Source organism: Anomaloglossus baeobatrachus, chromosome 5 (genome assembly GCF_048569485.1).
Source record: "Anomaloglossus baeobatrachus isolate aAnoBae1 chromosome 5, aAnoBae1.hap1, whole genome shotgun sequence".
NCBI lineage: Eukaryota > Metazoa > Chordata > Amphibia > Anura > Aromobatidae > Anomaloglossus > Anomaloglossus baeobatrachus.
Genome location: NC_134357.1, coordinates 243639907 through 243711995, shown reverse-complemented (window position 1 = coordinate 243711995; position 72089 = coordinate 243639907). Strand labels below are relative to the sequence as shown.

The 72089-nt window shown below is 46.0% G+C and overlaps 1 protein-coding gene across 1 annotated transcript; it reads right to left on the bottom strand.

Annotated features, from left to right (window-relative positions):
• Window positions 1–23383: 23383 nt before the first annotated feature.
• Window positions 23384–66946, bottom strand: LOC142311144 (uncharacterized). The gene is made up of 9 exons (XM_075349301.1): window positions 66914–66946; window positions 53018–53146; window positions 52756–52941; window positions 52540–52669; window positions 52325–52449; window positions 49309–49420; window positions 36564–36655; window positions 35237–35357; window positions 23384–24999 (listed from the first exon to the last, which is right to left on the bottom strand). The coding sequence occupies exons 2-9, from the start codon at window positions 53093–53095 to the stop codon at window positions 23870–23872; spliced, it is 1974 nt and encodes a 657-aa protein (XP_075205416.1). The 5' UTR covers window positions 53096–53146; window positions 66914–66946; the 3' UTR covers window positions 23384–23869.
• Between the last annotated feature and the right edge of the window lie 5143 nt (window positions 66947–72089).

Sequence of the window (72089 nt, the reverse complement as noted above, 5' to 3'; positions counted from 1 at the left end):
CTCTCTTTCGGGACTTCAGGGGGGAACTCGAAATTTCTGGGACTTCTAGTGTTAAGGGTCTCTAGCCATTGGTGTTGCCAAGAACAGCTAATCAAAATCCTAGGAACACTCTGCCCCACACCTACCAGACACACCAGTGGACGGCCTGAGTGGAATAGGGTCGCCCACTTGGTGGGTTAGTAAGGCGGGTCAGGAGTGTCAGGAGACAGTCAGACGGTTAGTGACTCTCAAGAGTAGAGGTCATGGAGCGGTGAAGTGGAAGAGAGAGGAGGAGAGGAAATGGGTTCTTTGAGACTACTAGGTGGCAGACGTTGGTCTGGACCTCGTAGGAGCAGGAACCCCGGTCACAGGGATTGTAAGAAGGGGAACGGACTGTTGAGGAGGTCAGCCGGCGGCCTTGTGCCATCACCGGGCAGGGGCCAGGGCACGACAGTGTACATGGACCCTAGGTCAGGGAGTAGCTTCAGGCGTCCTGACAATTTACCCGACGAGGATGTAGCCATCAAGATCCGTTCTCCACCCGCTCCAAAATCGGGGTACTAGCGCAACTAGGGGGGATAGGACTTTCCACACATATGGTCCAGAAAATCCCAAGTGTGAACCCTGAGAGCAAGCTCACCCAGTTAGCCACACTGGTGAGCGGGACCCGACCAGATTTTAACCACGGTGCGCGTCCAACAGCATTAGATCGTAGATCGGGCCGCCAAACGTACGGAATCTGCAGAGTTGTCAGCAAGGTAGGCTGTTGCCTCCTTCAGGAGTGGGATGGACGAGAGTAACTTTTCTCTAGAAGAACCAGATTTAATTTGTTTTTCAAACAGGTCTACCCATATCGCCAATGACCTAGATGTGCAAGTTGCTGAAATGGCAGGCTTTAGTGCTCCGGCCGAGGCCTCCCAGGTTCTTTTCAGGTAAGTGTCAGATTTCCTGTCAAAGGGATCCTTCAGGAAACCCATATCATCAAATGGAAGTGCCGATTTTTTGGAGGATTTTGCAACTGCCACATCCACTTTAGGCACTTTACACCATTGAAAGAGGTCATCACCATCAAAAGGATATCTTCTTTTAGAAGCGGATGGAAAAAAAAACCCTATTATCCTGCTTCTGCCACTCTTTCCTGTTTAGGGCTTTAATCGTGTCGTTCACTGGGAAAGATTTACGTTTCTTTTGGGATAACCCTGAGAACATAGTATCCTCAGTGGACTTCGTAGGTTTGGTCTCCTGAATCCCCATAGTGGAGCGCACAGCCCTGACAAGGCCATCCATCTCCTCCAGAGGAAAGCACAATTTCCCTGCTTCATCTGATGAGGAAGAACTATCAGAGGAGGAAACATCCAACCTGGTTACCGAATTAAGGGCTGAGGATGAATCGGGGCTAGTAATTTGTTTCTTACGTTTTTTTTGACCCCTTTAATGATTTTAAAAATGAGTGAACTTCAGTGCGGATAAGTTCCCTAAGGTCTGCTGCTGGGATATAGGATGTAGGGGCTTCTTCCCGTACAGTCTGCTTGATACATGGCTCACAAAGTCTTTTTTGATAGGAGCCAGGCAATTTTCGGGCACACAAGGGACATTCTTTATTTTTCAGCTTGGCGGAACACTTCCTATGTACCTAAACACAGTTATAGACAAGAAGGGGGACATTAGCTATTGGAGTACTTTCATGTAGATCACTCACCAATAGCAAGAAAGACGGATACCGGAGCTGGAGGCAGAAACGAGGTGATTGTCTGGCGGACTCTAGAGGACTGAGAACTGAGATTTTCATGATCCCCTTTCGTCTTGTGACCTGCAGTAGTACCTCTGGAGTGACTATCTTCACTGCTACTCTTTCTCTTGGATTGAGACGGTTCCCGAGTAGTATCCCGGGATGGGGGTGATTGCGGGCTGTCCATAGCTGGAGAGTGCCGGAGCAAGCACCACTCTGTCAGGGTTCAACTCCATTTTTAAAGATGGAGGACCCCACAGCCCCCTCCAGCATAGTCTCCTCCTGATCCGATATCCAGGAAGTGCTCCCATGCACTTCCAGGTTACAGCTGTGGTGACCATTCAGCATGCAGGCACACAGCCAGGCACATCCGTGTCACCCTCCCTACGCGTGCATGGCCGCCGGGCGCAACTCGGAAGTGTAAGCACAGACACACGTGCGACGCCGCAGGGAGAGCACCCTGCCCAACCGCCCACCACGCTGACCCGGGAATCGCATGTATTCACCGGGCGGCCATGGGGGAAGCAGCACTTACCCTGCCGCAGACGTGGGTCCCCTGGCGGCCTCACCAGACCAGAGACGACCAAACGCAAGAACACGAGGAGGGCGATGTCCATCACAGGAGCTCCATCGACCGTGCCTCCAGACGCAGAGCTCCGCCGTTCCCTCAGACACCGCACGGACGCTACTGGAGGTACCTATAGGTTCTGATCCATCAGGACAGGAACCAACTGATGAGGGAGAGGGACCGCCTTTTTTTATCTGTAAATTTCCTGTCCTGAGGGGGCGGATCTCTCTCTCAAGTGGGTGCTGTCGTGGCGATAGGAAAATAAGCAATATATGTGGGAGTCGGAGTTGTGGAGTCGGAATTGGTGCAAGGGAAATTGAGGAGTCAGAGTCGCAGGTTTGGCTTACAGATTCCACAGCCGATTAAAACACAACTATTTTTCTTTCAACAATAGGGTCTTTCTCCAGACTCGGGGCGTTAGAATGGGAGCGCGTTTCTCCCCCTCCCTAGCCAATATTGTGATGGCCACCTGGGAAGGAAACTTCATTTTTTCTGATGATAATCCCTACAAAAATGGCATCTCATGGCTAGGGAGATACATAGATGATTTAGTGTTTATTTGGAATAATGACTACTCAGAGGATGGGAAAATACTGAATTTTGAGGATTTTTATAACTATTTAAACAACAGTGATTATAACCTTCACTTTACTAGCCACCATTCAGGTTTCCCCATACAGAAAGACTACAGCTTGCAACAGTATTCTGTCTGCTACTTCTAATCACCGCTTACACGTAATTAAAAATGTTCCTGTGGGTGAACTCATTCGCCTCAAAAAGAACAGTTCTACGGATCACTCATATCAAAAAGCAGCTTTGGATGCTTGTAATAGATTAAAGAAAAGGGGATACTCTAAAAGTTATTTGGAGAGAGCGACCAACAGTTAATAATATGGACAGACATAATCTATTAGGCCTCTTTCACATGTCCATGCCTCCGGTAAGTGTTTGGCAGTTTTCTCATGTACTGGAGACACGTACACACGTAGACCTAGGTATTTCTATGGTTTTGGACACACGTAAGTATTTTCGCACGGAACGTGTGACTGTTCCATGATTACGTGTGTCCGTGTGTTTCTCACAGCAACATGTCCGTTTTCTCTCCGGCATCACGGGTGTCACACGGAACGCAAAGTGTCATACGTAATGCAAACGGACCACACGGATGTGTTCCGTGTGACAAGCACCGGAGAAAAGACATGTGTCTGTGAGAAAAAAAAAACCAAACCTTCACTCACCTTCTCCAGCCCTACAGTCTCTGCCGCTGCTGTCACTTGCTGCTGACCGCCGCTCATTATGGTCATTGAATTTTCACTTCACTGCGGCCAGAAGCAGCAGCAGCAGCGGGCAGTCGGCAGGACCGGAGACCGAAGATCAGCACCACGCACAGCGACGCCAGGGACAGGTGAGCATAAAGTTCCCGTTCTCCGTGTGTTATCACGGATAACACACGGAGAACACACGTAGCCCATAAACACGGCTCATGGAGGGCAAAACGCACCTCTGACACGTCCGTGAAAAACGTTAATGGTTTTTCACGAATGTGTGAAAGAGGCCTTAGATAGTAAACGTACCACTAAAACACAGAAACATTGCATAGTTTTCAGTACTAAATTACAGCCCTCAATTCAACCAAATAGTAAAAATCATCAAAAAATTTGTGCCTATTTTATCCCAGGATAGTGCTTTGAAAACCGTCATAGAAAAAAATGCCATTACATTTGTTGCCAAGCGAGCTCCCACATTAACCTCACTGCTTTCTTCCAGTGTGTTTACAGATCCCACGCAAAATTTTTCACACTCTAAAGGCTGTTTTACACGCTGTGACATCGCTAGCGATGTCGCGAGCGATTGCACCCGCCCTCGTCGTTTGTGCGACATGTGGTGATCGCTGCCGTAGCAAACAATATCGCTACAGCAGCGTCACACGCATATACCTGGTCAGCGATATAGCTGTGACCGCCTAACAATCCCTCCTTCAAGGGAGAGGTGCGTTCAGCATCACAGTGATGTCACAGCGGCGTCACTAAACGGCCGGCCAATAGAAGAGCAGGGGAGGAGATGAGCGGCTGGAACATGCCGCCGACCTCCTTTTTTCCTCCTTTCCGGTGGACGCAGGTAGGATGTTGTTCCTCGTTCCTGCGGTGTCACACATAGCGATGTATGCTGCCGCAGGAACGACGAACAACCTGCGGAATGAAACACCGACATTATGATTAGGAGCGACGTGTCAACGATCAACGATTTTTACGATCGTTGATCGTAGCTCCTTGGTGTCACACGCTGCGATGTCGCTAACGGCACCGGATGTGCGTCACAAACACCGTGACCCCAACGATATATCGTTAGCGATGTCGCAGCGTGTAAAGCACCCTTAACTGGTTAAAAACTACCGGCTTTTTTGGTTGTGGGGCTAATATCTGCAAGTGCTGCAATTATGCCAGAAAAACTAAGACTTTCACCTCCATGTTCAATAAAAAGCAATTCACTATCAAAACATTTATTAACTGTAACACTGTTAATGTTATATATTTGATCAGTTGTGATTTGTGCTCCAAACAATATGTGGGTTGCACAACGAATTCATTAAAAACCAGAATCCGCAAACATTTATCGGATGCTACCAACTTACCTGTGGCTGGAGTGTCAGTGGTATCACGCCACTTTAACAGTACATGGAGGTGATCTGAAAGGCTTTTCTTTCATAGGCATAGAGAAGGTATTAAAACCTGAGAGATTGGGAGATATGCAGAAAAAGGTTTTTGCCAGAGACAACAAGTGGATGTTCACATTAGACACTAGAACACCACATGGCTTCAATAGCAGGATGGATCTTGCGATATACTATTGAACAAGCACGTTTTTTGGTTAGTTTCCAATTTGGATTTTTTTTTTTTTTTTTTATATCCTTACTTTTTGCTGGTCACAATGTGAATATGTATCATAGTTTCCTGACTAAAATCTTCCATATTATGTCATACAAAATTACTCATATATGTTTATTCCAGAAATTCTTATATTGCATTACTTGTTAAATGCACTATATTGTTGATGGGTTTATTACCATAGGAGACTTTTTCTATACATTATGTTTTTTTTCTTGCATTCCATGTTATGTATTTTCCTACAGGCTATGTATGTAGTGTTGTTTTTGTGTTTATTTTCTGTATTATCATGTGATGCGTTATTCTAATGTAGGCTTCACATGGTACGATCTATCGTGCGATTACATGAGTGATCGCACCCGCCCGTCGTTTGTGCGTCACAGGCAATTAGTTGCCCGTGGCACACAAAGTCGTTAAACCCCCGTCACACGTACTTACCTACTGAGCGACCTCGCTGTGGGCGGCGAACATCCTCTTCCTGAAGGGGAGGGATGTTCGGCGTCACAGCGACGTCACACGGCAGCCGGCCAATAGAAGCGGAGGGGCGGAGATGAGCGGGACGTAAACATCTCGCCCACTTCCTTCCTTCCGCATTACTGGCGGGAGCCACGGGACGCAGGTAAGCTGCAGTTCATCGTTCCCGGGGTGTCACACGGAGTGATGTGTGCTGCCCCGGGTACGATGAACAACCGGCGCTAAGTAGAATAAACGATTTTTTAAAAATGAGCGACCTGTACACCATTCGTAATTCATAACTGATTTGCAATCGTTTACAGACGCTCATAGGTGTCACACGGGATGACGTCGCAAGCAATGCCGGATGTGCGTCACGAAAACCGTGACTCCGACGATATATCGCACGATAGATCGTCCCGTGTGACGCCCGCATAAGGGCTACCGCTAGGTGTTCTCCACTCGATTGCAACACCTGTGTGAGGACTTCGGATCATAGCTTGACTGCAATCAATTGTTCTTATAGGAGCCCCAGCACACCTTAAGATCAGTTTTGGCTTGGACCGTGAAGAAGGCGGTTTATACCGCTGAAACGCGTTGTCCGTAACGCACTATTTCCTGCAACTTATTATTTACAGCTTTGTTACATTTTTTAATTTTTCTACCATTAAATCCATAGTTTTATGCCAACCAGACCTCTTGTTATTTGCTGGATCCCTCTTCCTTTTCCATATTGTTCAAGACCTACTCATGGTCTGGATCCGTGCAATATTCAGGATTACAGGAGGAATTACTCATTCAGATTTGTCACGGGTGAGCTGGTCTAGATTGCCATATATATATATATATATATATATATATATATATTTGCCTTATTCTGTCTGTCTGTCTGTCTTGCTCCAAAATTGTGTCCTTACGGTGACACAAAGCTGATTGGCCGCTGGGCTCGCCATGGCCCCGCCCCCCGCACAGATTGGCCACTCGCCCAGGCTCTGCCCCCACACGGATTGGCCGGCCGCTCGCCCAGGCTCCGCCCCCCACACGGATTGGCCTCTCGCCCCGGCACCCTGCAGGCATTGGCAACTCACCCACGCCCCCACACGCAATGCACGCTCGCTCTGGCCCCGCCCCCCGCACGCATTCCCCGAACCGACACGAGCCACGACTCCCAGGTGAGTACTGTACCCCCGGGAGCCCACATCAGCGTACGCCGCCAACCCAGCCGACGCATACCCTCGCATTGCTGGGGTTGCCGCCGTATGCTAGTGTGGGCTCCCGTGCGAGCGGGGGACGGGATACCCTGGTAACCATGGTAGCATAGTTACCAGCGCATCAAGGTCCTGCAGCGGCGGAACATACACACACGCGCACACGCACACACATCAGATCACACTCACTCTCACACACACACATCACATCGCATCCAGACACTCACAACATCCTGGGATATCGCTTGCTTCTCGGCGGCGATACTGTGCAGTGAGCTTCCAGGACCTGCCGGAGGATCACATGGCCAGAAGCATGTGGTATCTCCGGATGTTGTGAGTGTGAGCGCGTATGTGTAATATCGTCAATGTGTGTGTGCGTGAGTGTATGCGATCGGGTGTGTGTGAGTGTATGCGATCGGGTGTGTGTGAGTGTATGCGATCGGGTGTGTGTGAGTGTATGCGATCGGGTGTGCGTGAGTGTATGCGATCGGGTGTGCGTGAGTGTATGCGATCGGGTGTGTGTGAGTGTATGCGATCGGGTGTGTGTGAGTGTATGCGATCGGGTGTGTGTGTGTGTATGCGATCGGATCTGTGAGTGTCGGCAGAGGAGCACGGTGTGCTGGAGGAGGCTGGGAGGAGAGAGGCTGATCCTGGGGAAGGCTGGGAGGGGGAGGCTGATGCTGGGAGGAGAGAGGCTGATGCTGGGAGGAGAGAGGCTGATGCTGGGAGGAGAGAGGCTGATGCTGTGAGGAGAGAGGCTGATCCTGGGGAAGGCTGGGAGGGGGGAGGCTGATGTTGGGGGAGGCTGAGGCTGGGGTAGGCTGGGAGGAGAGAGGCTGATGCTGGGGACAGAAAAGGCTGATGCTTGGGACAGAAAAGGCTGATGCTGGGAGGAGAGAGGCTGATGCTGGGAGGAGAGAGGCTGATACTGGGAGGAGAGAGGCTGATGCTGGGAGGAGAGAGGCTGATGCTGGGAGGAGAGAGGCTGATGCTGGGAGGAGAGAGGCTGATGCTGCGGTCAGAGAGGCTGATGCTGGTGCAGCATGGGGGATGGAGCACGATGGGGGGTGCGCAGCATGGGGGATGGACCACGTTTGGGAGTGCGCAGCATGGCGGATGGACCACGTTTGGGAGTGCGCAGCATGGCGGATGGACCACGTTTGGGAGTACGCAGCATGGCGGATGGACCACGTTTGGGAGTGCGCAGCATGGCGGATGGAGCACGTTTGGGAGTGCGCAGCATAGCGGATGGACCACGTTTGGGAGTGCGCAGCATGGCGGATGGAGCACGTTTGGGAGTGCGCAGCATGGCGGATGGAGCACGTTTGGGAGTGCGCAGCATGGCGGATGGAGCACGTTTGGGAGTGTGCAGCATGGCGGATGGTGCACGATGGGGAGTGCGCAGTATGGCGGATGGAGCACGTTGGGGAGTGCGCAGCATGGCGGATGCAGCACAATGGGGAGTGCGCAGTATGGCGGATGGAGCACATTTGGGAGTGCGCAGCATGGCAGATGGACCACGTTTGGGAGTGCGCAGCATGGCGGATGGAGCACGTTTGGGAGTGCGCAGCATGGCGGATGGAGCACGTTTGGGAGTGCGCAGCATGGCGGATGGAGCACGATGGGGAGTGCGCAGCATGGGGGATGCGCAGCATGGGGGATGGAGCATGATGGGAGGTGCACACCTCCCCCCAACACACACACACGCACTGCACAACACACCACACACACACACTGGGAACCACAAACACCGCCCTACACAGACACTCACACACACAGATAACGCTGCACACACACACACAACACCCAACACACAAACACCGCGGCATACATAAATATATGCACATACCGCACAACACACACATTGCACAAAACATACCTCCCCCAAAACGCACCACACACACACAAACCGCGCAACACACACACACACAACGCTACAGACACACAGCGCTCCACAAACAACGCAACACACATACAACACCGCTCTCACCCCCCGCCACACCCAGACAACACCCAGAACATGTACAGCGCCCTACACAAACACTTGGTAAGTACACACAACAACATATATATATATATATTTATATATATATATATACTAGAAGGTGGCCCGATTCTACGCATCGGGTATTCTAGAATTTACGTATTGTGTAGTTCATGTATGATTTTTGTTATAGATATAGATATATATATATATATATATATATATATAGATGTTGTTGTGTGTAGTTACCAAGTGTTTGTGTAGGGCGCTGTACATGTTCTGGGTGTTGTCTGGGTGTGGCGGGGGGTGAGAGCGGTGTTGTATGTGTGTTGCGTTGTTTGTGGAGCGCTGTGTGTCTGTCGCGTTGTGTGTGTGTGTATTGCGCGGTTTGTGTGGCTGTGGTGTGTTTTGGGGGGAGGTATGTTTTGTGCAATGTGTGTGTTGTGCGGTATGTGCGTATATTTATGTATGCCGCGGTGTTTGTGTGTTGGGTGTTGTGTGTGTGCAGCGTTGTCTGTGTGTGTGGATGTCTGTGTATGGCGGTGTTTGTGGTTCCCTGTGTGTGTGTGTGTGTTGGAGGGAGGTGTGCACCTCCCATCGTGCTCCATCCCCCATGCTGCACACCCCCCATCATGCCCCATCCCCTATGCTGCGCATTCCCCATCGTGCTCCATCCCCCATGCTGCACACCCCCCATCGTGCTCCATCCCCCATGCTGAGCACTCCCCATCGTGCTCCATCCTCCATGCTGCGCACTCCCCATCGTGCTCCATCCTCCATGCTGCGCACTCCCCATCATGCTCCATCCCTCATGCTGCGCACCCCCCATCGTGCTACATCCCCCATGCTGCGCACCCCCCATTGTGCTACATCCCCCATGCTGCGCACTCCCCATCGTGCTACATCCCCCATGCTGTGCACCCCCCATCGCGCTACATCCCTCATCGTGCTACATCCCCTATCGTGCTACATCCCCCATGCTGCGCACTCCCCATCGTGCTACATCCCCCATGCTGCGCACCCGCCATCTTGCTCCATCCGCCATGCTGCGCACTCCCCATCGTGCTACAGCCGCCATGCTGCGCACTCCCCATCGTGCTACATCCCCCATGCTGCGCACTCCCCATCGTGCTACATCCCCCATGCTGCGCACTCCCCATCGTGCTACATCCCCCATGATGCGCACTCCCCATCGTGCTACATCCCCCATGCTGCGCACCCCCCATCGTGCTACATCCCCCATCTTGTTACATCCCCCATGCTGCGCACTCCCCATCGTGCTACATCCCCCATGCTGCGCACCCGCCATCGTGCTCCATCCGCCATGCTGCGCACTCCCCATCGTGTTACATCCCCCATGCTGCGCACTCCCCATCGTGCTACATCCCCCATGCTGCGCACCTCCCCATCGTGCTACATCCTCCATGCTGTGCACTCCCCATCGTGCTACATCCCCCATGCTGCGCACTCCCCATCGTGCTACATCCCCCATGCTGTACACTCCCCATCGTGCTACATCCCCCATGCTGCGCACTCCCCATCGTGCTACATCCCCCATGCTGCGCACTCCCCATCATGCTACATCCCCCATGCTGCGCACTCCCCATCGTGCTACATCCCCCATGCTGCGCACCCCCCATCGTGCTACATCCCCCATGCTGCGCACCTCCCTATCGTGCTCCATCCCCCATGCTGCGCACTCCCCATCGTGCTCCATCCCCCATGCTGCGCACTCCCCATCGTGCTACATCCCCCATGCTGCACACTCCCCATCGTGCTACATCCCCCATGCTGCGCACTCCCCATCGTGCTACATCCCCCATGCTGCACACTCCCCATCGTGCTACATCCCCCATGCTGCGCACTCCCCATCGTGCTACATCCCCCATGCTGCGCACCCCCCATCGTGCTCCATCCCCCATGCTGCGCACCCCCCATCGTGCTACATCCCCCATGCTGCTCACTCCCCATCGTGCTACATCCCCCATGCTGCGCACTCCCCATCGTGCTACATCCCCCATGCTGCGCACCCCATCGTGCTACATCCCCCATGCTGCGCACCCCCCATCGTGCTACATCCCCCATGCTATAATAGTTCTCCTATTATACTCAGAGAGGAGTATAATAGGAGGACTGTAATAGGAGTAGTCCTGGGGGGAGAGGAGTATAATGCCGGCTCCCTGCACATGTGTACCGGGAGCCGGTGTACACTGGTAACTATGATACACATCGGGTAACTAAGGGACCTTAGTTACCCGATGTGTATAATGGTTACCAGCGTTCACGGCCTCCGTCAAGATCCCAGCATCGCAAGGTTATGTCTGGCGCTGCTGGGATCCTGACGGAGCCGGTGTACACTGGTAACTATGATACACATCGGGTAACCAAGGGACCTTAGTTACCCGATGTGTATAATGGTTACCAGCGTTCACGGCCTCCGTCAAGATCCCAGCATCGCAAGGTTATGTCTGGCGCTGCTGGGATCCTGACGGAGCCGGTGTACACTGGTAACTATGATACACATCGGGTAACCAAGGGACCTTAGTTACCCGATGTGTATAATGGTTACCAGCGTTCACGGCCTCCGTCAAGATCCCAGCATCGCAAGGTTATGTCTGGCGCTGCTGGGATCCTGACGGAGCCGGTGTACACTGGTAACTATGATACACATCGGGTAACCAAGGGACCTCAGTTACCCGATGTGTATAATGGTTACCAGCGTTCACGGGCTCCGTCAAGATCCCAGCATCGCAAGGTTATGTCTGGCGCTGCTGGGATCGTGACGGAGCCGGTGTAGAAGCAAGCGATATCCCAGGATGTTGTGAGTGTGTGGATGTGATGTGTGAGGTGTGTGTGAGAGTGAGTGTGATCTGATGTGTGTGTGTGTGTGTGTGTACTCACCTGGGAGTCGGAGCTCCGTGTCAGTTGGGCCAGAGCGAGCGTGCATTGCGTGAGGGGGGCGGGGCCTGCAGAGAGCCGGGGCGAGAGGCCAATCCGTGTGGGGGGGCGGGGCCATGGCGAGCCCAGCGGCCAATCAGCTTTGTGTCACCGTAAGGACACAATTTTGGAGCATGACAGACAGACAGACAGACAGACAGACAGAATAAGGCAATTATATATTATATAGATAAAACAAAAATCATACATGAACTACACAATACGTAAATTCTAGAATACCCGATGCGTAGAATCGGGCCACCTTCTAGTATATATATATATATATATATATATTTATATATATATACACACATATACTGTTGTGCTCAAAAGTTTACATACCCCTGCAGATTTTTTGCTTTCTTGGCCTTTTTTCAGAGAATATGAATGATAACACCATTTTTTTTCCACTCATGGTTAGTGGTTGGGTGAAGCCATTTATTGTCAAACTACTGGATTTTTTCTTTTTAAATCATAATGACAACCAAAAACATCCAACTGACCCTGATGAAAAATTCACTTACCCCAGTTCTTAATACCGTGTATTCCCCCTCTAACATCAATCACAGTTTGAAGTCTTTTGTGGTAGTTGTGGATGAGGCTCTTTATTTTGCCAAAGGTAAAGCTGCCCATTCTTTTTGGCAAAAAGCCTCCAGTTCCTGTAAATTCCTGGGCAAATTACAGTATTTAACCAACAAATTTATTTGGGCAAAAAAGAAGCCAAGAGTTTCCTCTGAAGTAATGCATTATTTGTTTAAATTGGGCGGATTGGGTACTCGAAATATCAAGGCCTATTATAAGGCTTCTTTATTGGAAGGGGTAAAGGCCTGGTGGGGGGGATACTTTACTTAGGTTGTTGGAAATTGAAACGCACCTAGCTAAGCTTAATTCAACAAAGCACATGCTTGAAGCGGAATATTTGGCCAAGTCGCCCGCCTCACCTCATTTATCCACCATGGAAGCCACTATTCAGGCTTGGAACCAATTTATGTTTAAAGCGATCCGAATCCCGCTTCAGGAAATTTCACTTAGCTCCATGGAGGGCCACATACACTATTTAAATATTTATTGCTGGGATAGTGTGGGAATCCAATCCTTCGCAGACTTACTAGAAGGAAAATCCCTCGCCTCGCCTCTTTTACTAGTATTTGCTCTACATTCCCCTCCCTGCATAAATTTGTCAATATCTACAGCTATGACATGTTCTAACTAATAATCCCATATCTGTAGAGTCTTTGTTGGCCCTTCCCACTCAAAACTCTTCATTTGTGAGCTTTATTAAATCTAAAGGTCTTTCCAATGTGTATAACTTGTTAAACATTCCCCTCAGGATCAAAAACTTCCTTACATGATGAAGTGGGAGAAAGATCTCTCCATCTCTACCTCTCCCTCGGATTGGCATGTGGCTCCATCTTGGATTCAAAGATCCTCTAAATGTATTAATCATATTGAACAGTTAAAAAAAACATCTTAGAGAGTATTTAGCCCATCCCAACCTTGCTGATTATGTATCTGAATATTCGCTGACGTGCTGGAAGGGATGCCAGCAGATTGGTTCCCTGGCACACGTCTGCTGAACCTGTCCTAAAGTTGCATTGTTCTGGGCGCTGGTTATTGACCTGATTCTTGAACTGACGGGTCTCGTCCTGATACATTCCCCAAGTCTAGCAGTGTTAAATCTTGGAGTAGACTCTCTCTCACTAAAATTTAGGGGACTTATAGTTCATATCCTATTAGCTGCTAGACTGCGTTTAAGCACGTTGTGGAAGTCAGATCGGATCCCGTCACACTCCAAACTCTATAACCAAATTAACTCTAGCTTCCAGCATGAATACTGTTTAGCGTTGTTAGCATTGGTCACCCCCCAGTCTCAGTCTCCGTCTCATTAATTTTTCAGGCGGCACACCAGCCAGTTGTTACCCTATCATACCTTTTGAGTGGAAAAGCTTTCAAAGTTTCCATGAAGGCAAGCAATGAGGGTGTACACTCTTGCTCGTTTGAGGTTATTTACATGTTATCTAAATACTATTTGTGTGCTCTCTTCAGGGGACCTGGTCTGTTTTAAAACCAAGCAAAACATTTATCTTCACTTGGCCCACCTGCAATTAGGATCCACATGTTGTAAGGCAAGAATTTCTTTTCAAAGCCAACTATTTATTTAGAAATTATTTAGTAATCATTTTTTGCCATATAGTTATTTATTGACATCTTCCATTTTCTTCGTCCTGTAGCAACCCCGATTAACCCCTCACTGTCACCTAGCATAACGGTAGGATTCTCATGGTTTTTGAATTTACTTCTTACCACAAGCGGCAGGTGACTATTTTAGGTATATCAAGTTGCATGCAATTACTTAAGGTATATTGTATTTTTAAGCATATGTTTCTTTGGGAAGAGCAGTAGTTATACAGTATCTATTTTTCTCATCATACAAAGTTTGGTTTTGCTTCCTTTTTTCATGAGCTGAACTCAATAATATAAGGCCTTTCCTCTCAAACATTATTTACAAATTTGTGTAAATCTGTGTTATTGAGCTCTTCTCCTTTGCTGAGATAATCCATCCACCTCACAGGTGTGACATATCAAGATGCTGATTAGACAACATGATTATTGCACAGGTGTGCCTTATTAGACTGGCCACAATAAAAGACCACTCTAAAATGTGCAGTTTTTCAGTATGGGGGGGGCAGAAAACCAGTCAGTATCTGGTGTGACCATCATTTGCCATTCTGCCTTCTGCCCTGTACAGTGAAAACCAGAATTAATCTGTGAAGAGAACACATCTCCAACATGCCAGGCACCATAGAATGTGAGCATTTTCCCATTCAAGTTGGTTACGACAACGAACTACAGTAAGGTGGAGGCCCCGATGAGGACGATCATGCAGATGAGCTTCCCTTAGACGGTTTCTGACAATTTGTGCAGAAATTCTTTGGTTATTCAAACAGATTGCTGCAGCAGCTGTCCGGGAGGCTGCTCTCAGACGATCTTGGAGGTGGAGATGCTGGATGTGACGGTCCTGGGCTGTTGTGGTTACATGTGGTCTGCGGTTGTTAGGCTGATGGGTTGTAATACCAAATTCTCTGGAACGCCTTTGGAGATGGCTTATGGAAGAGAAATGTGCATTCAATTGACAGGCAACAGCTGTGGTAAAATTTCCGCAGTCAGGATGTCAACTGCACGCTCCTTCAAAACTTGCGACATCTGTGGCCTTGTGTGGTGTGATAAAACTGCACATTTTAGAGTGGTCTTTATTGTGGCCAGCCAAAGGCACACCTGTGCAATAATCATGCCTTCTAATATTGCCAGTAAGTTTGGGAGTTGATTTTGAGTCCATCTTCAACCCGAAAAGGTGTAAGTAGCTCATTTTTAATAATACAAGTCGATAACAGTCCCTACCTCCACCTTGCTGGCATCTGATATGAAGTGGAGATCTGTGCCCCTTACAGATCCAGACATGGGTCCAACCATCTGTTCCACCAAGAGTCACTCTGATCTCATAAGTCCATAAAACCTTTGGAGAATTTGTCTTCACATATGTCAATGTTGTTCAATGGTTGTGGGTTTTCAAGCTTCGTTACTCTGGCCATGTCTCTGATCACTGAACACCTTGTACATCTGGGATCTCCAGGGGGGTTACATTTCTGGTATATGTCAGCACTGGAGGATGGGTTCCTGGTAGCTTCACATACAGTCATGTGAAAAAGTTTGGGCACCCCTATTAATGTTAACCTTTTTTCTTTATAACAATTTGGGTTTTTGCAACAGCTATTTCAGTTTCATATATCTAATAGCTGATGGACTGAGTAATATTTCTGGATTGAAATGAGGTTTATTGTACTAACAGAAAATATGCAATCTGCATTTAAACAAAATTTGACCAGTGCAAAAGTATGGGCACCTCAACATAAAAGTGACATTAATATTTTGTAGATCCTCCTTTTGCAAAAATCACAGCCTCTAGTCACTTCCTGTAGCTTTTAATGAGTTCCTGGATGAAGGTACATTTGACTATTCAGGTTTACAAAACAATTCCAGTTCAGTTAAGTTTGATGGTCGCCAAGCAGGGACAGCACGCTTCAAATCATCCCACAGATTTTCAATGATATTCAGGTCTGGGGACTGGGATGGCCAATTCCAGAACATTGTAATTGTTCCTCTGCATGAACGCCTGAGTAGATTTGGAGCTGTGTTTTGGATCATTGTCTTGCTGAAATATCCATCCCCTGCGTAACTTCAACTTCGTCACTGATTCTTGCACATTATTGTCAAGAATCTGCTGATACTGAGTTGAATCCATGCGACCCTCAACTTTAACAGGATTCCTGGTGCTGGCATTGGCCACACAGCCCCAAAGCATAATGGAACCTCCACCAAATTGTACTGTGGGTAGCAAGTGCTTTTCTTGGAATGCTGTGTTTCTTTGCCTCCATGCATAACTCCTTTGTGTATGACCAAACAACTCAATCTTTGTTTCATCAGTCCACAGGACCTTCTTCCATAATGTAACTGGCTTGTCCAAATGTGCTTTTGCATACCTCAGGCGACTATGTTTGTGGCGTGCTTGCAGAAACGGCTTCTTTCGCATCACTCTCCCATACAGCTTCTCCTTGTGCAACGTGCGCTGTATTGTTGATCGATGCACATTGACACCATCTGCAGCAAGATGATGCTGCAGGTCTTTGGAGGTGGTCTGTGGATTGTCCTTGACTGTTCTCACCATTCTTCTTCTCTGCCTTTTTGATATTTTTCTTGGCCTGCCACTTCTGGGCTTAACAAGAACTGTAGCTGTGTTCTTCCATTTCCTTACTATGTTCCTCACAGTGGAAATTGACAGTTTAAATCTCTGAGACAACTTTTTGTATCCTTCCCCTGAACAACTAAGTTGAATAATTTTTGTTTTCAGATCATTTGAGAGTTGTTTTGAGGGGCCCATGATGCCACTCTTCATATGAGATTCAAATAGGAGAACAACTTGCAAGTGGCCACCTTAAATACCTTTTCTCATGATTGGATACACCTGCCTATGAAGTTCAAAGCTCAATGAGGTTACAAAACCAATTTAGTGCTTTAGTGAGTCAGTAAAAAGTAGTTAGGCGTGTTCAAATCAAGAAATTGATAAGGGTGCCCATTCTTTTGCAGCGGTCAAATTTAGTTTAAATGCGGATTGCACATTTTCTGTTAGTACAATAAACCTCATTTCAATTCAGAAATATTACTCGGTCCATCAGTTATTAGATATATGAAACTGAAATAGCTGTTGCAAAAACCCAAATTGTTATATAGAAAAAAGGTTAACATTAATATGGGTGCCCAAACTTTTTCATATGACTGTGTGACTCTTCTCAAACCTTTGGCAGTTAGGCGGGCTTTGCACGTTGCGACATCGCAAGCCGATGCTGCATTGTCGCACGCGATAGTCCCCGCCCCCGTCGCAGGTACAATATCTTGTGAAAGCTGGCATAGCGAAAATTATCGCTACGCCAGCTTCACATGCACTCACCTGCCCTGCGACCGTCGCTCTGGCCGGCGACCCACATCCTTCCTAAGGGGGCGGGTCGTGCAGCGTCATAGCGACGTCACACGGCAGGCGGCCAATAGCGGCGGAGGGGCGGAGATGAGCAGGATGTAAACATCCCGCCCACCTCCTTCCTTCCGCATATCCTACGGAAGCCGCGGTGACGCCGGTAGGAGATGTTCCTCGCTCCTGCGACTTCACACACAGCGATGTGTGTTGCCGCAGAAGCGAAGAACATCGGACCGTCGCGTCAGCGTAATTATGGATTACGCCGTCGCTACACCGATGATACGATTACGACGCTTTTGCGCTCGTTAATCGTATCATCGAGCCCTTACACACTACGATGTCGCATGCAATGCCGGATGTGCGTCACTTTCAATTTGACCCCACCGACATCGCACCTGTGATGTCGTAGTGTGCAAAGCCCGCCTTAGAGTCTGTGCGCACTGGGAAAATATGTTTCTTAAGTAAAATCCGCACCCTCTGGCAGAATTCCACACCCGTGGCAAAAAAAACGCACGAAAAATACACCCAAAATCTGCATGCGGTTTTACCGCAGTTTGGTGCGGTTTTGAAATGTTTTTTCCGCATGTTAATCTCTGCGGATTTTAACCATTATCTATGGCAAAATCGCAGGTACCTGCAGAAAAGAAGTGACATGCTACTTCTTTTCGCTGCAGAAATTCTGCAGCAAAACCTGTAGGAAAAAAAAAAAACGCAGTGTGCGCACAGCATTTTGGATTTCTCAAAGATTTTGCTGGGGAAGGACTGCAGAAAGGTTATGAACAAAAACCGCACCTTTTCTGCAGCAAAACGATGGCAAATTCGCGGCAAAAATGGAAGTGTGCGCACAGGGCCTTAATGTGATTTTTTTTTTAATGCCCTTTTTGCGACCCTGTTCACTATTTGCAACAAAACATTCGGTGGTTTTGTGATCACGCCCAAATACCTTATCAATTTCAGGGTGCTGCATTCCTCTATAAGACTTATAACAACTTTGAAACAAACAACCTACATAGGAAGTAAATCTAAATATGTACCAAAAAATATATGTGTATGTGTGTGTCCGCTAAAGGAATCCGCACCGTCACATTTACAATCACAAAATTTTGCACAGACGCCTCATGTGACTCAGGGAACGTCACAGACTATGTTTTGAGGGGAAAATTTAACCCTGCGCTTTACAGTTATTTACCAAAAAACCTGCTTACATTAAAGTCAATGGAGCTGGGAACAGATCTGTTCTTATAGACTCCTATTATGAACAGAGAAAGAGACGCACACAGAAAACAACGTGCATACAAAAAGAGAAAGAGACCCACACACACACACACAGAAAGACACAAAAGAAGAGACACACGCATGGAAAGAAGACACGCAGAGAAAGAGAGACACGCAGAGAAAGGGAGACACACGCAGAGAAGGGAGACACACGCAGAGAAGGGAGACACACGCAGAGAAGGGAGACACACGCAGAGAAGGCAGACACACGCAGAGAAAGGAGACACACGCAGAGAAAGGAGACACACGCACAGAAAGGAGACACGCGCACAGAAAAGAGACACACGCACAGAAAGGAGACACGCACAGGAAAGAGACACACGCACAGAAAAGAGACACATGCACAGAAAAGAGACACACGCACAGAAAAGAGACACACGCACAGAAAAGAGACACACGCACAGAAAGGAGACACGCACAGAAAGGAGACACGCACAGAAAGAAGACACGCACAGAAAGGAGACACACACACAGAAAGGAGACACGCACAGAAAGGAGACACACGCACAGAAAGGAGACACACGCACAGAAAGGAGACACACGCACAGAAAGGAGACACACGCACAGAAAGGAGACACACGCACAGAAAGGAGACACACGCACAGAAAGGAGACACACGCACAGAAAGGAGACGCGCACAGAAAGGAGACGCGCACAGAAAGGAGACCCGCGCAAAGAAAGGAGACACATCCTCACTCATTACTCAAAAACACATAACCTAATATGCTTCATCCAATTTGCTTCATTCCAACCCCTTAATTAAAACAGCACAAACACCCCAGGTATTACTACTAAAGGTTTTGAGGGACACTTGTGTAGGAGAAATGTCAGCCATAAGGAGGCCAATTCATTCTTGGTCTTCATTTGGCTAAACAACCCAAAGCATACTTGGAAATACAAAAAAATAAATTGTGCCACACAATTTCAATGAAAAAAAAACGTTTTATTTATCCAACTTAAATAACTCATTCATTGGGAAAAATGGTCTTCTAGCTTGTTGAAAAGATCATTGTTCTTGGCAGCACAACATCTAGTATAAGCAGGACCTCTGCTGCCAAGAACAATGAAAGCCTATATACCATGAACACTATTACTGATTGTTCTGTGAAGATATTATAACAGTCTAATACACGACCACTGATCGGCAAATATGTGATGGGTGGTTGTTTATCGCTGGATGTAAACAAACCATAAGTCTAAAAGCCTAGTGTTGTAAATCTTGGATCTGTTGTATTCACAGTTCTGACTGGAGATAGGGATATTTTAATGGGATGTATTGAAAAGTGGATTAGCACAATATTAACTGGACAAGAGCGCAATAGGGTCTTATCTGGGCAAAAAGGAAGGAGCAAAAAGGATAACCTCTTACCTGGTAAGGGTTGTGAACCCATAAGCAGAGAAAAGCACATTAGCAAGGCTGCTACAGACCCACAGTAACGGAAATGAAAGCTGGCAATTAAGGGATTGATCTTGTATTGCCGTTATATATGAGGAATGTGAGGCTGAAGATCCGATGAACCAAGTGTAGTTTATTGTCAACGTGTTTCGAAATAATGTGAACTTCTTCTGGACAAACTACAGATCATATATACAGTAGTTTCTCCTGAAGAAGTTCACATTACTTTGAAACACGTTGACAATAAACTACACTTTGTTCATCGGATCTTTTGCCTCACATTCCTCATATATAACGGCAACACAGATTAATACCTTGATTTCCAGCTTTCATGAGGGTAGTAGGGCATATAGTCGTCACTGAGGAGAGCCCACCCTCTTGTCCCCCTTTTGAGCCTGTAGCATAATGGACAGCGCTCTTTATTAAGGTGTATTCACATGTAGGAGATCTGTTGTAGGAAGTTCTCTTAATGTCCCATTAATCTGAATATGGTCCACAGAAATCCATGTGCTTACTGCTGTAACAACGCCATTCAGAAGTGCAGAAATCAGTCACAAAAATGTCTACAACATATCTGTCATGTCTAAATATACCTTTACATGTCAAATTAAACCAAATAATCCACACTAACTCCCTGAAAGGAGAGAGTCGCAAATACTAGCAATACTTTGTATTTAATAGCAACTGCACTTCAACATTGGGATATGTTCACACATACAGTAGTATTTCATAGTATGACATGCTTGTACAGGAGCTAGTCGGCTCCTACACCTCCATAATACCAATGTAATTTGGGTGAGTGATCAGCTATAATGCACAAATCTAAACTTAAAGGGAATGTGTACTCAGAAAATGACATTTTTTTTGTGTTTTAAGGAAATTTTTTTTGGGCAAAGGTATTTAATTTCATATCACAAATGTGCAACATTTCCAAGCTTTTTTGTCAGAAATCTGCATTGATGAATAGCCCAAAGACTAAAAAAGTGCCAATAGCCAGTGTATTTCTTAGTAAAGATTGTGAAAAAAATTGCCAAAAAAGTGTTTAAAAAACACAAAAATCTGATTTAATGGGAACCTGTCACCAGATTTTTCCCTATTAAACTAAAAGAATCCCCTTCTGCAGCTCCTGGGCTGCATTATATGAAGGTGCACCTTGGCCCTGACTCCCCTTCCAGACCCCAAAAATAACTTTATAAAACATGACCATTAGGTATGCTAATTACCTGTGGGGCTCAGATGGGCGGGCTCATTTTCTGCTCCGGTCCGCCCTCCTCCCGCTGATCGCCGTCCTCCTTTCTTGATTGACGTGATGATGCCTCCATCATCTTCCTTGTTGCATTTTCAAATCTCACTCCTGTGCAGTTATGTCGGCTCGCGCAGGCACAGTTCCATCCTCACAGTACATCCTCGTACCTGACCATAATCTTGTGCCTGCGCATTTAGCTCACCGGCGCGCGTGAGGGCAGCTATGTTTTCTGCTCTGCCCACGATTAATCTTTTAGTTTAATAGTGAAAAAACTGGTGACAGGTTCCCTTTAAAGAATGGGTTATTTTCTGACAACACATTCCTTTTAAATATAATGCTTTATGTATTGAAGCAGATATGGTGTATAACATCAATGGAAAATTGTAATGTCAGCCCTCTAGTTCCATTGTTTTTTATTTCTAATAGAGTTTTTCCATTCAGTCTATCAATCAAGAAGTTACAGCGTGAAGGGTTATGCTTGGTCCTGGGAGACTGATTTTTAGAGTCCATGGTCCTGCAGAAATGGTGGCCCATACTATCCTCTGAATAACCACACTATTAGATCAGATAATAATGTATCACTCAGTAAAACTCAGTAGATGTTAGGGAAATCTAAGAGATCAGCAGGCATGCCATACTATGACACACTCTGTATGTATCAATGTATTCTCATGTTGGAATTTAGTTTCCATGACATCTTTTAAACTAAGATACCATTAAAGGGAACCTTTCGCCATAAAACTTCAGTCTACCCTACAGGTATCATGTTGTAGAGCAGGAGGAGCTGAGCAGATTGATATATAGTTTTGTGAGAAAATATTCAGTATAACCTGTGTTTCCATCATTTAATCCCTTTCTGGATTTATAGTGCAGTGGGCGGTCCTATTAACCACTGATAGGACCGCCCACTGGACTGAAAGACAAGAGGTTTACATTATGAAAACACAGGTTATACTGAATCTTTTCTCACAAAGCCATATATCAACCTACTTGTGGCCACCTGTGCCTAGTCGCCACAAATCACAATTCCATGTATATTTCCATCTGTATGACATGTATTGTTAGCCTTAATGAGAATTGGTTTTCTCTGCTGTTCACAACAAAACATACATTTGCATGCACTCCCTTACTGGGGTTATTCACTTTAGAGAAAACCAACTCTTAAGTGATGAGCCCTAGAAGGAGAAAGGGGCGAGTTTAGTTGTGAGGTAAATTTGAGTTAGTGTCAGTTAGTCTGAGCCGGTGTGAGGTGAAGTGAGGAGCATACTGAGAAGAGGTCCTGTCCGGAGGTGATTTCTAGAAACCCCTGGAGGGTCCAGCTACACCTCTCAGGGTATCAGTCCCTAGGTCATCAGTGCCTTCAAGGCCATGAAGAAAACTGAGAAACAACAGTCTTTTTACAGGGGAAAGTGAAATTTGCCTGGGAGCACAGTGGCACGTGAGTCAGGAAACTTCTAGAAGAAACAGAGGTTTTCCTACAGAATTCCAGTCACCTGCTCGCCAGAAGGGATCAAAAGTCCAGATTTTTCTTGTCTTGGGAATCCCAGGATACTACTGTAAGATACCCATTCCTAGGTAGGGAAATAGTAGCAGGAGAAGTACATTACCACCACACAGCGGAGAAACCAAACTCTCATCAGGGCAGGAAGAAAACCACCCTCATTGTAAGGCTGAAAAGAACATTCCAAACTGTTATACAGAGCTTCAGTAAAAGGCAAAAGCTTTGTCCTGCCATCACTACCTCAACACATCCCCCAGGACAAAGCCCTAGTTGGGGGGGGCAAGAGGACAACTCTTTGGCACCCCCTAACTCCTGGGGCACACCAGCAGTGCCCGGCCATACCAAATCCGAACATCCCAACTGGTGTCACAAACTCTTTATTTTATTTTTTTTCTCCCCTTTTTAAATATTATTTTTATTTCCCATTACAAAAAGACGGTCGCTCACGCCCGGTACACCCACATCACCGCTCCGAGCCCCGCCGTGACATCAGAGGCCACCGGGGCAGCACATACTTAACTTCCCCTGCTCTACAACATGATACCTCCAGGTTAGACTGAATTTTCATAGTGAAAGATACCCTTTAAAATGAACAATCATTCATATGAATGTCTCTTTGGCTGTGGCTTTTAGCTAAATTTAACTGTTCTATGGGAGCGTTCTATGTGATCCAAAACAAATGGGGAAAATCTCAATTCGACATCCACTTTAATTTATTTTCAGACATCTGTATCAGGAAAAAAGCGAGAAGCTATCTGCAATGAGAAGAGAAAGAACACTCCTAGTTCTTTGTAAACAAACTTACTTTCTCTCAAAGAAATGGCTTTGGATAACTGAAGTTGTGAAATAAAAAAAAGAATGAATCCTTAATTTATTTTTTTTGGGGTGGGGGGGGGGGGGACTACATCCATACACTGCAGACGTATTTTTTCCTCCAGTATTTTTCTGTAAGTCAAAAAAACATTTAACTGTAAGGGGCATTTCATAATGGAAGGAAAAAAAATTCTTCCAATTAACAGTTTACTTTGGGAATGAGCATCAGTATGAAAGGTCTCATATGAAACTTTCCTCCTATACAATATTTGCCAAAAAGGAAAAACCTCCGCCCCAGTTGTCCGCCACCAGGCAAATCTGAGATCGTATGAAGGTATTTTGAATTCTAACAAAATGTTTCTGAAAAACTAAACAAAGTGAAGTCTTTGATGTACGACGAGCCCCGAATTACTCGTAAAACTCTTCCCACAATGCGAGCAGGAAAATGGCTTTTCTCCTGTGTGAGTTCTTTGATGTAATAAGAGATTAGCTCTCCGGTTAAAGACTTTGCTGCACTCAAAACAAGCAAAGGGCTTCTCTCCGGTGTGAATCTTCTTATGTCGAATGAAATTTGACTTGTCGTTAAAGCTTTTCCCACATTCCGGACACACAAATGGCTTCTCTCCTTTGTGAATACGCTCATGTGTTAGTAGCTGGGAATTATTGGAAAAACATTTCCCACAGGCTGCACAAGAGAACGGTTTCTCTCCCTTGTGAATCATTTGGTGGATGATGAGACTGGATTTCTCGTTAAATTTCTCATCACACTCCAAACATGAAAATTGCTTCCCCTCTATGTGGAAAACTTTATGTCGAACCAGCTCTGCTTTGCTGGTGTAAGACTTCCCACAATCACAGCAGGCAAAGGGCTTCTCCCCAGTGTGGGTTCTCTGATGAATTAGAAGATTGGCTTTTCGATTAAAGCCTTTTCCACACTCGCTGCATGAAAATGGTTTCTCCCCAGTGTGGATTCTCTTGTGCCTTCCAAAGTTTGACTTATCATTGAAGCTTTTTCCGCACTCTGGACAGACAAAAGGCTTTTCTCCCCTGTGGATCCTTAGGTGAGTCACCAGATGAGAATTACTCTTAAAACTCTTGCCACATTCTGAACAACTAAAGGGCTTTTCTCCTGCATGAATCCTCAAATGTATCAAAAGATGAGAATTGCTAGGAAAGCATTTGCCACACACCGAACAGACTAGAGGAACCTTCCCTCGATGCAATCTTCTATGCATAACCAAATCGTTATTTCTAGGAAAACACTTTCCGCATTCTGTACAAATGTACTGCCTACTTCCCAATCTTGATTGGCTTTTAACTCCAGGGTATTGAATATACTGGTCATGTCTGTGGCGAAAAGAATTTAAATTTGGATTTTTAGCTAATTGCAGCATTTCAGAATTATAGTTGGAACCACGGTGAAACATCTGATAAATATTATGGTTTACTGGATTAGGATAGTGACGGATTCCTGAAGTCTGTGCTCTGTCTTCAAGGGCTGTGGGAAGAAAAAAAACTGAAAAAAGTTAAAGATTGCAGTAAGCAAGATTATAATCTTGACCAGGCCATGCAACTACAACTTCCATTTAAAGCACCACTCCAGCGTTTTTTTGTTTTTTTTTCTTGTTTTGCTCTTTTAGCACTGTAGTGGTATTTTAAGTCCCTTGCCCTCTGTCATATGCTTGCCTTCACCTTTTACCGATGCCACTCCGGTCCCGCGGCGTCTGTAACTTCTGAGTGGGCGAAAGTCAGAAGTTATGTCACAAGCTACCAATGTATCTCATAAAAATGTATTGCGTAATGACCTCTAGTGCTCCATGAAACACTGGAGCTGCTAGCAGTTCACTAATCGCTTGTGACCAACCGGCGGCGATAGAAGATGAAGCCACCAGAATATGAGTATAATACAGGGGGCAGGGGACTTACATCTAATGCACCACTCCATCAGTGCAATAAGAAAAAAAAAGAAAGCTATTGTGGTGCTTTAAATGGTATCTGTCAGCAGGATTTCATCCACCAAGTTCAGTTAGGTCCTGAAATATGTGGACAGTGACACAAGTTTTGGAATTTTAGCTCTTTACCACATATTCAAGATAAAAAAGAAGGGAATTTTGTTACTTACCGTAAATTCCTTTTCTTCTAGCTCTTATTGGGAGACCCAGACGATTGGGGTATAGCTACTGCCCTCTGGAGGCCACACAAAGCACTACATTAAAAGTGCAAGGCCCCTCCCCCTCTGGCTATACCCCCCCGTGGTATCACGGGTTCTCCAGTTTTAGTGCCAAAGCAAGAAGGAGGAAGCCAATAACTGGTTTAAACAAATTAACTCCGAATAACATCGGAGAACTGAAAAACCGTTCAACATGAACAACATGTGTACCCGCAAACAACAAAAAAACATCCCGAAGGACAACAGGGCGGGTGCTGGGTCTCCCAATAAGAGCTAGAAGAAAAGGAATTTACGGTAAGTAACAAAATTCCCTTCTTCTTCAGCGCTCTATTGGGAGACCCAGACGATTGGGACGTCCAAAAGCTGTCCCTGGGTGGGTAAATAAATACCTCATGTTAGAGCTGCAAAACAGCCCTCCCCTACGGGGGTGTCACTGCCGCCTGCAGGACTCTTCTACCTAAGCTGGCATCCGCCGAAGCATAGGTATGCACCTGATAATGCTTGGTGAAAGTGTGCAGACTGGACCAGGTAGCTGCCTGGCACACCTGTTGAGCCGAAGCCTGGTGACGTAATGCCCAGGACGCACCCACGGCTCTGGTGGAGTGGGCTTTTAGCCCTGAAGGAACCGGAAGCCCCGCAGAACGGTAGGCCTCTAGAATTGGTTCTTTGATCCATCGAGCCAGGGTGGCTTTAGAAGCCTGCAACCCCTTGCGCGGACCAGCGACAAGGACGAAAAGTGCATCGGCACGGCGTATGGGCGCCGTGCGGGAAATGTAGATTCTGAGTGCTCTCACCAGATCTAGCAAACGTAAGGCCTTTTCATACCGGTGAACCGGATGAGGGCAAAAAGAAGGCAAGGAAATATCCTGATTAAGATGAAAAGAGGATACGACCTTAGGGAGAAACTCCGGAATGGGGCGCAGCACAACCTTGTCCTGGTGGAACACCAGGAAGGGAGCCTTAGATGACAGAGCTGCCAGCTCAGACACTCGCCGAAGCGATGTGATTGCAACAAGAAACGCCACTTTCTGCGACAGCCGAGAAAAGGAAACTTCCTTCAGAGGCTCGAAGGGCGGCTTCTGGAGAGCAACTAGTACCCTGTTCAGATCCCATGGATCTAACGGTCGCTTGTACGGGGGCACAATATGACAGACCCCCTGCAGGAACGTGCGCACCTTAGGAAGACGTGCTAGACGCTTCTGAAAAAACACGGATAGTGCCGAAACTTGCCCTTTAAGGGAGCTGAGCGACAAGCCCTTTTCTAACCCCGATTGCAGGAAGGAAAGAAACTTGGGCAATGCAAATGGCCAGGGAGACACTCCCTGAGCAGAGCACCAGGACAAGAAAATCTTCCACGTTCTGTGGTAGATCTTAGCCGAATTCGACTTTCTAGCTTGTCTCATTGTGGCAATGACTCCCTGAGATAATCCAGCAGATGCTAGGATCCAGGACTCAATGGCCACACAGTCAGGTTCAGGGCCGCAGAATTCTGATGGAAAAACGGCCCTTGGGACAGTAAGTCTGGTCGGTCTGGCAGTGACCACGGTCGACCGATCGTGAGATGCCACAGATCCGGATACCACGACCTCCTCGGCCAGTCTGGAGCGACGAGTATGACGCGGCTGCACTCGGATCTGATCTTGCGTAGCACTCTGGGCAAGAGCGCCAGAGGCGGAAACACGTATGGGAGCTGAAACTGCGACCAATCTTGAACCAAGGCGTCTGCCGCCAGAGCTCTTTGATCGCGCGACCTCGCCATGAATGCCGGGACCTTGTTGTTGTGCCGGGATGCCATTAGGTCGACGTCCGGCACTCCCCAGCGGCGACAGATTTCCTGAAACACGTCCGGGTGAAGGGACCATTCCCCTGCGTCCATGCCCTGGCGACTGAGGAAGTCTGCTTCCCAGTTTTCTACGCCTGGGATGTGAACCGCGGATATGGTGGATGCTCTGTCCTCCACCCACATTAGAATGCGCCGGACTTCTTGGAAGGCTTGCCGACTGCGCGTCCCTCCTTGGTGGTTGATGTATGCCACCGCTGTGGAGTTGTCCGATTGGATTCGGATCTGCTTTCCTTCCAGCCACTGTTGGAAGGCCAGTAGAGCAAGATACACTGCTCTGATCTCCAGAACATTGATCTGAAGGGTGGACTCCTGCGGAGTCCACGTCCCCTGAGCCCTGTGGTGGAGAAATACTGCTCCCCACCCTGACAGACTCGCATCTGTCGTGACTACTGCCCAGGATGGGGGCAGGAAGGATCTTCCCTGAGACAATGATGTGGGAAGGAGCCACCATTGTAGAGAGTCTTTGGCCGTCTGGGAAAGCGAGACTTTCCTGTCCAGGGACGTTGACTTCCCGTCCCATTGGCGGAGAATGTCCCATTGAAGTGGGCGCAGATGAAACTGCGCAAAGGGAACTGCTTCCATGGCTGCCACCATCTTCCCTAGGAAATGCATGAGGCGCCGCAAGGGATGCAACTGGCCCTGCAGGAGAGATTGCACCCCTGTCTGTAGTGACCGCTGCTTGTCCAGCGGAAGCTTCACTATCGCTGCTAGAGTATGAAACTCCATGCCAAGATACGTTAGTGACTGAGTCGGTGATAGGATCGACTTTGGAAAGTTGATGATCCATCCGAAAGACTGTAGAGTCTCCAGCGTAGCATTCAGGCTGAGTTGGCATGCCTCCCGAGAGGGAGCTTTGACCAATAAGTCGTCTAGGTAAGGAATCACCGAGTGTCCCTGAGAGTGCAAGACTGCTACCACCGCCGCCATGACCTTGGTGAAGACCCGTGGGGCTGTCGCCAGACCAAATGGAAGAGCTACGAACTGAAAATGGTCGTCTCCTATCACAAAACGTAGAAAACGTTGATGTTCTGTAGCAATTGGCACGTGGAGATAAGCATCTTTGATGTCTATTGAGGCAAGGAAGTCTCCTCTGGACATTGAGGCAATGACAGAGCGGAGGGTTTCCATCCGGAACCTCCTGGCGTGCACATGTTTGTTGAGCCGTTTTAGGTCCAGAACAGGACGGAACGAGCCGTCCTTTTTTGGAACCACAAATAGATTGGAGTAAAACCCTTGCCCTTGTTCCTGAGGAGGGACTGGGATAACCACTCCTTCCGCTTTTAGGGAATCCACCGCCTGCAGCAGAGCATCTGCTCGGTCTGGACGTGGGGAGGTTCTGAAGAACCGAGCTGGAGGACGAGAATTGAACTCGATTCTGTACCCGCGAGACAAAATGTCCGTCACCCACCGGTCTTTGACCTGTGACATCCAAATGCCGGAAAAGCGGGAGAGCCTGCCCCCGACCGGCGATGCGGAGGGGGGGGGCTGGAAGTCATGAGGTAGCCGCTTTGGAAGCGGTACCTCCATTTGCTTTCTTGGGGCGTGTGTGAGTCCGCCACGAATCTGAGTTTCTTTGCGTCCTCTGAGTCCCTTTGGACGAGGTAAATGGTGTCTTGCCCGAACCTCGAAAGGACTGAAACCTCTGCTGCCACTTTTTCTGCTGAGGTTTGGGTGTTCTGGGTTGTGGTAAAGAGGAGTCTTTACCCTTGGACTGCTTAATGATGTCAGCCAATGGCTCGCCAAACAGTCTCTCTCTAGACAAAGGCAAACTGGTTAAACATTTTTTGGAACCAGCATCTGCTTTCCAGTCCTTTAACCACAAGGCTCTGCGCAAAACTACCGAATTGGCGGACGCCATTGAGGTGCGACTGGTAGATTCTAGGACCGCATTGATAGCGTAAGACGCAAACGCCGACATCTGCGTGGTAAGGTGCGCCACTTGCGGCACTGCTGGATGCATGATAGCATCCACTTTTGCTAAGCCAGCTGAAATAGCCTGGAGTGCCCATACGGCTGCGAATGCCGGAGCAAACGACGCGCCTATAGCTTCATAGACAGATTTTAACCAAAGGTCCATCTGTCTGTCATTGGCATCTTTAAGTGAAGCGCCATCCTCCACTGCAACTATGGATCTAGCTGCAAGTTTGGAAATCGGGGGGTCTACCTTTGGACACTGTGTCCAGCGCTTGACCACCTCAGGGGGGAAAGGGAAACGCGTATCTTTAGATCGTTTAGAGAAACGCCTTTCTGGGTGAGCGTCGTGCTTCTGGATTGATTCTCTGAAGTCAGAGTGATCTAACAAAGCACTCAATTTACGCTTGGGATAAAGGAAACGAAACTTTTCCTGCTCCGCAGCCGCCTCTTCTGCTGAAGGGGCTGGGGGAGAAATATCCAACAGCCTATTGATGGCTGAGATAAGGTCGTCTACCATGGCATCCCCATCCGGGGTATCCAGGTTGAGAGGGGTTCCAGGAGTGGATTCCTGATCACTCTCATCAGACACATCACAGGGAGACTGATTGCGCTGAGACCCTGAGCAGTGTGAAGACGTCGAGGGTCTTTCCCAGCGAGCTCGCTTAGGGTGGCTGGGGCCATCATCTGAGTCATAATCCTCGGCCTGTGAAGCCGGGGACCCCCCTGTGGGCTGGATACATTCCAAGTAAGGGGGACCTGAGGACAGAGGCCTCGCCGTGCCCAGAGACTGAGCCCCATGCATAGATTGCAAGGTCTCAAGGATTTTTGCCATAGATACAGACATATTATCTGCAAAAACTGCAAAGTCCGTCCCTGTCACCGGGGCAGAACTTACAAGCGTCTCAGCCTGGGTCGCTACCTCTCCTGACTCCGGCTGGCGAAGCAGCACCGGGTCGGAGCATTGCACACAATGGGGGTCATCATAGCCTGCTGGTAGATTAGCCCCACATGCAGCACACGCAGTATACACAGCCCTTTTTGCCTTGGCCGCCTTGCGTTTTGAGGATGACATGTTGCTGCTTCCACAGAGCGATCTGGGATATGCAGCCAGAAGCGCACCTCACAGTGCAAGAAATACAATATCTATATAACTGTATCCAGTACACTGATACACAGTGAGGCACTAGAGGGACCAGCACAGAAAAATCGCTTACCGCCCGCTTAAAAAGCGGGTGTGTGGTCGCCAGATAGCCCCTAGTCCAGGTCTCCCAGAGCCTTGCGTCCTTCCTCCAGCCAGGCATGCATGTAATGGCTGCCGGCGTCTCGAGAGAGGAAGGGGGGCGGGCCCTGGGCGTTCCTGGCCAAGAGCGGGAAGCTTGCTTCCCTCTGTGCCAAGTGAGAGGGCTGGAGCATGTAAATCAGGCTCCAGCCCTCGTCGCTGCTTGCGAACAGCGTCTCTCCCCTACCCTGAATGACAGGGTGGGGGCGGGAACGAAACGGAGCTGCCGGCGTCCTAGGCCCAAAAAAGCCGGGGACTAAAGTTATAACCGCCGCCGCCGTAAAAGCGCGGACGGCGGATCCCCGGCGCACCACAAGTCACAGCAGCGCCGCCCGGTCCAGAGGGGGTCGGCGCTGCGTTCCCAAACACAAACAATCCCCCAGTAATCTGTAGGGACACCAACTCCACGTTGCGGTCCCCGGCGCACTATAACACCCAGCCAGCCCGGAGTGTGTCTGTGCCTGCCGGGGACACAGAGTACCTGTAAGATGCAGGGCCCTGTCCCTGATCGTACTCCTGCTCCGAATCCATCAGGTTCTAATGGGTCTGTGGATGGAGCCCGGCATCAGAGCTGAGAGGCCGGCAGGATCCCACTTCCACAGAGCCCTACAAGGGGATGTGGAAGGAAAACAGCATGTCAGGCTCCAGCCCTGTACCAGCAATAGGTACCTCAACCTTACAACACCATCCAGGGGTGAGAAGGGAGCATGCTGGGAACACTATATGTGTCCTCTTTTCTTCCATCCGACATAGTCAGCAGCTACTGCTGACTAAAATCTGTGGAGCTATGCATGGAATGTCTGACCTCCTTCGCACACAAAGCTAAAACTGGAGAACCCGTGATACCACGGGGGGGTATAGCCAGAGGGGGAGGGGCCTTGCACTTTTAATGTAGTGCTTTGTGTGGCCTCCAGAGGGCAGTAGCTATACCCCAATCGTCTGGGTCTCCCAATAGAGCGCTGAAGAAAAAAATGATTATATAACTATTTATTCTACTCACTTATATAGCGCTATTAATTTCAAAGCACTTTACAGACGTGATCATATGGGCTTAAAGTGCACACTTTCAGCCTTCATTTGAGGGTATTCACATTCTAATTGAAGTAACGATTTAGGAATTACAACTTTTTAATATGCAGCTGCCTCTTTTTCAAGAAACCAAAAGTAATTGGACAATTATCTCAAAAGCTCTTTAAAGGGCTGCATGGCCTTTGCCCTCAGTAATCCTTCATGAGTTAGCAGGTAAAAGGTCTGGAACTAATTCTAGGTGTGGTATTTGCATATAGAAGCTGATGCTATAAACCCACAACATGCAGTCAAAGAGATCTCAAAGAGAAAGAGACTAGCATTAAGTTGAAAGAAAAAAAAAATCATCATATAGATAGCAGAAATGTTAGGAGTGGCCAAATCAACAGTTTGGTATATTTTGCAAACAACCAAACAAAAAACACACCATAATAAACTGGTAAGCTGGGAAATCCAAAAAGGCCTGGATGTCTATGGAAGACAACAGTGCTGCATGATTGCAGCATTCTTTCCATGGTGAAAAAAACCCTTTGCACAACATCCACCCAAGTGAAGAACACTCTCCAGGAAGTAGGTGTTTAGGTGTTTCAGTATCTGAAGGCCGCTTTACATGCTGCGATATCGTGACCGATATCGCTAGCGTGGGTACCCGCCCCCATCGGTTGAGCGACATGGGCAAATCGCTGCCCGTGGCGCACAACATCGCCCAGACCCGTCACACTACTTACCTGCCCTGCGACGTCGCTGTGACCGGCGAACCGCCTCCTTTCTAAGAGGGCAGTTCGTTCAGCATCACAGCGACGTCACAGCTGCGTCACTGAACCGCTGCCCAATAGAAGCGGAGGGGCGGAGATGAACGGGACAAACATCCCGCCCACCTCCTTCCTTCTGCATTGCGGGTGGGCGGAATGTAAGGAGAGGTTCCTCGTTCCTGCGGTGTCACACGTAGGCATGTGTGCTGCTGCAGGAACGAGGAACAACTTCGTTACTGCTGCAGCAACGATATTAGAGAATTTACCCCCATGTCACCGATGAGCGATTTTGCACGTTTTTGCAACGATGCAAAATCGCTCAAAGGTGTCACACGCAACGGCATTGCTAAAGCAACCGGATGTGCGTCACAAATTCCGTGACCCCAACGAGATCGGCGATGTCGCAGCGTGTAAAGTGGCCTTAAGTCTACTATAAAGAGGAGACTGCATGATGCAAACACAAGGAGTTCAACACAAGGTACAAAGTGTTAATTAGCCCTAAAAATATAAAGGCCAGATTAGCATTTGCCAAAAAAACATCTAAGGAAGCCGCTCAATTCTGAAAAAACATTCTTTGGACAGCTGAAACTAAGATCAACATGTACCAATATGGTGGGAAGAAGACAGTATGGAGAAGACTTGGAAAAGCTTATGATTTCAAGCCCACCACATCCTCTGTAAAACATGGTGGAGACAGTGAGCTGGGCGGGCATGCATGGCTTCCAATGGCACTGTGTCACTAGTGTTTATTGATGATGTGACTGAAAACAGAAGCATTCGGATGAATTCTGAAGAGTACAGGGCTTTACTTTTTGCTCAGATCATACCAAAGGCAGGAAGACTGTTTAGATGGCGCTTCTCAGTACAGAAGGACAATGACCCAAAACATACTGCAAAAGCAACTCAGGAGTTTAGCAAAGAAGTGGAATAATCTTCAATGGCAGAGTCAATCACCAGATCTCAACCCCATTGAGCTGCATTTCACCACATGCTTAAAACTTAAGGCAGAAAGACCCACAAACAAGCAACAACTGAAGTCTGCTGCAGTAAAGACCCGGCAAAGGAGGCAATCCAGCCCTTGGTGACGTCCATGGCTTCCAGACTTCAGGTAGTCATTCCCTGTACATATAGAAATCTTTGTTTGCTGCCCTTTGTCTTTCTGCTGTGCCGTTTTTTGTGTTACTTTGTGCACTTTTTCATTACCTTCTACCTTGTCATTTTAATATTGTATCAATAAACTTTGTATTTTTATTTGTCTGTATTTGCAATTTTCTTTATAGGGTTTGTTACAAAGGATTAACAATAAACATTTTATTTATAGTAAAGTTAACTTTTCCAATTACTTTCGAGCCCCTGAAATGAGGAGGCTTTGCAGAAAAATGGTTGCAATTCCTAAACGTTAGTATATTTTTGTTCGACCCCTTTCATCATTAATCTTGAAAGTCTGCGCTTCAATTGCATTTTTTGTTTCATTTTAAATAAAAAATAGTAGTATGCAGAGGCCAAATCACAAAGATTCAGTCTCTGTCCAAATATCTCTGGACCTAACTGTATATGCACATGTAGCTCTTTTAAAGAGCTGAAGTCTCTGTCACTTCACCCCTATTCCCTCCCTAGCTCCACTGACTCCTGCTTGATTAACAGCCTCTATGCTGTTTGACTTCCGGCAAAAGAGTTGTCAATCAAGCAGAAGGAGGCAGCGCTTGATGTGGATTAGAGCTGGCGTGAGAGAGGTTGAAAGGGATCCTATCACCTGGTTTTTCACATATAAACTGAGGTCACCACCAGGGAGCCCTTATATACAGCTTTCTAGAATACTGTATATATGAGCCCACGCTCATAAAACCTTAAAAAAGAGCTTTTATGTATAATACTCATATATACAGTGGGCTCACCTATGGGCCGGTCCGATGGGCGGCAATAATCTTGATTGTGCGCCTTCTCTCTGCTTGCAATTTTGTGTTATACAGATTGGCTTGCGAATTTATATACAGAATTCTGGAATGCTGTATACAGGGGCTTACTGGTGGTGGTCGCAGTTTACATGGGAAAAACCTGCTGACAGATTCCCTTTAGGATCGTCAATCTCATTTGCATATCAATATAAATTCTGATTTCTCAGTAATAGAGGAGCAGCCTGTAAAGGTATTGGTGGACTTGTCTTTGAAAGAGCTACATGTACATATAGTTTGTGGGGTGAAATCCTGATGACAGATTCCCTTTAGAGCAGATCTGTCACCAGATTTTACACCAGATTTTACAATACAAATGGCATACTTTGTCAAATAAACCTCTTAGACCTAATACTTTATTATACCTCCAGGCTGACATGGATTCTAATTTATAAAAATCCCCCTGCCAAATATTAGAATGAGCATTTTTATTTCAGGATCATAGAGCCAGTCTGACATGGATTTTTAAAGTAAGTACACCGGCCTCATTGAGACTAAGATCTATTAGTCATGCATGCAGTTTATATTGTAAAATTTGCTATAATTCCTTAGTACTAGGCATATTTTGGGATTTAAAGGCCGAGACATTTTCTGTTCATGCTGGTTAGATATCACTTTTTTTTACGTCCTTAGTGATTTTTTTATTTTTTTTAAGACAGGTAGGACAACTTATATACTAATTTACAGCACACAACCTCACATATTTACGGTGACCAGAAACAAATGTTTTTACTTTATTTACTTGCATTGGTCTCCATGAAGGCACCATTGCAGACTGCAATGACAAAATATGGCTTACCTGTACTGTCTCCTCCAGCAACTTGTGTCTGCATCAGACATGCCTGGTCATCACCTATATAGTCCTCATTATCATCATCATCATCTTCAATATCAATTATGACAATATTCAAATTGTCATCCTAAATAGAATATTTGAGGAAAAAAATGTTAAACTCACTGCAAATCTTTAAATATAACTAATGACCAGTTTAGCTTATTAACCCCATACAGGGACTTAAACATTACTGACACGCAGAGCCCTAACTTGGGCTTGGTACTGTGATTCCCTAAAAATAAGACAGGCTCTTATATTATTCTTTGCTTCAAAAGATGGGCTAGGGCTTATTTTCAAGGGATGTCTTATTTTTTTCCATGAACAACAATCCACATTTATTCTTGAACAAAAAATATCAACATTTATTCAAATGTAATCATATTGCATTCTGGAATATCAACATAAGTCTCCCAACTGTGTGACTAAAGGGTGCTTTACACGCTGCAACCTCGCTAGCGATCTCGTTAGTGATGTGACACGTCAGATCGCAGATAAGATTAGCCGAGATCGCACATAGGTCATTTTTGTAGTGCCTGTCACATGTGCGATCTCTGCAAATCGTATGTGCAATCTAACGTGTTACATCGCTAGCAAGATCGCTAGCGACGTCGCAGCGTGTAACGCACCCTTAACACAAGTGTGTGTCCATCCATCCACACTGCACATACACCTGTCTCCTCTTCAGCTTTAGATTCCTGCAATTAAGAGACCTTTTGGTGACAACCTAGCCACATGATATGATGTCATAAAGGTCCTGAAGCAGTGTTACCAGGATATAAATGCTGTGGCGCCTATGAGAATGTGAAATTACCCAGTTTGCTCTCCCTTTATTCTTATACCAGTCCTGCATACAAACCTGTCTACAGTTCAGTTTTTTTAGACTCCCGTAATTAAGAGACCTTTGATCACATGACTGTGAAGTCACTAAAGGTCCTTATACAATCTTAACCTTGGAATATGAATTCTGGGGTCCCTAAGAGAGTGGGAGCCCTGAGAAATTGTGCAGTTTCACTCCCCCAAACGCCAGTCCCAACTGTAACTAGAGCTTAATTTTGGAGTAGGGCTTATATTTCAAGCCTACTCCAAAATCTCGTAAAATCATGCCAGGTCTTATTTTCGGGGTAGGTCTGATTTGCGGGGGAAACATTGTAGATCCAATAGATTAGATAACTTTTGTTCAAAGATTGAGCCTCTAGCGGGTCATGTTCTAAGGCTCTTCCTGAAGTAAGGCATAAGCTCGCAGGGTAATATATTGTGAAGATGAAAATTTATGTAACCTGTAATACTTTACCTTATTCTGTTTCTTGAAGCTTTTCTGATTTACTGCATAAGATGCTGGAATAGAAGGACTGGGGCATCTTTCTGGTGTGACGCTGGATACTTCTGTATGAAAGAAACACTACATTGTAAGCAAACATTAACAACATAAAATACTACTCCAAAAAAAAAAAAAATCGATCTCACACCCAAAAGACTACATAAGTGCCAGATTATCATATGTTCAAAGTACAATACAGCAAAAGTGAAATATACCACAACCATTCATCACCTTTTGTGTAAAAATATGTTCATTAACCCTTTTGGATAAAAATACGTATGTGTCCAAGTTCCAAGAAAAAGAGGATATTCAGAAAAGAGCAAGAACCATTTTCTTCTATTGGGATCTATTACTGGATCCAAAACGGCTCTATGTAAAACGTAGGCTTTTAGAGTGTTGTTTCTTAACATTGTCAACCATCTTGTAATAAAATTGTTCACTGTCACCTATATTGACCCTAGACTTCATGTATTAGGACAGGTTGCCTGAAGACAAGTTGCAAGAAAATATCCTAAATGGTCACTGTCACCCAATTGAAGCTCCAAATCTTCCTTGGCTGCGTGTGTGCCGTCCCCGTGCCGGCAGCCTGCCGCTGCTCGGATCCGGACCTTCCGGTGGCTGGCCCGAGGGCCTCCGGACCCGGGGGGTCCCGCGGACACTCTGAATGAAAAGGGTGGGGGCTGGTGGATGTAGGACGTATATGTACGGGCTGAGCTGTATTAAGTTCATGACGCCACCCACGGTGTGTGGTGAGGTTGGACACCACCGCTGCAGGTACGGGGCACCCAGGGGAGATGTTATACACCAAGTTGTTAACCCCTCCGTGGGCAGGGATGATGGCCCTGGGACCCGTTGGGGTTTTTGGTGCAGGGAGATGGGTGACCGCAGGGTGCTGGTGTACTCACTATTAAGGAAACACACGAGTCTCTGGTAAACCAAGGTGATGGTGGTTGGTGCCCGCAGCTGGCTGCGTTCTGGTTCCCCCACCCGGCTGGTGATTTCTGACTTTCTCCTGCACCTTTTTAGAACGGTGGACTGCCTGTGCTTGCAACTTCAGGAGTCCGCTCCCGGCTGGATGTGGCCTAAGGAGCCCTTGCCCGGAGACGCTGGCCCGTGGGATCTCTGAGCCCTGGTGGTGGCCTTCTATCCCCGTCGGTGGGCTGTTGTCTTCTAATAGGGACTTTGGGTGGGACAGGACCTCTAGTCCTGGCCTTAATCGGTTAATTAACTGGTTCCAGTCGCTTCTGGTTCCGGCTTCAGGGTCCGAGTACCTCCTGTGTGCTCCGGTTTCCGAGTTGGTTCTCCGGGTCAGTACCGGCGGGCTACAACCCTGTCCCGGTCCACCTCGGTTCCACTGAGCCGTCTTCCTGGCTCCTGCAGACGGAGACCACCGTCTGCCTCCTAGCCAGTGGCACCAGGGCTCCTACCCTGGTGCCGTTCAATTTGGGGGTATTCGCCTTTGCTGGAGCTGGGCACAGCTCCAGCCCACACTCCTCTCCAACTTGAACTCTAACACTTGTCTGTTTACTTTCCCGCCCCGGGCTGTCTAGACTCCTCGGTGGGCGTCTTCTAACCACCTGGCTCCGCCCCCTGGTGTGTCCATCTAGCCCTGAGGGGGGTGACTAGGGTTTAAAGGTCGGCTGCTGTTACCTGAGAGGGATGGTGTTGTGCAGGGGCCTATTTGTGACTACCTGGCCAGGCCCGGGCGTCACACGTGCGTTAGAACAGAATGCCCAAAAACAATTTCCAAAAAGATGTCCAAAATGAGTGCGGTACCTAATTTAGGATCCAACTTGTCCTAGGCTGCACACACTAAGGCTATGTGCGCACTTACCGGATTTTGCCGCGGATTTTTTGCGGTTTTGCTGCATGTTTCGCTGCAGAAAATGTTCATAACATCTCTGCAGTGAATCACCAGCAAAACCTATGGGGAAAAAAAATCCTGTGCGCACTAGGCGGAATTTGACATCTGCATGTTTTGCTGCGGGATTCCCGCAGCAAAGACAATTGCATGTCACTTCTTTTTCGCACGTCGCTGCGGGATTTCACTACATTGACTCCAATGTTAATCGTGAAATCCCGCAGGGAATAACGCAGGCAGCAAATTCTGTGCGGTTCACTGCGTTTTCCTGCGTTATTCCCTGCGGTATTTCGCGGTTTACCTCCGGTAATGTACATCGCTTGTCTGCGGTTTTGCAGGGAAGTGATGTCATTACAGGAAGAGGAAGCGGAGCAGAGAGTAAACACACACAGATCACACACACACACACACATATCACACACACACAGACATCACAGACACATCACAGACATAGAACACAGATAGAAATCAAACGGAAATATAGAAAACAAAGAACGTGGGCTCCGCTGCATATTTACCGTCCAGCCGAGGTAAGCACACAGCGGCGGCCCGGTATTCTCAGGCTGGGGAGGGAGAGGGGCAGGGTTAATGTCCCCCGCCTCCCTCCCACCTCCCGCAGCCGAGAATATCAGCCGCAGCTGCCCCGGGACTGTCGCATGCATTATGCGGCAGCACCGGCGTGTCCCCGGCTCTTCCTGCCGCCGTGTAGCAGTCAGGGTAATACAAGGGGTTAATGGTGGTGGATCACCGCCATTAACTCCAGGCTTGATCATGGCAGCGTCTATGTGACAGCTGACATGATCAACCCGTAAGTAAAGTGAATAAAACACAGACACCGAAAAGTCCTTTATTTTAAATAAAACAAACAAGCCTCGTTAACCCTTTTATTAACCCCTCCCGAAACAAAGCTCCGGCGTAATCCACAGGTCCAGCATAATCCACAGCTCCGGCGCTGCTTACATCCAGCCGCGACTGATACACAGCGCTGAATGAATGCAGCAGACAGCAGAGGTAATTACCGGTCATTTCCCACGGCCGGTAATGTGAACTCACTGCCGACCGTGGGAAATGCAGCGATCTGTCCTCTATCTATCCCTCTATCTATCTATCTATCTATCTATCTATCTATCCCTCTATCTGTCTGTCTATCTATCTATCCCTCTATCTATTCTTCTGTCTCTTTATCTATCTTTCTCAGAGTGAAATGACTTTTTTTTTTTTTTCAATGTGCTTTATTGCATTGAATGCAATAAAGCACATCCCAACCCGCACGCGGCAAAACCGCGGCAATACCGCGAACAATACCGCGGTAAAACCGCAGCAAACCGGGTGCGGTTTTCGGGTGCGGTTTGCCACGGTTTTTTACCGCGGGTGCGGTAATCTTTGAATAGCTGCGGAATTTTCTTAAGAAAATTCCATTTTCCAGTGAACACATAGCCTAAGACAGGTTGCCTGAAGACAAGCTACGAGATGATGTCCAAAAGGTTCAAAGGCACATACAGTATTTCAGGCTTCAACTCATCAAAGGCTGAATGCATTAGGACAGGTTAAGCCGATGGTACAAATGCCAGAGATATGTTCAGGCTGAGGAGCATTATAGTAGAAATTAACTGTTTACTCAGCCTGACAGGTCTACATCAGACAGATAGCAGGGTTGAAGCAGGAGGAACAATAAAGAGAAGTTCTGCTTAGTTATCCTGATAGGTTTACAGCCGGACACACAGAGCATAATGGACTTGCAACTGGGCACAGAAAAGGGCTGATGCAGGGGTAAAAAAAACCATAAGATTGTCCTTGGGTGATTGAGAAAGCCTGTTCTTCGCAGTCTGCCTGCCAGGTTTACAGCAGGACCCTTAAGCTGGGTTCACACATAGCGACAGCGACGTCGCTGTTACATCACCATTTTCTGTGACGCAACAGCGACCTCGTAAGTCGCTGTTATGATCGCTGCTTAGCTGTCAAACACAGCAGACGCAGTAGCGATCATAACGACACACGTCGCTGTGGAAGCGATGCTGCGCTTGGTAACTAAGGTAAATATCGGGTAACCAACCAAAGTGCTTCTCTGGTTACCCGATATTTACCTTGGTTACAAGCGCACACCGCTTAGTGCTGGCTCCCTGCACTCATAGTCAAAGTACACATCGGGTTAATAAGCAAACCTTTGCTTATTTCCCGATGTGTACTCCAGCTATGTGTGCAGGGAGCCGGCACTGGCAGCATGAGAGCTGCGGTGCTAGTAACTAAGGTAAATATCGGGTAACCAAGGAAAGGGCTTCTTGGTTACCCAATGTTTACCTTTGTTACAGCTTACCGCAGGCTGCCAGACGCCGGCTCCCTGCTCGCTTCAGTTCGTCGCTCTCTCGCTGTCACACACAGCGATGTGTGCTTCACAGTGGGAGAGCGACGAGCAAAAAATGAAGCAGGACATTCAGCAACGAGCGGCGACCTCACAGCAGGGGCCGGGTCGTTGCTGGATATCACACACAGCGACAGCGATGGGACGTCGCTGCAACGTCACAGAAAATGGTGACTTAGCAGCAACATCGTTGTCGCTATGTGTGAACCCAGCTTTACAGTCACTCAGAAGGACAGCTTGCTTAGTCAGCCTAGAAGAGTCTTTTTAAGTCCTCCTGCTTTGGCACAGCTCTGTACTCATTTGTAAACATTTCAGACTAAGTGAGAAAATCAATTTACTTATTCATGAGGCTACCCCTCAGCCTGAACAGACAGGAGCTTACCCTAAGAAAGCTCAAATGTATCTCTTCAGCTTTTCTTTAGGTAACCCATCTTAAAGCCCACAACCTGATGACTACATATTGTTGACTACAGATGTCACAGCACTGTATTAAAAATCAAACATGTATGTGGGGTCCGCAGTATAGATTATCTTGAAGCATATACCTTTCTAACAAAAGCACACAGAGAATTTCTCCATGACTCTTTACCTATGGAGGAAAATATACCATGCAAAAAGTGGTCCTGCAAGGGGCTCAAAAGCCGCGCCATCTTATGCTAATCTCTTTATAGAGGTTTGAAGAGTCTTATTTTGTTGGATCACCCCGATTCGAACAGCATCATCTTATATTGTATTTAGCGAAATATTTAGGTACATAGATGATCACACACACACACGCACACGCACACGCACACACACACACACACACACACACACATATAGAGTACTTTGCGAAAGTATTCGGCCCCCTTCAATTTATCAACCTGATAACTCACTGATCTCGGGGAGGCCAGCTTTTTTTGATTTGAATACTTCCCAGGGGGCAATGCACCTAGGATTTCACTGTCTGGAGCGCCCTCGCTGGCTGCCAGCAGTGTTTTCTCTGGTTGGTCTCCCCGAGATCAGTGATTGTTTTGTCTTGTTGGTCTACTAGGCATTGCTCCCACCTAGTCAGAGTCATACTCCACACTGATGAGGGGCAATACCCCGAAACAGCTGTCTGTGGATGGATACCTGGCCTTGGTAATTCCCTTGTCATATCTTTAAACTCGTCAAACAGTTGGATATTGACTAAAAGGGCCACTTAATATGGTGGTTATGGTGGTCTCCTTAAAAAGAGCCACTCCTCGGCTAGGTCCTTCCCGGAGGAATATCTGGCTATTTTCTGTGTCAAGACTCCTAACAGAGGCTCCACGCACCTTTTTTTGATTTGCATAGTTGTTTGGATATTTAGAGGTTGTCTATTATTGACACTGTAGATATAATGAAGTAGTGATTAAAGGAATCTATCACCAGGTTTTGGCCACCTAATCTGAGAGTAGCATAACATAGGGGCAGAGATCCTGATTCCAGCAATGTGTTGTGTAACTTACGGAGCTGCTTAGCGTAGTTTTTATAAAATCACTGTTTAATCAGCAGGAGATTATCATTACAGGACTACTTGGTGTGCTGCAGGTAGTCTAGCATATCCATGATCTCTGTATAACTGCTAGATTTCCAGCAGAGAGAACTGATTTTTATCAAAATGACAGCAGACAGCTCAGTGACACATCACTGGAATCAGGGTCTCTGTCTCTACATTATGCTACTCTCAGATGGGGACGGGGCAACAGACTGGTGACAGATTCCCTTTACGTTTAGCAATCACTGGTCGTCAGTGTCTGTTGCTTCTGGAAAATGTCGTCATTTTCCCCACATTAGCAGCAGTGTTCTGGGTAGTATTAATGGCGGTGTTCAGTTGCTGGCAATTCTTTTCATTATAACTCACGCTGGGGACAACCTCTACATCAGTCACTGCACAAGACTTCCATAGCCTTATCCAACCAGCCGCAATGTTCTAGTAGTAGATTTATTATTGAAACGCTGGCACTTGTTCCAATCAATACACACACGGTATACTTGCGGTCTGTCTCAGCAGTGTCAGCTACAGCTGGCCTGTGCTACTAAACCACCATATGCACAGTACTGTGCAAAACGTTCAGGAAAGTGTGGGAAAAATGCTGCAAAGAATGCTTTCACAAATAGAAGTGTCAAGATTTGTATCAATTAACAAAAAGCAAAGTGAATGAATAAAAGTGAAATCTAAATCCAATCTGTATTTGGGGTGACCGCCCTTAGCTTTCAGGACAGCACAATTCTTCTAAATACACTTGCACACAGTTCTTGAAGGGACTTGGCAAGGAGGTTGTTCCAACTTTGAGGAACTAACCACAGAGCTTCTGTGGATGCAGGCTTACATAAAGTCTTCTTTCTCTTCATATAGTCCCAGACAAACTCAATGAAGGGCCAGAAAACCACTTCCTCCTCCTGCTTTTCGCTCAAGATAGTTCTTAAAGGTTTATTACCAAAATCAAACTGTGATCTAATTATAATGTATACCTAGGTACTCATTTATGCCAATATAACTCATTTCTAAAACAAATTGCACATATTACATCTGAAGGATGCCCCTCCAGGCTCTATTTACTCTCCAATTGGCATTGGAACCATCCTATAGTTCCGTGCTCCTGGGTGATCATGCGCAGTGCCATCTCTCTGCACTTGGCAGCATTGTATTTCTAGGAAGTGTCTGGAACTAGGCTGCTCTTGTAAGGGATGACGGTGACACCGAATGAGCAGAGCCGCCTTTATTACAGCGTAGAACTCATACCAAGAATTAGCAATGTGTCTAAGAAAAGTGATGTACTGCAGGGCTGTTTATATCGGCACTGAAAGGAGGGATGTTCTGCAGGATGGGGCTGTTAGTACAGGGCTAAAAGAAGTTATATGAGCAGTACATAAAGGGTCTGAAAAGAGTGATATAATGTAGAATGGGGCTATATATAAATGGGACTGAAGAACTATATACTGTAGAATGGGGCTGTATATAGAGCAGATGAAAGGAGAGTTATATTGCCAAATGGGGTAGTGTACAGGAGGCTAGAAAAAGTGCCATACCACAGGACAGGTCTATACATAGAGGGGCTGAAAGGAGTGAGATAATGTAGAATGGGGCTATATATACAGTTAGGTCCAGAAATATTTGGACAGTGACACAAGTTTTGTTATTTTAGCTGTTTACAAAAACATGTTCAGAAATACAATTATATATATATAATATGGGCTGAAAGTGCACACTCCCAGCTGCAATATGAGAGTTTTCACATCCAAATCGGAGAAAGGGTTTAGGAATCATAGCTCTGTAATGCATAGCCTCCTCTTTTTCAAGGGACCACAAGTAATTGGACAAGGGACTCTAAGGGCTGCAATTAACTCTGAAGGCGTCTCCCTCGTTAACCTGTAATCAATGAAGTACTTAAAAGGTCTGGGGTTGATTACAGGTTTGTGGTTTTGCATTTGGAAGCTGTTGCTGTGACCAGACAACATGCTGTCTAAGGAACTCTCAATTGAGGTGAAGCAGAACATCCTGAGGCTGAAAAAAAAGAAAAAATCCATCAGAGAGATAGCAGACATGCTTGGAGTAGCAAAATCAACAGTCGGGTACATTATGAGAAAAAAGGAATTGACTGGTGAGCTTGGGAACTCAAAAAGGCCTGGGCGTCCCCGGATGACAACAGTGGTGGATGATCGCCGCATACTTTCTTTGGTGAAGAAGAACCCGTTCACAACATCAACTGAAGTCCAGAACACTCTCAGTGAAGTAGGTGTATCTGTCTCTAAGTCAACAGTAAAGAGAAGACTCCATGAAAGTAAATACAAAGGGTTCACATCTAGATGCAAACCATTCATCAATTCCAAAAATAGACAGGCCAGAGTTAAATTTGCTGAAAAACACCTCATGAAGCCAGCTCAGTTCTGGAAAAGTATTCTATGGACAGATGAGACAAAGATCAACCTGTACCAGAATGATGGGAAGAAAAAAGTTTGGAGAAGAAAGGGAACGGCACATGGTCCAAGGCACACCACATCCTCTGTAAAACATGGTGGAGGCAACGTGATGGCATGGGCATGCATGGCTTTCAATGGCACTGGGTCACTTGTGTTTATTGATGACATAACAGCAGACAAGAGTAGCCGGATGAATTCTGAAGTGTACCGGGATATGCTTTCAGCCCAGATTCAGCCAAATGCCGCAAAGTTGATCGGACGGCGCTTCATAGTACAGATGGACAATGACTCAAAGCACACAGCCAAAGCTACCCAGGAGTTCATGAGTGCAAAAAAGTGGAACATTCTGCAATGGCCAAGTCAATCACAGGCTCTTAACCCAATTGAGCATGCATTTCACTTGCTCAAATCCAGACTTAAGACGGAAAGACCCACAAACAAGCAAGACCTGAACAATGCGGCTGTAAAGGCCTGGCAAAGCATTAAGAAGGAGGAAACCCAGCGTTTGGTGATGTCCATGGGTTCCAGACTTAAGGCAGTGATTGCCTCCAAAGGATTCGCAACAAAATATTGAAAATAAAAATATTTTGTTTGGGTTTGGTTTATTTGTCCAATTACTTTTGACCTCCTAAAATGTGGAGTGTTTGTAAAGAAATGTGTACAATTCCTACAATTTCTATCAGATATTTTTGTTCAAACCTTCAAATTAAACGTTACAATCTGCACTTGAATTCTGTTGTAGACGTTTCATTTCAAATCCAATGTGGTGGTATGCAGAGCCCAACTCGCGAAAATTGTGTCACTGTCCAAATATTTCTGGACCTAACTGTATATATATATAAATGAGACTGAAGAACAATGTACTGTAAAATGGGGAGATAAAAAGAGAGTTATATTGCCAAAAGGGGTAGTGTTCAGGAGGTTTAAAAAAGTGATATACTACAGGACAGGCCTATATATAGAGGGGATGAGAGAAGTGAAATACTGTAGGATGGGGCTGAGATAAGTGATATACTACAGGATGGGGCTGTATATAGAGGGGCTGAGAGAAGGGAAATACTGTAGGATGGGCACTGAGATAAGTTGTATACTACAGGATGGGGAGGTATATACAGGGGCTGAGAGATGTGAAATACTGTAGGATGGCGCTGAGATAAGTGATATAATACAGGATGAGGCTGTATATAGAGGGGCTGAGAGAAGTGAAATAATGTAGGATGGGCACTGAGATAAGTTGTATACTACAGGATGGGGAGGTATATAGAGGGGCTGAGAGATGTGAAATACTGTAGGACGGGCACTGAGATAAGTGATATAATACAGGATGGGGCTGTATATAGAGGGGCTGAGAGAAGTGAAATACTGTAGGACGGGCACTGAGATAAGTGATATAATACAGGATGGGGCTGTATATAGAGGGGCTGAGAGAAGTGAAATACTGTAGGATGGGCGCTGAGATAAGTGATATAATACAGGATGGGGATGCATATAGAGGGGCTGAGAAGTGAAATACTGTAGGATGGGCGCTGAGATAAGTGATATACTACAGGATGGGGCTGTATATAGAGGGGCTGAGAGACGTGAAATACTGTAGGATGGGGCTGAGATAAGTGATATACTACAGGATGGGGCTGTATATAGAGGGGCTGAGAGAAGTGAAATACTGTAGGATGGGGCTGAGATAACTACAGGATGGGGCTGTATATAGAGGGGCTGAGAGAAGGGAAATACTGTAGGATGGGCGCTGAGATAAGGGATATACTACAGGATGTGGCTGTATATAGAGGGGCTGAGAGAAGTGAAATACTGTAGGATGGGGCTGAGAAAAGTGATATACTACAGGATGAGGCTGTATATAGAGGGGCTGAGATAAGGGATATACTACAGGATGGGGCTGTATATAGAGGGGCTGAGAGAAGTGAAAAACTGTACGATGGGGCTGAGGTAAGTGATATACTACAGGATGGGGCTGTATATAGAAGGATTAAGATGGGTTTGCTGCTTGCTGTTGATAGATCAGTGATGGCAAACAAGTTCTGCAAAAAGAAAACTCTGGACTTCTTTGCAATTACAAGGTCCCTTGTGGAGGACTGCAAGAGAGTTAAGCTCTGCTATAAACCAGCTAACAAGGAAGTAAAATCACACATGCAGTTTTTCTTATGTACATGGCAAAAGATAAAAACCAGTCAGGCAGGGCACTGTACAGGAACAAAGTGTTCAGAAGCATATTGAATACTCTATGCTTAGATCTCCCTCTAGCTTCTTCCCTTGTCATAGAAACTCATCAGCACCAACTGCCATCTCCTCTCTCAGTAATGGAAAAGCCTTCACTGAATACAGATTTTACCTCAGAATTTTGATAATCACTTATCAATTCTGGCAGAGAAAGAAGCAGATTCTTCTGATAAGATACATTACAAAGTGCTTATTTTCATGTGTACTATTAATTTATGAACTAAAGATTAAAACGACTGTCACGCTGTAACTTATTCTATGCAGACAATGCACTATTTCAATTAACCTATAGGCTGGGGCTACAAGGTAACTTTCCCCAAGACACAACTGGTGCGTCCAAACCTTGCTAGTTGTCGCTCCAATATCACAGCACAAACCAAATCAATGTGTACAATACTTGTTGCAGCACTCTCGGGGAGACTTTAATGCAGCTCTATTAGCTTATATTGCGCTGTAGTAGTAACACCTAGCAAACTTGTGCCACTGTTAAGATTCGGGTAGCCCCAGTCTTACTTTTTTAATACACACTAACATGATCCTTGTAAAACGCTCCTGCATGAATTCTGACCTCTATCAAAGCAGAACATTTGTATGATAAACCATTAATGGAGTCATTGTGCACAAATTCCTCAGGAAGTAATCCTTTTGAGTACAAAACACTTTATGACGCATGAAAACATCTTTTTATATTTTGTCTGAATGATTTTATTATATTTTTTTATTAGTTATTGTTATTTTTTTACAGCGATTGTTTAAACACTGAACTTTAGTTTATAAATAAACACACATTTTTGGAGCAAACTCCTAATCGGATCACTGGATCTAGAACTGGGTCTCCCCAGCCTGAGAATACCAGTCCCCAGCTGTCGGGCCTTATCATGGTGGGGCATCAAAATTGGGGGGAACCAAATAACGTTTTTTAAAATTATTTTATTTAAATAATAATAATAATAATAATAATAATAATAATAATAATAATAATAATAATAATAAAAACAAAAAAAAAAGCAAGCTGCATGCGGTTCCTCTTATTTTGCTACACGGCCAAGATAAGCGCACAGTTGGGGGCTGCAGCCTATAGCCATATGCTTTATCTGTGCTGAGTATCATTATATGGATATTTATTTTTATACCATGATAGCAGTCAGACGCTCTCACACAGGCTGGTGGTGTGTCTGACTGCAACCAATCACAGACGCCAGGACTGCCGGTGGGTGGCGCTAGCAGTGAATATGGATGACAATAATGAGCAGCCCCGGAAGAAGAGGGATCAACCCGGAAGCAGTTACAGCCGCGACTCGCTAAGCATAGCGCACTTGCTTTATTTTTCCTTTTTTTTTTAAATTTCTCAAGTTGCCAGACCCCGTTTATTAGCCGGAGTTCTCTTAGAACTCCAGGCCCGGTACTAGGATACTTTTAAAACGGTGCGGACCTGGACTTTTACAGTCCGAGTCCGCCCATCACTACTCCCATTGACGTCAAAGAGAACTTAACTGCGATATCCCAGAGAGGCAACTACATGGTCTACAGAGCTGTGTTGTTCCGGTTCTCTACTGGTGTACACCAAGTAGCCTTGTAATCTGGTCATCAGTCCAACACCTGAACAGATATTGATGACCATCAATATCAAAGTCCTGAAAACCCCTAAAGGGGGTGTTACACGCAGCGATATCGCTGGTGAAAGCACCCGCCCCCGTCGTTTGTGCGTCAGGGGCAAATCGCTGTCCGTGGCGCACAAAAACGTTCGGAGCCGTCACACCGACTTACCTGCCTAGCGACGTTGCTGTTGCCAGCAAACCGCCTACTTTCTAAGGGGGCAGTTTGTGTGGCGTCATTAAGCGGCCCCCCAATAGAAGTGGAGGGGCGGAGATGAGCGAGATGTAACATGCCGCCCACCTCCTTCCTTCAGCATTGCCGGCGGCCACAGGTGAGCTGTAGTTCGTCGTTCCCGAGGTGTCACACGTAGTGATGTGTGCTGCCTCGGGAACGACGAACAACCTGCGTCCTCAACAATCAACGATTTTTTAAAAAGGAACGACGTGTCAACGATGGACAATAAGGTGAGTATTTTCCATCGTTAACGGTCGTACCTTGCTGTCACACGCAACGACGTCGCTAATGATGCTGGATGTGCGTCACGGAATCCGTGACCCCGGCGATATATCGTTAGATCTGTTGTTGCGTGTAACAGCCCCTTTAAACTACTGTGGTCAATATGAATCCAGAATCTCCAGGCATCTTAGAATTCTCGAGTCCAAATTTAAGATGTTCTGAGGTCAGATAAGTTCACACCAGGAGCAAACAACACTTGCTGGTGACCAATGGCTCGTACTCACCTGGGGTGAGGTCTATCACAGTTTCAGTGTCCTGATGTTTGCTCATGGCACGTATCCTTTTTCTTTTCACTTGAGGGACGACTTCAATTTGCCGCATGTTAACATCTTCAACCTATATAATTAATTAAAATAAAAGTTAATAAGTAGATTCTCTACTTTTTAAGACTTTAAAACTTATGAAAAACAGGCCCCAACTTCTGTGTTGTACTGGCTTCAAGACCCTCCTAACACTGTCACTGCCGTAATGAAAGTAGTCAATTTCCAGAACTATTGGATAAATTCACAATCCGTTACAAAAATGTTATACCCCCCAAAAAATATTCTCAACCTTTAAAGATCCTATCCCAATATGAAGTAGGTGTAATAATATTACTAGCAAATACCTCCAATCAGATATGTAATATAGTTCTCCTGATTAGTAGCTATGTCTCTTACCTGATTTGCAGGGCATTGCAGTAGCTTTGGTATACATGGTTAAGGCCACTCGTCTAATGACTGTTAGTTTCTTGTGGTCATAACCATGGATACCATATCTGCTGCAATGCCCTGCACATGAGATAAGAGACATGTCTAATATGAGGTATTTGCCAATATTATTACACCTACTACATATCAGGAGAGGATCTTAAAGATGGCAATACCCCTTTAAGCTCATCAGTCCTAAATTCTAAAAAGTTGGAGTTCAGAATTAGAAAAACATGGCTGATTTCTTTCTGAACTCAACCCATTTACTTTAAGGCTACGTTCCCACGATCAGTTTGTTGGGTTTTTAACGCTGCAGAATTTCAGCACCTTAGTTTACTTGCGTTTTTTTTAAAGCGTTTTTTTGTCACTGTTTGGTGTGTCATGCTTTACATAAAGCTGCTTTGTTTTTAAAACTTCCTGGTATTGATATTTTTGGGTGCGGATTACATTGGTTTCGATGTGTTTCCGCTTAGTAAACGTGCGTGCATTTTTTACTTGTGAAATCTGCATCTAATGCTAGCCAATGGGGAAATTCCGCACAGAAAACTCCGTGTACCCACAAGAGAAATTGACATGCTTTGGGAAAAACGCACCGCAGGCAAGTTTACACGACGTAAAAAAAGCAGAATGTGCATGAAATTTCTATGAATCCCATCCACATTGCTTGTACTGTAAAATGCTGTGTTTCTGATGCAGCAAAAATATGCAAGTCAGGCTAGTTTCACACTTGCGTTCAGCGCAGTCCGTCACTATGGAGAATAGCGCAGTCCGTTAACGCACCGCGCTATTTTCCATAGAGTTATATGGACGACGCACTGTAACGCAAGTGTCTGCGTTGCATCCGCTGGACGACGCAGCGTCGTTATTTTGACGCTGCGTCGGGCGGATGGAACGCTGCATGTAACGTTTTTCTGCGCTTGGCGGAGTGTCAAAAAAACGCAATTTGCAGGAATCCGTTAGGCGTCCGTTGTTTTTATAATGGACGCCTATGGTGGCGGATTCCGTTAGAATGCGTCATTTGACGGATTCCGTTACGCACCTGACTTTACACAACTGCGCATGCTCAGATGTGTAAAGTCAAGGAAAAAAAACTACAACGGATTGCGTTATTTTGTACGATCTGTAGCATGCGTTGTGCCACTATATGCAACGCATCCGTTGCATGCGTCACACAATGCAATGCTACGGATCCCGTTCAACGCAAGTGTGAAACTAGCCTAAATCTCATGGAATGTAACAGATTGTGGACCTAAACTGGAAACATACAGGGTCATTGCCTGCTGTGACTACTGCATTCTGTTGCATCATGTAAACTTTGCACTGGACAGATTAACTTCCCAAAACTGCATAATACATGCAGGTCTTTGAAATGTAATTTCATCAACCACTGTATCATCACTTGTTGCATTCCAAAATAATTAGCATTGTACTGTAATTAATATGCAAATGCAGTGTTAAGTGCTCTGGGAGTGACAGAGCACCTAACAAGTCAATGCCTCCCAAGGTTGTTTCCATGCCAAGCACCAGCTTCTTTAGCTTGATTGGTAGCTCACTGTATGATTTCCTTGTCTGGAACTTGCCATTATCCACATGCTATCAATGAAGGTTAAGAGGCTGGTGCTGGGTGTGGAAACAACCTTGGGACGCAATGGCTCCTTAAAGGGTTATTCCCATCTCTAAGATCATATCCCAATATGTAGTTGGTGTAATAATATTATTAATAAATACCTCCAATTAGAAATGTAGTATAGTTCTCCTGATATAGCCATGTTTCTTACCTCATGTGCAGGGCTTTGCAGCGTAGGTATCCATGGTTATGTCCACTCAGTTAATTAGTTGCTTGTGGTTGTAACCATGGATACCTAAGCTGCAATGCCCTGCACATGAGGTAAGAGACATGGCTATATCATGAGAACTATCCTACATTTCTAATATCATTATATTACACCTACTACATATCGGGATAGGATCTAGGTGATGGGAATAACCCTTTTACGTACATTGTCACACACTGCATTTAACACGTCATTTGCTTTGACTAAAAATCCTATATAACCGGGAATACAGGAACAAATGATAGATATAAATTATGACCGTGGCATACAAATTTTGGATAGTTTATCTTTTTTTTTCCTTAATACATAAACATTTTTCAATAATTAGTCACAAAAGGGGAATTTAGGATGACCTCCTTTGGTAGCTTGCATAATACACTGTAATATTTAAGCACTGGAGTGCAATATTCCTGCTTTTCAGTGATACACTGACAGGCAGCCTATTAAGTCCTGTTTCTAGCAGAACCTATCCAACTACAGTTCATGGCAAATGTTGAGGCCATTATAAGGCCTCTCACTACCATTACAACCCATAAACACAAAGCAAAGCATACATCAATCGCATCCTTGAAAAATGAGGGGAAAAGAGAAAGTCAGTGGGATGACAGAGGATGCCATCTCCCTCTGTCTAACTGTTTCAGTGCCTTAGCCCCAATTGTGTGTGGCATCTAAGGGATTAAAAGTCCACAATCAGAGCCAACACTAATACCAAATACCTTGTTGTGTTTCTTGTTGCAGGCTAGATTAGGCTCCATAATGCAATCTTCAATAATACTTCGGGTTTCCTCTTTACGTTCCTGTGGACTGGAACATGTCTCTTTTGTATTTCTCTTTGACTCGTCTGTTTAAAATAAACACAGAGCCTGACTACGCAGCTTATATGTGATGATCAGATGATGGGAGCATGTAGGTGACCCTCAAAATTGCTCACATTTATCCAGTGATTTGAGGCGCTGATGAGTTTCCATGATGACATCCTTGTACAGATCCTTGTGTCCTTCTAAATACTCCCACTCCTCCATGGAGAAATAGACAGTGACGTCCTGACACCTTATAGGAACCTGATATATATAATAATACATCATCATCCAGGCACATCATCCCTTGTGTTACTGTGTAATGCCCCAGTATTCCCAGCAGCGCTCACCTCTCCAGTCAGCAGATGAATGATCTTGTTAGTTAGTTCTAAGATCTTCTGCTCATTGTTCCTCTCGTTTGTTGGATGAGAGGACAACAATGTGATAGGGCTATGTGCTCTACTCGACTTTCCTGAGACTGGAATATGGCAGTTGGGTGGTACATGACCCACTGACTTCTTCAAAGCGCCATAATCCTGAATAAAAATAAACATTTTAGTCTACTCTAAAGATTCACATTAGTTTCTGGTAAAGGACCTTGTAATCTCTAACCTCTCCAGTCAGCAGATAGATGATCTCCATGGTCAGGCTTAATATTTGCTCAGTTACGTGACTCTTCTCATTGTCCATCCTGGAGACTGAGGTTCTGGCCTGCTGTTGGGGGACCAGATGTCTAGATCCCTAAAGGAGAAAAAAAATTCTCATGGTTAATGAACACTACCAATAACATTATCACAATAAAATGATCAGTAATGAACCTCCTTCTATGGAAAAAGACAGAACGTGGTTGGTAAAGCTAAGATTCCTATTGCATCCATCTCTTTTAGATGAGATCTGGAAGTGTGGAGGAAAGCAAACTCAGCAGCCTGGAACAGGCCGATAGTGTGGAGCTTATTGTCATCAGAACATGTGCACTGCATCGGTAAAAGGGACAGGCTGAGGCTTGCTGTGACCACAGAGCTGACCATGAAAGGATGACTTAACTACGGATGATAAGGGCGACATTGCTGTACCTAGAGGTGACAGTATTACTGTGAATCCAGGCAAAATGGGATGGAAGAGGCCCTGACTATTGGGAGGGTAAAAGAGGACCTGTTGTGAATAATGGACACAGGACACTACTGGCCTCCACTACGAGATGATTAGCTCTTGATGGTAGCATAGAATTCTGGCCACCAGGGGAAGCTCACGGCAATTGGTCATTATAGGATCATATAATACTGGGATTTATCACCACGTGACTTATTTTCTTATCTGAGAGCATAAGGAGAGTCTCAGACTAACCAAGCATAGATAAGTCATATCGGGGGATATAGTGAGTGAAAAGAAGGGCACCAGGTAATTGTTCCCTCAATTATGTTTCCATTTTCATGCCATACTCGATGGTAGCTTTAATCATCTGGTTTTGGAAGGAGGTGAGCTTTAACCCCTATACAACCTAGGACGTATATATACGTTCTAGGTTGCGACCTTCCCCTTGATGTGGGCCTTTTGATCCATCCTTGCCTGTTAACCCCTTAGATTGTGCTGTCAAACGCTGACAGTGCAATCTAACGCGCTACGGCAGAGATTGTGTTGTTCCCCGCCTCCGTTGGCGGCCCTGTGATGTGATCACTGGGCGCCAATGGGTTGTCATGACAGCGCAGGGTCAGATGAGAACCCCTGTCACCGTCATGACTCACTTCCAGTGAATGCTGGCAGAGCGCTGACACTCACAGAACACAGCATTTCTGCTGATCAGACCAGTACTAAAGCATTGCTTAATCAGCGAAGAGATCAGATAGTGCAGACATAGACAAAAAAAACCCCCTAAAAGTGCAAATCACCCCTTTTTGACCCACTGAAAATAAAATAATAAAAAGAAAAAAAATACACATTTGGTATCGACTCTTTCAGAAATGCCCGATCTATCAAATTATAAGATCAATTAATCTGATCGGTAAAGGGCGTAACAAGAAAAGAAAAAAACATATTTGGTACCGCCTCTTTCAGAAATGTCAGATCTATCAAAATATAAAATCAATTAATCTGATCGGTAAAGGGCGTAGTGAGAAAAAAAACAAATGGAAGAATTAAGTTTTTTTTAAACGACACAACATTGCATTTTAATGCAATAACAGGTGATTAAAACATAGCACCTATGCAAAAATGGTATGAATAAAGACATCAGCTCAGGACGTAAAAAATAAGCCATAACTGAGCCCCAGATCCCCAAAAATGAGAACGCTACGTGTCTCGGAAAATGGTGACAAAAGCGCAACCATCTAGTTCAACCTTCCTCCTCCAATTATACATTTCGTCACCAAATCATTTATAACCAACAATGTTGTGTGTACTGAGGAAATCATCCAGCCCTTTTTTAAAAGCTGTTATAGTATCTGCCATTACTACGGACACGCCCACAACAGGGCCGGGGGCACTTTGAATCGGGCAGGACTTGTCCGGGGACGCCAGCAGTGGCGGGGTCCGGCTCCGTGACCCTGGAGTCTTTTAATAAATAAAGGGGATGATGATGGGAGTTGAATTTTTAGAGATTTTTAAAGTTGGTGACGCCACCAGTGGTTGTGCGGCTATGTGCTGTGGGTTTCCCGGGGCAAGTGATGAGGGCGCAGCTGAGGTGTTTTACTCCCCACAGGTGGAGTGAGGCCCCGAGATAACCGTTGATTATATAAAGAGTCTATGAGGGCAGGTTGTGACGCAGGAGGAATGGAGATGACACCAGGGCTTTGCAACAAGTCTTTTACTCACTGTATTGATTGACGCTTGGCAGCCTTTTTAGTCCATCCACAGTGTGCTGGGATCCTGAGTGATGAGCCACCACCGATCCCGAATAAGTCTGAGGCCAGTACCGGTACACCCTTTGTTTGCCTTTTTTGTCCGTCTCTCTGCGCTGACTTTCTCCCTCATGTCCTGCGCCTCCCCACACAGTGCCCTGAGTCAGGGGCCAGGGACCAGCATTGGGACTTCTGCCTGCCTGCCTTCCTCTGGGGACCTTCAAAAGGGATTTCTGCCTGCCGGGCTCCCTGGTCCTCTGTGGCCCCTTTCCAGCGGATTCGTGTGCTGCTTGTGGCCCAAAGGTGCGTACAGCCACCCTGGCCTCCGGTGTTACTAGGAAGTCCTGAAGTATCGTCCTAGCCAAGAGACCAGAACCCCGTTTGCGACCAATTCCTTCACCTTGAGCTATTGTCTGTGAAACATGACTATAGGGGTGCTTGACACTTCCCCTAAGTCACTGGGATTCTTTCCTCCATCTTCTCAGAGTTTAGCAGGACCCCTGGGGTCCTCAGCCCTTATCAGTCTCCTCCCTCCCTCTGACTGACTCTTCTAACTGCCAATTTTCAAAACTTAGCTCCGCCCATTTTACCTCAGTCACCACACCCACTAAGCTCCACCCCCTGGATGATTCTAGAGACAGTGCATGGGGCTTAAGTGCCATAACCAGATTACTGGTCGCTAAGCATTATTGGGACATGCCCCAGCCCTGATCTAATGTGTGAGCTAATAATTGGGTGTCTGCAGGCTTTTGGTGCGTGAACCGATAGATGGCCTCTTTCTTACCCATTATGGGGCACCACACCTCTGGCTGAGGTGCAGTACCTCTGTGGCGATGGCAGCATCAGGGGCGGCACACTACCTCTAGTGGTAGGGAATTCCACAGTCTGACTGCTCTAACTGTAAAGAACCCTTTCCTATTTAGCTGCCGGAATCGCCTTTCTTCCACTCGCACACTTGGTCCTTAATATTGTCTTTGGAAGAAATAAGTCATGTGCCAGTCCTTTATATTGGCCACACATGTATTTATACATATAAATGAGATCTCCTTTGAGACGTCTTTTTTCTAAGCTAAACATATCTAACTTTTCCAACCTGTCATCATATGGGAGGCCTTCCATTCCTTGTAATCTAGTTACCCGCCTTTGAAATGAGTTACATAGTTAAAAAAAAATATGGAATGCTTCACGAATTTCCAGTTTTTACAAACTTCTGAATCTTTTTTCAGCACTTAAGATAAAGATAAAACTATCCATGTTTGGTATCAACAAACTGGTACTCACCTGGGGAATCATATTCTCAGGTCAATTTTACTGTATCGTGAACATGGTAAATAAAAAAATAAAAAAAACTATGGTGGAATTGCACTTTTTTTAGCAATTTCACTGCACTTGGAATTACATTCCCGTTTTCCAGTACAAAATGGGGCAGAATGAATGGTGTCATTCAACAGTACAACTCCTCCCGCAAACAACAAGCCCTCATATGGCTATGATCAAAATGAGCACAAATATACTTTCAGGTAACAGAGCCGCTCCGAGTTTGAAAGAAATATTCTACTAATGGAAGTTCTGTACAATGAAGAAATAGATTGCTGCAACCAGAAGAAAATATTTCTGTAAGTGCGATGAACAATTTGCTAAACACCAAGGGTGTAGCAGGATTTTTAAGGAATGTCCAGTTAAAAGGGTTTCCTCAAAATGGCAAGTTATCTCCTATTCAGGGGTCAGACACCTCTAAAATCACGAGCACAAGGCTGTGCAGAGTCCTATCTGAACATTACGCAAGTGGAGCATGAACACCTCTATGGGACCTCTAACATTCAAGAACAGTGCTCAGCTTTCTCCAGCAGTCCTATAGACAATGTATGCCGCATACCTAACCTCCACTTTATTCATATGAGGCTCTGCAGACACATTGTTAAATTGCTGGGGTCCCAGTGGTCGGACACCAGTTAGGCTAGGTTCACATTTCCGTTAAAATGTATCAGTCACAATCCGCAGCTATGGTAAACAACGGAGTCCGTTTGGCTGATGCCGTTTTGTCCCATAGACTTGTATTAGTGGCGGATTGCGACTGATGACCTTGCGTTGCAACTGCTGCGCAGCGGTCAGTCGTCTTTGGACTGACCGCCGGGCAGAAACAACGCAGAATGTAACATTTTCGGGCCGTCAAAATTAACGCACCGCGCAGGAATCCGTCACGCTTGTAATGTATGTCTATGGTGCTGGATTCCGTCGTAATCCGTCTTACGACTGAATCCAGCGCTGGATTCCGTCATGCTCTACTGAGCATGCCCAGCATGTTTGGCACACCCACTGGGCTGTCCCAAACACAAACGGATCATGAATGATCCGTCAAAAAACGGATGCACAGCGGATGTAACGGACGCGACGGATCAGTTTTTTCACAGGATTCCTGTGAAAGGAATCCTGTGAAAAACACATCCATTGCGTCAGTTGACATCTAAAAAACAACTGATCCGTTGCTGACAGACCTAACGGATTTAAAACAACAGAAATGTGAACCTAGCCTTAATTATCACACATCTAAAGGGCCTTCAGCTCGATCTCAAGCCATGGTGACTTGATGGATGAATGCTCGGTAGGAAGATCAATCTTGTGCATTCTAGATAGCTCCACCAGAGTCTTCTCTGATATTTTCTTGGTTATATCAAGCTATCGGGCTGCTGGTCTTCCTCTTCACCTTGCTCCTTCTATTCTTCTGACCATGATGTCCTCCAGTAATTGCTCTTTGTATGATGTGTTTAAAGTAGACAAGTTGTAGCCTGGTGATTGTTGCTTTGAACGACGTCTGACTTGATTTGTTCCAAAATTGATTTTGTTTGTTCTTCTTACCATCCATGGTATCCCCCATCTTAGTCTCTTGGAAAAAAAAACAGTTTACAGTATGTGCCTATGGTGTCTTTTAGGCTGTGTGCACACGTTGCGTTTTTTACCGCGGAAACGCTGCGTTTAGAACCGCAGCGTTTCAGTGGCAAATTGCATGCGTTCAGCTTTCCCAGCAAAGTGTATGAGAAAGCCGAAAAATTAGTGCACACGCTGCGTTTCTAAACGCAGCGTTTTGGATGCCAAAAATCGGTGCGGAAAGAAAAGCAGCATGTCACTTCTTTTGTGCGTTGTGGCTGCGTTCTCTCTCCCATTGAATCAATGATGCGGGTCAGAACGCAGCTACACCGCAGTGAGCTGCTTTTTTGTTGCAGTCCGCGGGCTTTATCGGCATACAGAACGCAGGCATTTACCTGGAAGTGAGGTCAAGAGGTTTCCTGTTGACCTCACTTCCTGGCAAAGTCCTGGAAAGCCCCCGGTGTCGCCAAAGTGCCCGCCCCGACCCCCGGCCCCCCTCCCGAAAATCCAACATGGCTGCGCGCACAGTAGCGCACCGGCCGCCCTGCTCCTATGATTTCTGTCGCATGTGCCTTGAGACATGCGACAGAAAAATGCCCCCCAGGCCCTGCCAGGTCACCCCCTATTCCCCCCGGTATTCCCCCTTACCTGTCCGGTCGCAGCGCTGATCCCCCACGGCGCCCTCCTCCTTCACAGCAGACGTCGGTCAGTGCGGTCACATGTGCCGAGCAGCTGACAGCCAGCACTGTGTTCAGAGAGCTGTGCTGGCTGCTCGCTCTCTGCAGCTATGACCCGGGGAGAGTGGGTGCAGATTTTTGGCACCCACTCTCCTCAAATGGAGGGTCTGCCCTCCTAGAAAATGGGGGATACGTTCCCTGAACGTGCCCCCATATTCTAGAAGGTCCAGAGCCGACGTGGGACGTCCAAATGGATTTCTGAGGACCCATTTTTTTTAAATTTTTTGATTAAATTGGAGAACAAGGGAATGATTTGGGGAGTGTTTTTTCTAATAAAAAATTTTTTTGTCATTTTTTTTTGCTTTTGTTTACTGTCAATTAGTTATGTCTGGTATCTGATAGACGCCGTGACATCACTAATTGCTGGGCTTGATGCCAGGTGACATTACACATCTGGTATCAACCCCATTTATTACCCCGTTTGCCAACGCACCAGGGCGCGGGATGGGTTGGGGCGAAGCGCCAGGATTGGCGCATCTAATGGATGCGCCACTTCTGGGGCGGCTGTGGCCTGCTATTTTTAGGCTGGGAAGAGTCAAATAACCATGGCTCTTCCCACCCTGAGAATACCTGACCCCAGCTGTCAGCTTCACCTTGGCTGGTGATCTAATTTGGGGGGACCCCACGTTATTTTTTTTTTAATTCTTTATTTATAAATATAAAAAAAAAGCCTGGGGAGCCCTCCAAATTGATCACCAGGCAAGATGAAGCTGCCAGCTGTGGTTTACAGGCTACAGCTGTCTGCTTTACCCTGACTGGCTATCAAAAATAGGGGGGAGCCCACGCCATTTTTTTCATTGTTTTTTTTGTTTTTTTTTTGGATAAATACTAAGCTAGGCACCCTTTAGTGCCACATGAAAGGTACTAAAGGTGCCAGCTTAGAATATGCAGGCGGGGGTGGGACGTTATATATATTTGACATCCATTTATCCATTGACGCTTTTTAGGCTGTGTGCCCACAATCAGGTTTTGCCATGGTTTGGGCACTGAGTGTTTTCCCTGCGTCCATAACGCTGCATTGTGCAGTAGAAGCACAGTGGAAGGATTTTTGGAGATCCCATGCCCACTGTGCTTTTCTCCGCAGCATAAACTGACCTGCGGCGTGGCTTCCCGAGCCTCAGCATGTCAATTTATGCTGCGGAGACAAGAGTGTTCTCTGCAGGTAGCATAGAGCTCCACAGCAGCCTGAACCCAAATCGTGGGCATGGGCAGCTGGGTTCTCCCGTGGACAACACTCACATCTCTGCAGGAGGCTGACACTGTGTACTAGACGCCGTGTCGCTGGATCATGGCCACATAGCCTTAGGCCTCTTTCACACGTCAGTGATTCTGGTACGTTTGTGCTTTTTTTTAAACGTACCAGAATCACTGACATACGCAGACCCATTATAATGAATGGGTCTGCTCACACATCAGTGATTTTTCACTGCACGTGTCTCCGTGCAGCGTACCCGCGTGTGCGTGATTGCCGCACGGAGACATGTCCATTTTTTTCTGGCATCACTGATGTTCCACAGACCACGCAGTGGTGTGGTCCGTGAAACACGTGCCAGAAAAAAACGTGCTTTTAAAATAAAAATCATTTTTACTCACCCGGTGTCCAGCGATGTCCTCTGCAGCCCATGCAGCTTGCTGCTTCTGAGCCGGCTCATTATTGTCGCGCATATTCATGATGCGTGACACAGCCGACCCGGAAGCAGCTGCTGCGGGGGTCAGCGCCGGCCGGATGCTGCACCGCGGGAGGGATCAGCACCATGGAGAGCGGGAGCGGGCGCAGGTGAGTTGATTACTAAGTGCAATCACGGGCCACGTTGAACGGAGCCCGGATTGCACTTAGACAACCCACGTGTGCCGTGATTCACGGCACACGGAGGGACATGTGCGTGTTTTACACGCCAGTAAAAAACGTCAGTGTTTTTCACTGACGTGTGAAATGGGCCTAAAAGTGAGAATATTGTTGCTACAGCAACATTTTGGGTGAAGTAGCTGTGGATTCAAAATGCTTAATATACTCCTGAATAAAATCCTTGAGGGGTGCAGATTCCAAAATAGGGTCACTTGTGGGGTTTTTCTGACGTATAGATACCCAAGGGGCCCTGCTAATGTGACATGGTGCGAGAAGTTTATTTCAACTTTTCCAAAATTCAAATGGTGCTCCTTCCATTCCAAGCCCTCCCATTTATCCAAACAGAATGTGGAGAAGGAAATGACATCACAGGTTTTTTTTCCAAACGTCTGTGTTCAACCAACTTTATTAACACTAACAAGTCTTAAAAAACGCACCTAAAAAAACGCATGAAAAACGCACGAAAAACGCATGCTTTTTCGATGCGTTTTTCTCAAAAAGCATTGTTTACAATTCTCCCCTCTGCCAGAGGGTGCGTTTTTTTCCACGCTGAAAAAAAAGCAACGTGTGCACATACCCTTAGAAGAATCTTCAGGAAATCAGGCAGTGTTTTACCTAATGGGTCTTTTCTGATGTTTTATTTCAATAGCTTTGCACTGGCTTGTCTTTTATTCTGTATATAACACATTGAGGGCTTCCAAGTGGAAGCCACCAGAAGAATGGACCGGTCACTTTTAGCTGCTTTCAATGTCTGACCTCGTTAACCTATTCACAACATGACCAATTTCCGTTTTCCTTTTTCTTTGCCTTCTTCCCAGAGCCATAACTTTTTTTTATCTTTCTATCTACAGAGACGTATGTGGGCTTGATTTTTGTGGGACTAGTTTTATATTTTACCACATAGTGTACTAGAAAACCTGAAAAAAAAAACCAAGTGCAGTGAAATTCTGAAAAAAAACCCCCACAATCCTAACATTGTTTTTTGGGAACTTACAGCGTATGCTATGGTAAGTGGAAAAAATAGCTGGTAAAATGATTATCTTCACTAGTACAACAATACCAAACATGTAAAAAAAGAAAGATTTTGGGTGGCACAGCTATTTTATGGACAGACGTAATGTTTTCATTCTTTAGTTGAGAGAGCTGCAATAGCTTATTTTTTGTGGGGTGAGACATTTTTATTAATATTGTTTTAGGACAGATATGACTTTTTCTTCATCGCTTGTTTTTGTGGTTTTGCGGACACACAAAAAAAAAAAATGTAATTTTGGGGTTTTTAAATATTTTTTGTTTATGAGGTTTATTGGTTACGGGTTAATTATTTTTATATCTTGATGGATCTGAGTTTTCTGAATATGGTGATGCCAAATATGTGTATTTTTTTTTATCTTTAACTAGCTGTAGTACCCTGTGTTGCCCGTGATAGTAACTGTCTCTCCCCCAGTCTCTGTCTCTATACCTGTCTCTTTCACTGTCTGTCTCCGTATTTTTTTGTCTGTCACTCTGTCTCTTTCCATGTCTGTCTGTCTCTTTCCCTGTGCCTATAGGTTTGTGTGTGTCTGTCCACTGATATCGCATTACCTCACACAAACGTCTTATACTAAGAATGTCCCTCGTTGCCTATAGCAACCAATCACAGCTGCTATTACTGACCTGTAGCTCCCAGCTCCATTCACTTTAATGAAGGCAGATTTTTTGAAGAGTAACTGTAAAGCGTGGGGTTTTAATTTTCCCCTCAAATCATAGTCTATGATGTTCCCTGGGTCACATGGGGCGTCTGTGCAAAATTTTGTGATTGTAAATGCGACGGTGCGGATTCCTTTATCGGACATACACACACAGCTTTATATATTTGATTTTTTTAAGAAAAATGAGGTGATTTGAACTTAGGTTTTTTTTTTTACATATTTTCTAAACCTTTGTTGTTTTTTTTTTACTTTTCACTCTATCTATTAGTTTTATTAGGGAACTATAACCTGCAATCATCTGATCGCTTTTGCAATATACAGCAATACCATCGCAGTGCTGTATATAGCAAAAATCACAGTCTCCTTTGAAGCCACAGGATGGGTTTCAAGGGAGCTCTGTAGTAACAGACATCGATATCTTCAACAGACACCTGTCATAGCAACCGATCAGTGACCTGTGATCACATCATGAGTGCGCCGATGGGCATGTAGAATGACATGCCAGTGTGCTGTTAAAGGGGTTGTCTACTACTTGTATAATCTCTCCTCATTACTCATGTGTACCCCCATAAAAAAGAAAAAAAAAAGCCTATACTCGCCTCTTGTGCCAATGAGTTTCCAAGGATGTTGGAACTTGCATTCCTTGGGCCTACATGACATTGTTATAATATGCAAGCCCCACAATTAATCACCGCTGGCTTCCTTCTCCCCACTTTTGGACACAGGAGTAATTAGAAGGAAGTGAGTGGCAGTAGCAGCGCTCACTTCATGTTAGTTACTTAACCGTCCGAAGGCGGGAAAAATGAAGCTGGTGTTGACTGGTCGCAGGACTTGCATGTCATAAAAATGTCATGTGGTCCCCAGGAGCACGAGTTCTGACATATTGGAACAGAGGCCACATGGGAGGTGAGTATAAGCTTATTTATTTTTATGGGGTGAACGAGAAGGAGCTGTTTATATAGTGGACAACCCCTTTAATACCGCTGTCAGAGATGGACAGCAGCATTTAACAGGTTAACATGTTAGAGGAAGGGCCTGTTCTGTAACATACAACCATTACTTGCTGGCTAAGGGGCCCGCTCATCCCATGAGTGTGCTCCATATACCTGCAACCAACTTACGCCATATATTTATGGCACATGTGATGAAGGGGTCTTTTTGGTGTTTTTTTAGCACTTTTTCAGGCAAGTAACTCTGCCTTAGGCCGGTTTCAGACGTCCGTGTTTAATCAGGTACAAGCCACACGCATGGTTATGGTCATACGTGTGTCAAACATGTGACATCTGTGTTTGTATACATGTGACAGGTACCAGAGAAAGCATGGGTCTTTAAATAAAAAGACTTTCCATATTCACCTATATCCAGCGCTGTTTTCTTCTTCTCTGCTGTCTCCCGCTTCTGACCCCCGCTCATTATAGTCATTGATTATTCACTGCACTGAGGAGCTGGAAGAAGGAGCATCGCGGAGACAGCTCTGGGTACAGCATCGCTGGTAACAGAATCGCGGGGCCAGGTGAGTATCCAGCAAGCAGTGTGTGTGCAGTGACGTCCAGGAGGTCATCAGAGTTCCCGCTACAGCAGGTGTCAGGACAGTGACTTCACGGGTCTATCAGAGTTCATTGGGAACTCTGATGACCTCCTGGACGTCACTGCACACAAGAGAAAAGGCATAGGTGTCCAGCTCATCTGTTGAAATTTCCAGCATGCACGGATCAAGACACTCTGAATGTGCTGAGGTTCAGGAAGAAAAAGGAAGAGAATCCAGCTTCTGGATAATAGTAAAAAATTCTTTCAAGCTTTATTTCCAATGGTAAATTGCTTGCTTGTTGAATACTCACCTGTCACCGGCGATGCTGTCCTCCAGGTTGCTGTCCCTGGCGCTGTCCCCGCTTACACACACACGCTTGCATACAGACACACACTCTGCTGGATACTCACTTGTCCCCAGCGATGCGGTCCCCCGCACTGAAGTCCCCAGCGATGCTCCGGCTTCTAGCTCATCAGTGCGGTGAATAATCAATGTATATAATGAGCGGGGGTCAGAAGCAGGAGACATTGCTGGATACAGGTAAATATAGAAAATCTTTTTATTTAAAAGACCCGTGTTTTCTCCAGTATGTGTCACACTGATGTCACACGGATCACATCAGCGTGCGATCCGTGTGACACCCGTGCTGCCGAAGAAAAAACGGACATGTCTGCGTGTGTGCGTGCGGGGTCATGAGAGGTCACACTGTCTGTGTGAAAACACGACCGTGTGAGTACAGCATAGAATAACATGGGTGCGGGTGGCATCGTGTTAAAAACGGATGTCACACGTACTGAAACATGGACGTCTGAAACCGGCCTTAAAAAGACATAAGGCCCAATACATTAATGCTTTTACGCCAGTATTCTGGCTTGGAAAATTTGCATAATTTTAGCGCAATTCGAGGCTGTGCTAAAATATGTTACTTATTGTGTTTTCAGGCCATTTTTGCCCAGCTCCAAAAAAGTAGGCAGATCTGTGGTGGGAGAAAGTTATGATGAATGGCGCCGTTCGGTACACCATGAATCTAAGTCCAGCAGGGACTGGAGAAGGCTTTGTAGCGAGGCGCACACCGAGGCATATGCCACCCGACCAATGTTCCAGATTCATGTAAAGGCATACGCCTCTTCATGATTCAGAAGCGTCTGACTCCAGCACTCCTCCTGAAGACTGACATAGACAATGCCGGTCTTGATGTTTTGGGCTCATAGTGCGTTAATGTAGGAAAAAATTAAAGCGTTATTCCCATCTGTACACACAGGTATTGTTGAATGGTGCTTGGAAATACAAGCAGTTTTACAATTTACTGATTATTAAAATTTTCACCTGTTCTTGAGGAATTAACACTTTTCTTTTATTACAGCTCATTGTCTTGGAGACGACTACCACTGCTAGACAATGGAACATGTGCATCATACGAAGAGAACAATCACTAGAGAAGGACATCATCGCTGGAAAAATAGAAGCACAAGGCGAAGGGGGAGACCAGCATCCCGAGGGTTTGATATTGTCAAGATTAGGCCATGTGCGCACTAGAAAGTGCCTTTTTCTTAAGGAAAATCCGGACCCTCATAAAGAATACTGCACCCGCGGTAAAAAACGCACCAAAACCGCAGCGAAATCCACATGTTGTTTTACCACGGATTTTCTGCAGGTTGGTCCCTGCTGATTTTTACCATTATCTATGGCAAAAACCGCAGGTACTTGCAGAAAAGAAGTGACATACTCATTAATTCCGCAGCGTAAAATCCACGGGTATAAAAAAAACGCATTGTGCGCAAAACATTTTTTTAGACCCATAGGATTTGCTGGGGAATGACTGCAGCAATGTTAGACACATTTTCTGCAGCAAATCCACGGCAAAATCCGCGGTAACTCCGCATCGTGCACACAGGGCCTAATGGCGGAGAAGACCCTGATCCTGATGAACCTATCCAGCTTTGCACAAGACTGATCTTCCTACAGAGTGTTCATCCATCAAGTTGCCATGGCTCGAGATTGAGCTAAAGGCTGTTAAAAGAAAGAAAAAGCGGTGCTTACAAGCTCTTTTCTATTCAGCTTGTAAGCGCTGTTTTGAAGCTAGACAGGATTGCTGGAGCACAATGTTGCGCTTTAATGCAGTGCTTACAAGCTAGACAGCATCGGTGGTCAGTTACCTAGGCAACAGGCTGTAAAGAATAGAAGAGAGTTATTATTTTAAGAATGGCCGTCAATTTTAATAAGCAGTTAACTGCAATAGTGCTAAGTATTACAAGCAGTATTCCACAATCCCATCTATGAAGATGGGTAGAAGCCTCTCAATTAAAATGCCCCATGGGGAGGAATTTACTGCACTAATAATATACCTGATCCCGGAGATCCGAGGCCACATCCAGTGCAAAGGTTACAGAACAGGGAAGGCAAATAATATAACCACAACATGTAGAGGTATAGAAAGCAACAACAATAATAGAATATTACGGTAAATAACTAATAATAAAGTTACTAATAACATTATTACATGAATAAAAAAATAATACAAATAAGTCGTGCACGATAAATGCCAGGAAAATAATAAAGACAGAAATACAAAGGATCCAACAGAAAATATAAAAAAGAAGACATTAATATAATGCCAGAATTGCGGCTTTTTTTTTATTCCACCCAAAAAGATTTTTTTCCCCAGATTTTTTTATTTAATAACAAAAAAAATAAACCCTGTGAAATCACATAAAGTCCTATATGGAGCTGGTGATGGAGAAACAAAAAGTTAGGGCTTTATAAAGTGAAAGCGGAACAGGAGTAAAAACATGGTGTGAAAAGCAGAAATGAGGACAATAAAGCCCTGACAGACAGTGACTGCCAGACCCCAGCCTCCCAGCAGCCCTCCCTCCATGATTAGCATTGCCCATCAGCAGTAAAGCACGGCATTGTAACGTAAAGCAGCACATCATTCCTATGACTAGAAGCCGCAGAAATCCCCGCAGCCAAAACACCACATCGTGGACTCCTCCATAAAACCATCACTTACCGTAAAACCCCCTTCTCCAGCCCTCAAATTTGCTCACCGGAAACGGAAGTGGGTTGCAGACGAATACTTCCTGATGTTGCGTTCCAGAGAGTGCCTTGTTTGCGTTCCACCCTGCGGGTCCCACGTGTTGCCGGGCTCTGCAGCCTGCAGCCGGGGAGGTCTGGTGAGGGATTGCTGCTCCTCACACTGGAGGAGGAAGGGCTGTGCTCTCACAGGATTACGCTGCTGTCTTCTCCTCCAGCTGCTGCTAGCACAGGAGGCAGCCATAGTGGTCTATGTCTTGTGACAGATTGCAGGAGAGGTCTGGTGAGGGATTGCTCCTCACACTGGAGGAGGAAGGGCTGTGCTCTCACAGGATTACGCTGCTGTCTTCTCCTCCAGCTGCTGCTAGCACAGGAGGCAGCCATAGTGGTCTATGTCTTGTGACAGATTGCAGGAGAGGTCTGGTGAGGGATTGCTCCTCACACTGGAGGAGGAAGGGCTGTGCTCTCACAGGATTACGCTGCTGTCTTCTCCTAGCACAGGAGGCAGCCATAGTGGTCTATGTCTTGTGACAGATTGCAGGAGAGGTCTGGTGAGGGATTGCTCCTCACACTGGAGGAAGGGCTGTGCTCTCACAGGATTCCGCTGCTGTCTTCTCCACCAGCTGCTCCTAGCACAGGAGGCAGCCATTGTGGTCTATGTCTTGTGACAGATTGCAGGAGAGGTCTGGTGAGGGATTGCTCCTCACACTGGAGGAGGAAGGGCTGTGCTCTCACAGGATTAAGCTGCTGTCTTCTCCTCCAGCTGCTGCTAGCACAGGAGGCAGCCATTGTGGTCTATGTCTTGTGACAGATTGCAGGAGAGGTCTGGTGAGGGATTGCTCCTCACACTGGAGGAAGGGCTGTGCTCTCACAGGATTCCGCTGCTGTCTTCTCCACCAGCTGCTCCTAGCACAGGAGGCAGCCATTGTGGTCTATGTCTTGTAACAGATTGCAGGAGAGGTCTGGCATTTTAGGCTTTATAGGGTGTGCATGATCCAGGTGAATACCCAGAAAATCCTGGTCCCAGCGTCTTTTAAAACAACTGTGCTTTACTCCCTGTCCTGGGTCCAGCAGTGTCCCCCGCTGCTTCCAGGATAGTAGTCAATCCGTAAGTTTAGCGGCTCTCAGCGGGGCGCTACATCTACAAGACAGAGCCAGCAAACTTAATGATTGGCTGCAGCGCTGTCGATGTGACCTCAGACACTATGAGGCACCAGGAGACGCATCAAAGACCCACTAGTGGACTGTGGGAGGGTGAGTAAAGCTCAGGTTATATATGTATATTTTTTATTAACAAACTACTGCAGAATGGACTTTCTATAAGTGGACTATCCCTTTAAGGCCACATGATGATTTTGGCCACAGCACAGGTTGCCTTGCCAAAGATCGCTATGTGTCACTGCTACATCGCAGAGGAATACAAGTGAATGGGTCCACATTGCAACAGCAAGTCACCAACACATCCTTCCGGAATAGAAGTGAGTTATGGTCTGAGTTTAGCAGTCTGTGGTCTACTATGGTCTATGTGGCTGATGGATTGGCTACATTCTGTTCTATTTTTGCGGTCCGCAAAAAAAGGTCCAAGGATGCATCCTTGTGGCATCTATAGAAAAATAGAAAGTCCAGCGCTGACCAAGTAAATAAAAATCCAAAAATGTATTGTAGAAATATTTAAAATCCAGCAAGTAAGGGCTTGTGTCATGAGGAGGCAGACAGAACAACGCTGTTCATGATTAAGACCTGAGCATCGAAACGCGTTGTTCTGTCTGCCTCCTCATGACACAAGCACTTACTTGCTGGATTTTAAATATTTCTACAATACATTTTTGGATTTTTATTTACTTGGTCAGCGCTGGACTTTCTATTTTTCTATATTGATTAGTGGCGAAGCTACTCCATGCACAGGACCTCTGGATGCATCAGCAAGTTAATGATCGGTGAGCTGAACTTTCTTTACCTTGTGGAATCTATATGACAACTGCATCTGTCCCATTCCGTTCAGTATACGGTCCGTGTGACCTCCGTCTTTTTTTTTTTGCGGACCGCAAAAAAACGGAAGGAGAGTTACATGCAGTCCAGTATATCTGGCCATATGCTGGTCCCCATATAAAGTCTATGGGGAACAAAATCTGGGGCAAAGGGGTAGGAGAAAGCGCTACATACTCACTGATCACTGGCACGGCTGTCACACTGCTCTCGTGGCTGCTTTTTGTTCTTCCTGAGACGGCCGCTCATTAGGCTCATACATATTCACTCCTCCCCATGTCTGTGATTGGTTACAGTCAGACGCGCCCCCATACCCCCAGTGACAGCTGTCTGACTGCAACCAATTACAGCCGCGGGTGGGTCTATATCGTACAGTACAATAAATCCCACCAAATTTGGTAGCAGCCAAGATAAAGTCTCTCAGCTGCTGGCTGGTATTCTCAGGCTGGGGAGACCCACGTCATTGGGAGCCCCCCCCAGCCTAAAAATATCAGCCAGCAGCCGTCCGGAATTGCCGCATCCATTAGATACAACAGTCCCAAGACTTTACCTGGCTCATCCCGAATGCCCTGGTGCGGTGACAAACGGGGTAATATATGGGGTTGATACCAGCTGTGTAATGTCACCTCGCATCAAGCCCAGAGGTTAGTGGTGTCATGGTGTTTATCAGATACCAGACATCACTAACCCAGTCAGTAATAAAATAGAGAAACAAATTTTAATTTGAAAAAACACTCCCAACACATTCCCTCTTTCACCAATTTATTGGAAAGAAAAAACAAATCCGTGTCCGGCGTAATCCAATAAGGGGGTCCCACGACGATCCATACTCGCTGTCCCAGTCAATGAAGAACAGAACGTTCCCCATTGGCTGGGAGAGCAGTGCAGTGACCTGAGCTAACATCATTAAGTGGTCACTGTAGGGCCCAGGTCACTGTAGGGCACGACGAGCGCCGATGTAAGGAGGCTATGTATATGTAAGACCTGGCTCATCTATGAAAGGTAGGGTGCCAGAAACAAAACCCAATACTAGAAAAATAGACTAGCTTTGGCACACCCAGGGGTGTGCTGAAGCTAGTCTATTTTTCTGATGTCAGGAGGTTGGCTAGGTACATTACCTGCGGTGATGGAAGTTGCTGCACTCCTGACGTCAGTGCTTGTCACTTTCAATGACCGCTGTGTTCACAAGTGAAGTATCGCGAGTGGCCTGTGACGTCACCACTAGTCACAATCTCAGGCTGCCAGCGAGAGGTGATGTGAGAACGCAGTGGGCATAGTAGTCCATAACAAGTGCTGACATCAGGAGTGCAGGACTTCATCACCGCAGGTAATGAACTTTACTAACCTCCTGACGGCAACGCTCATCATCCCCGCAACTGCTGACACCCTGCAGTCCGGGCAGCTGCTGACACACACTGCTCTGCGGGCAGCTGCTGACACACACTGCTCTGCGGGCAGCTGCTGACACACACTGCTCTGCGGGCAGCTGCTGACACACACTGCTCTGCGGGCAGCTGCTGACACACACTGCTCTGCGGGCAGCTGCTGACACACACTGCTCTGCGGGCAGCTGCGGGAGCGGAACACAGACTGCACGGGCACCCGATGGAAGTCACACGGAAGTGTTTCCATGCGGCTCCCAGGGATTTTGCGGACCCATTGACTTGTATTGAGTCACGACTCGTTATTACGGAACAGAATAGGACATGTTCCATAATAATGGAGCGGACATACGGCATCCGAGGGTTTTTTTTTTGGTAGGATCGGATGCACACGGAAGTGCTTCCCTCTGCCATCCGATCCTACACAAAAGACATTGAAAAGATGGTCCTGTCAGTAGGTCTGCAAAAAAAACAGGACCTGACCAGGACAAACGGAACGGTTGTCTGAATGAGCCCTAAATCTGCATTAACATTATGCTTTATCCACTCATCACTGGCACCATCAGGGCTTTTGTCTGACACCATATTGAGATGCCCTTAATCTGGAGTTGGGCATATGCGTTCTAACAGCCACAGAGACCATAGCCAGTGATGGGCTCTAGTTGTCTTCTATAGGAGAGCTTCCTAGACATATGTGACATGTAAGGGTCACTGTGCAGATAGAGGAAGGAGAGGATCGGTGATCACCTATTGTGAATGGTGGGTCTTACTACAAATCGGAACCCTAAATATTCACCTTAGTGGCCAGCATGAAATTTACAATAGTTTGTCTGAATTATTATAGGGAAATAGCAAATGTGAAAATATTACAAATTCTTGAAACAATATGTGTAACAAAAACATAACAAATAATTTGCAATTACCTTCAACTTATAGTGTTTTAACGTATCTTCCTGGCATAGAGGGTAACTTCTGTGATATTGCCCCACACGTACACAAGGATATTAGTACTATAAGCCACGAGGTAGCCACTGACGTGGGACTAATCATGTGAACCCGGCTTTCTGCATCCTAATCTGGCGTCTTTGAGCAGCTCATCCTCACAAGACTGTATGTGCCAACTGTACAATGGTGTTACCTGAGAAATGCTCCCTACTGTCAGTCACATGTGCTACCGATCGGGAGTCTGTGATATTGAATACTATGATACTAGAGTAAAATAGAACACACAAATGTGAAAACTTCTTATTCGCTTTTATTGAATCAAAAGTGTCAACATTTGAATAGATCAGGAGCTGCGAGGGATGAAACACTTTCTCAAACTGCATCCAGTCTCTATAAATTGACATTTTCTTTTACATTATACAATAGTTGGTTACAAAACACTTACTAACCCCCCCCCCCGAACCCCAAATGACATAAAAACATACATCGGTATAAATACAGGTAGATTCCCACTGACAAGGCATGTGATTTCAGTAATCCTGGCTAAACTTAGGGAGTTGTGCTTCTTTGCCAGTTGCTATAACAGAAGATTCCGCTTATTTATGACATGTGTAAAAAAAGAATTTTGTATTTAATATTTTTTTCTACGATGATTAAATTGCTAGACATTTAGGTCAATAAATAAGCCAACCTTTTGTTTGACAGTTGAATTATATTCAGTGGTTTCTGAACCACATACAGTAACTTGACAAAAAGTATTCATACCCCCTTGAACTCTTCCACATTTTTTCACATTACACCCACAATCTACACAACAGCTTGAAGTCTTTTGAAGCCTCT

What these genes read in the sequence shown, in the direction of transcription:
- LOC142311144 (XM_075349301.1), bottom strand. Translation starts at nt 53,095, where the DNA reads ATGGACAATGAGAAGAGTCACGTAACTGAGCAAATATTAAGCCTGACC. An exon ending in TCTATCTGCTGACTGGAGAG is followed by an intron (nt 52,942 to 53,017) that starts GTTAGAGATTAC and finishes ATTTTTATTCAG; the next exon opens with GATTATGGCGCTTTGAAGAA. An exon ending in TGCTGGAGGAGACAGTACAG is followed by an intron (nt 25,000 to 35,236) that starts GTAAGCCATATT and finishes TTCTTCCCACAG; the next exon opens with CCCTTGAAGACAGAGCACAG.